The sequence below is a fragment of the Dendrobium catenatum genome, unplaced genomic scaffold (genome assembly GCF_001605985.2).
Source record: "Dendrobium catenatum unplaced genomic scaffold, ASM160598v2 fragScaff_scaffold_501, whole genome shotgun sequence".
Lineage (NCBI taxonomy): Eukaryota > Viridiplantae > Streptophyta > Magnoliopsida > Asparagales > Orchidaceae > Dendrobium > Dendrobium catenatum.
In genome coordinates this window covers 1,134,613-1,206,701 of record NW_021318963.1, presented here as the reverse complement: position 1 = coordinate 1,206,701, position 72,089 = coordinate 1,134,613, and the positions used below count along the sequence as shown (strand labels likewise).

At 36.1% G+C, this 72,089-nt stretch overlaps 4 protein-coding genes across 10 annotated transcripts in view; 1 reads left to right on the top strand and 3 right to left on the bottom strand.

Annotated features, from left to right (window-relative positions):
* Positions 1-13,927, bottom strand: part of LOC110095330 — a 14,983-nt gene extending 1,056 nt beyond the window's left edge. Inside the window, exons 1-6 of one of the 4 annotated variants that reach the window (XM_028694549.1) lie at positions 13,530-13,926; positions 13,382-13,446; positions 13,176-13,274; positions 11,366-11,413; positions 11,200-11,269; positions 7,363-7,434 (exon numbers count right to left, since the gene is read on the bottom strand). In XM_028694549.1, coding sequence (XP_028550382.1) covers positions 7,363-7,434; positions 11,200-11,269; positions 11,366-11,413; positions 13,176-13,274; positions 13,382-13,446; positions 13,530-13,721 — 546 coding nt within the window. In that variant the 5' untranslated portion in view covers positions 13,722-13,926. Of the gene's footprint in view, positions 1-7,362; positions 7,435-11,199; positions 11,270-11,365; positions 11,414-13,175; positions 13,275-13,381; positions 13,447-13,529 lie in introns of all 4 variants that reach the window. The other 3 variants (XM_028694548.1, XM_028694550.1, XM_028694552.1) reach the window with 3 other exon arrangements.
* A 2,775-nt stretch (positions 13,928-16,702) lies between these two features.
* Positions 16,703-25,215, bottom strand: LOC110095321. 3 transcript variants are annotated; one of them, XM_020820823.2, is made up of 4 exons: positions 25,085-25,199; positions 22,045-24,918; positions 21,754-21,822; positions 17,130-17,368 (listed from the first exon to the last, which is right to left on the bottom strand). In XM_020820823.2, exon 2 carries the CDS (start codon positions 24,904-24,906, stop codon positions 22,189-22,191), a length of 2,718 nt encoding a protein of 905 aa, XP_020676482.1. In that variant the 5' UTR covers positions 24,907-24,918; positions 25,085-25,199; the 3' UTR covers positions 17,130-17,368; positions 21,754-21,822; positions 22,045-22,188. The 3 variants fall into 3 exon arrangements, with proteins under 3 accessions (XP_028550380.1, XP_020676482.1, XP_020676483.1); XM_028694547.1 differs by lacking the exon at positions 17,130-17,368 and adding an exon at positions 16,703-16,908 and having other exon boundaries at positions 22,419-25,215; XM_020820824.2 differs by having other exon boundaries at positions 22,419-25,215.
* A 1,593-nt stretch (positions 25,216-26,808) lies between these two features.
* On the bottom strand, positions 26,809-44,884 carry LOC110095334 (exocyst complex component EXO84C). 2 transcript variants are annotated; one of them, XM_020820841.2, is made up of 7 exons: positions 44,603-44,884; positions 35,435-35,529; positions 32,825-33,866; positions 30,266-30,790; positions 28,409-28,597; positions 27,429-27,565; positions 26,809-27,228 (listed from the first exon to the last, which is right to left on the bottom strand). In XM_020820841.2, exons 1-7 carry the CDS (start codon positions 44,696-44,698, stop codon positions 26,976-26,978), a joined length of 2,337 nt encoding a protein of 778 aa, XP_020676500.1. In that variant the 5' UTR covers positions 44,699-44,884; the 3' UTR covers positions 26,809-26,975. The 2 variants fall into 2 exon arrangements, with proteins under 2 accessions (XP_020676500.1, XP_028550379.1); XM_028694546.1 differs by lacking the exon at positions 44,603-44,884 and having other exon boundaries at positions 35,356-35,483.
* A 13,987-nt stretch (positions 44,885-58,871) lies between these two features.
* LOC110095322 overlaps positions 58,872-72,089 on the top strand; it is a 16,310-nt gene continuing 3,092 nt past the window's right edge. Inside the window, exons 1-7 of the mRNA XM_028694515.1 lie at positions 58,872-59,160; positions 59,574-60,381; positions 66,865-67,130; positions 67,227-67,298; positions 68,278-68,460; positions 69,821-70,161; positions 71,144-71,293. Of these exons, the coding sequence (XP_028550348.1) occupies positions 59,663-60,381; positions 66,865-67,130; positions 67,227-67,298; positions 68,278-68,460; positions 69,821-70,161; positions 71,144-71,293 (1,731 nt within the window). The 5' untranslated portion in view covers positions 58,872-59,160; positions 59,574-59,662. The remainder of the gene's footprint in view (positions 59,161-59,573; positions 60,382-66,864; positions 67,131-67,226; positions 67,299-68,277; positions 68,461-69,820; positions 70,162-71,143; positions 71,294-72,089) is intronic.

Genomic DNA, 72,089 nt, shown 5'->3' with positions numbered 1-72,089 from the left:
ATTGGTATTTGAAATTTATCATTCTACACTGAATGGCATGGGAACTATGACGAACTCAATTAAGATTTCATGGTTCCATCAACCAGATGTTATGCTCACTGATCTACTTAGTCAAAGGAGAAAGTCAACCAAACTTGACTAAAGGATAATTGTCAGTAGTCATGGGTTGCTTCATCCAAGGGTACCCTATAAACATGGGATGAATATTTGTTCAAGAGAAAAAATCTGAGTTAGCCTTAACTAATAAAAGGTTGTGTGCCCTATTAACTATACCATAAGATTCAATACTCAAGGGGGAACTTATAAGATTTGTTTATGATTGTAATTTAATACTGTCATTTCGCAGCAAAATCATCTGATCAAAAGACCCCAATCATAATAGTTTACATGTAATTCCATTTGATGGAAAAATCATACTGGAGAATTTGACAATGAATTCTAATGATATGTCTGACAGAACATTGACTATTTGTGAATTGAAATTATTCTCAAATTTATCACTCTCGATAAATGGTTATAGAGAGCAGATGAATTTTGCTTTTAAGTGTATGCGGAAATTTTGCTAAATAGTTTTAAATTTTTTTATATTTTGGTTTTTTATTTTAATTTTTTGGAGTTCAAGCCCCAGGTGATTCATTTTGGAATTTGAGAGAATTTTAAAATCATATAATACTCTCCCATTAATATGTTTATCAGTATAGTCATCAATCAATCAATCATCATCGAAGTGATTGACTATTTCATTTTTTATTTGAAATTTGTCAATTTTTTCTGTCTACTAACAAAATATCAAATTAAAGTATCAATTTGTGGCTTTTTTTTAAGTATCAATTTGTGACTTTAGTACAAGTATTGAACTCAAAAGTTTGTATTTTGTAATGAATTTTCTTTGTAAAAGACATTGAAGAACTAATACAACACCAAAACAAAACATTTTCGCAGATTCAATGGTCATGCATTCACTTATGCGTATAAAATTTATGGTGCACAATTTAAACCTTACTCTATAGCTCCCTCTCCTGAGGTTCAAGTCTTGTCAACTCCAGTTGACACTGATCTGTCCAAGAAAGAAAAACAAAACATACAAGCAAACAGCAGGACTAGGGAGAAGAAATGTAAAACAATTCATAAAGAAACAGATAATGGCAATTCACCACCTGGTTCGCCAATTCCCAGATGCATAAAATCGTCTTCAGCTTGGTTGAAAAGAATACTATCCAAATTCTATCTCCTAAGAGCAAAAGAGGTGCCTATAAATAGAGTACATAATGTGGTCTATAAGACCTCAAGAACTCCTGACGGTAAAGTGTGTCGGACCCAATATTACTGTGTCCGGTTCGAGACTATAGGTGTGTCCGCTGGTCCAGTTTGGTTGCTCGGGTTGAGACCTTCCAGAGCCCCTGCGTCATTCCCCCAACCTTGAAACGATCCTGCTATAGTGGTGGGTTCGGTATCCTTGGTTGGAAACTTATGTCCTGCTGTTGTCTTTGGTCCTTGAATGTTGTTGGCTGCTACATTGCATTCTTCCTTATTTTCATAATAGTGAGAGAGATCTGCAACATTAAAAGTAGGTGAGATTTGCAGACTTCCAGGAAATTCTAATTGAAATGCGTTATCATTAATGTGTTTAAGGATACGAAAAGGTCCCTCTACTTTGGCTTTGAGTTTGTTGCATCCTCGTGTTGAAAATTTTTCCTTGTTTATCTGATTCATACTAAGTCTCCCACTTTGAAGTCTTCTTGTCATCTTGACATGTTCGCTTGCTTTTGATATTTGGCATTCTGCTTTTGAATCTGTTGTTGAACTTGTTCGTAAAGCTTGCGGATCTCTTTAGTATGACGTTCAGCATCTGCGTGGGAAGTTGTGATGGTCATGTGGGGTATTAAATCTAGAGCTTCGTTTGGGTTTTGTCCGTACACAATCTCAAAAGGGATGTGATTTGTGGTTTGATTTCTAGATCTGTTGTAAGCAAATTCCACTTGCCCCAAAATCTCATCCCATTGGCGAATGTTTTTCCCTACATAACATCTGAGAAGATTTCCCAAACTTCTATTCACAGTTTTTGTTTGTCCATCAATTTAGGGGTTTGCCGTGGAACTAAATTGTAGCTTTGTTCCCAATTTGGACCATAAGGTTCTCCAGAAATGGCTAAGGAATTTAACATCCCTATCTGAGGTGATTGTTTTTGGTATACCGTGTAGTCATACAATTTCCTGAAAGTAAAGTCTAGCTACATGTGAGGCATCCAATGTTTTTCGACAGGTTACGAAATGTGCCATTTTTTAAAACTGGTCAACTACTATCATGATAGAGTATTTCTTCCTTTGTGTGAGGGGAAGGCCCAATAAGAAATCCATGTTGACGTCCACCCATGGTGCTTCCAATACGAGTAAAGGCATGTATAACCCGGAATTCTGTTGTGTTGTCTTAGCTCGTATGCAAACCTGACATCTCTTAATGTGTTTGTCCACATCCCTAGTAAGAAGAGGCCAATATAAGTGTTCCTTAATAATAACTAAGGTTTTATCTCGCCCAAAGTGTCGGCTAGTCCTACGTTATGATTTTCAGTTATAATTGCATTTCGAATGGAATATTGGGGAATGCATAATCTGTTTCCAAAAAATAGATATCCTTGTTGAATATGAAAAAACTTAAATGGTTGTTGAAGGCATTGTTCCCAAATATTATGAAAGTCAAGATCCTTGTCATATAGTTCTTGGATGACTTCTATTCCCACGATTTTGAATTGCAATATGTTTAGTAAGAGAAACCTTCTACTAAGGGCATCGGCTACTTGATTAGTATTGCCTGATTTATACTTCAAGGAAAAATGAAATGATGATAAATATTCCATCCACTTGGCATGCCTCCCTTTTAATTTATTTTGATTTTGCAAATGTTTGAAGGCCAGGTGATCTGAGAATAAGACAAATTCCTGGGCAAGCAAGTAATGGCTCCAATATTGAAGGGCCCTAACAAGGGCATAGAATTCCTTGTCGTATTTCGAGTATTTCTGTCATGATTCGTTAAGCTTCTCACTGAAATATGCTATAGGATGTCTGCCTTGACTTAACACAGCCCCTACGCCGATGTTAGAAGCATCGCATTCCACTTCAAAAAGTTGAGAGAAATCAGGTAGGATTAAAACCGGAGCTGTGGTCATTAATACCTTCAGTTGATCAAAACTATATTGTGTCTTCTTGTCCCATAAAAATTGTGGTTGCTTTAAAAGTTATGTTAATGGGGCAGCGACAGTACTTAATTTCTTAATGAATCACCTATAAAATGAGGCTAACCCATGAAATCGTCGGGACGTCATTCACGTTAGTAGTGGTCGGTCATTCTTGAACAGCTCTTACTTTTTCGGGGTCCATCTGCAGCCCTTCCGGAGAAACTATAAAACACAAGACCTTGATTGTATTAACCATAAATTTGCATTTGGAGGTGTTGGCAAAGAGTTTTTGATCTCGAAGGACTTGAAAAACATGCCAAAGATGTTCTATGTGGTCTTCTAGGCTGCGTCTATATATCAAAAGATCGTCAGAATAAACAACCAAAAAATTATTGAGAAAAGGTTGGAAAACCTGATTCATTAATCGCATGAAAGTGCTCGGAGCGTTAGATAATCCAAATGGCATCACAGTCCACTCGTACAATCCGTCCCTTGTCTTGAAGGATGTTTTCCATTCGTTTCCTGGCCTCATTCGGATTTGATGGTAGCCACTTCTTAAATCAATCTTTGAAAATAGTGCATATCCACATAGCTGGTCAAACATATTGTCAACTCGCGGAACTGGGAATCGGTACTTGATGGTGATTTTATTGACGGCTCAGCTATCAATGCACATTCGTCACGTGCCGTCTTTCTTTGGTACAAGTAAAGCGGGGACAGCACATGGACTAGCACTTAGTCTGATGAATCTTGCCTTGATTAGCTCATCAAGTTGTCGTTGTAGTTCCTCAAAGTTTCTAGGTGACATACGATATGCGGTCCTATTAGGGATGACCGATCCTTGTATGAAATCAAGGGTGTGTTGCACTTCCCTAGCGGGCGATAGTCCACCTGGCGGTTGTTCAGGAAAAACCGCCTTGAATTCTTGCAGCAACTCCTGGACTTTCGTTGGTGGTGACGGCTCAGGCCTCGTTTTCGGTTACCACAATCAGCATTAATCCATATTGAGTTTCCTTGAGGCTTTGCAGCAATAGTGCGGAAGTTACAACTTCAATTTTAGACGTTGGTTGAACCTTTATTGGAGATGGTTCAGTCCCACGGTCTCCTTTGAATGGTATCAGTACCATATTTCGACCGTTGTGGAGAAATGAATGTGTTCTTATAGTCGTCATGAATCGTCTTCTGATCAAATTGTCACGGTCTTCCTAAGAGGATGTGGCACACATCCATAGGAACAACATCACATAACACTTGTTCTTGTAAACTGTTACCAATAGAAATTGTACCCAGCAATGCTTATTGAATGAAATTTTATTGCCTTTCTTGAGCCACGCTAGTTGATAGGGTTGCGGGTGTGGTTATGTAGGTAGATTCAATTTTTCTATCATCAGAGATGAAACCACATTTTCACAGCTTCTGCTATCTATCACAAGGTTGCAAACTTTCCCTTGAACCGTGCAACTTGTGCGAAAAATATTGTGCCTTAGCCATTCTTGTTGTGGCAGGTATTGGGTATTCAATAGCGTCTAATGACAAGTAGTTCACCCTCGTCAGCTGAAATCAGTTGGTCGGTTGTCTGTGATCCACATAGCAGCTCCTCTGACAGATGTTCTTCTAACGGCATTTCTTCGACTAGTCTAACTAGCCTTCTATTTGGGCAATTGGATGCGATGTGACCAAATTTGTGGCATTTGAAGCGTTTCATAGCAGGAAACGTTATGGGTGCAGCTGCTCCGGGATTTAAACGCAGCCTTAACGGAGTCGCGGAGTTGGTAACAATGTTGAAATTTTGCTCCAAGTTTGAAGCCGGACATGCACTAGTTCCGCCCGTGGAGTCTCCATCCGTCAGCCTCCTCTTTTGTTTTAGCTGCTTCTCCACCTTTAGTGAGATATTGATTACATCGGCTAAGGTCTAATATGGTTGTAATTGTACGATTTTGGCAATAGTTGGATTAAGCCCTCCCAAGAATCGAGCGATGGTGTTTTCTTCAGGATCTTCTAATTGACATTTTAACCCCAACTATTCTAATTCAGCGGCATAATTTTCAACCGACATTTCGTGTTGTTGGATATTATGAAGGCGGAGGAACATTTATTCGCGATAATGCATTGGCACGAATTTCTGTTTAAGCTTCTTCATCATCTTTGACCACATAGTAATCTTGGATTTGTCTTCCCGTTGTCGCGTCTGTTTTAAATTCTCCCACCACAAGGATGCATTACCTTTGAGCTTGATGGCGACAAGCTTGACTATACGTTCTTGTGGAATTTCTTTATACTCTAGAATCCTTTCAATGGGATGTAACCAATTGATAAATTCATCGGGGTCTAGCCGTCCTTCGAAATCGGGTAAATCAAGTCATATGCCAAAATCGTGCGACGGTCGCCTTGGTTCACGCCAGAAATGTCTTAAAGGGACATAATCGACTCCACTTGATTCTTCATGATGAAACAGGTTCTCTTATGTCTTGCCGGGTGGAGGTTCTTCTATGTCATTTTGAGTATCTCCTTGTTGGCTGACCTCAACGGCAGCCAGTCATGTTTGTAGTCGCTGAATCTCCCTCCTTAGCTCCTCAATGGTTTGTTCTTGGTTGGTTCTTGGAACCCCTCTCCTTGGTGTCATCATTCTTGGCCGTCGGAGATGAGGATTTCTGCGGTTGGACAGACCGCAAGAACTCACTACGGGCGGTGAGTTCTTTGGAGAATCTCGGCCTGGTTAGCTCTGATACTAGATGACATCGATCTGTCCAAGAAAGAAAAACAAAACATACAAGAAAACGGCATGACTAGGGAGAAGAAATGTAAAAGAATTCATAAAGATACAGATAATGGCAATTCATCAATGTTTTGCCAATTCCAGGATACAGGAAATCGTCTTCAGCTTGGGTGAAAAGAACGCTATCCAAATTCTATCTCCTAAGAGCAAAAGAGGTGCCCATAAATAGAGTACATAATGTGGCCTATAAGACCTCAGGAACTCCTGTGGTAAAGTGTGTCGGACCCAATATTATTGGGTCCGGTTCGAGTCTATAGGTGTGTTTGCTGGTCCAGTTTGGTTGCTCAGGTTGAGACCTTCCAAAGCCCCTGCGTCACCAGTCCTCGCAAGGAGGATCGAACTTGAAATAAGTAATTTATGACCTTCCCTTATAGGCAAGGCGACTCGCTTAAGAAGCATTATGTAGAGATAAATTTAATTTTTACATTTGAGAGAGTTTATGAATTTTCAAAATGATTATTCATTCTTCCAAGAACGGTGGCACTTAACACGTTCATCAGAGCATTACGAATTAGCTTGAATTTGAAAAAGACTAAAATTTGTGAAGTTCTATTATTATAATTGCACATTTTTTAGTCATTATATAATTTTCTACCCGGGAAAAATTGAGTTCATTCACACATGAGTGATTTCAACATTCTCAAATCTCAAATTTATTATTTGATGCATTGGTAGGAGTGCCTATGAGTGATTTTGTTGTGATTTTCAAAATAATTTGAAGCTCTGTAGAGTGATTGGATGTTTTCAAAAGTGAGAATTTTAATTGACCTCATCTTTGACACTCATAGCATTCTCAAATATCAAATTTGAGAGTTTGATGCACTAGTCGGAGCACATATGGTTGAATTGAATTCAATGGTCTAATGTTTCATGAACAATTATTTGACTTCATCTTAAACCCGGATAATATTCTCAGATATCAAATTTGAAAGTTTGATATATTGGTCAAAATACACTTTCATAGATACTTTAATGGAATCATTAGCCTTGTCCTCAAATATTTGAAATCGGCTTTATGAATCTTCCATTGTTAGTGGTATAAAATGAAGTATTAGTTCAGCGAGATTGAATCATTTTAAAAAATTCTGCAACAAATACACGATTCTCCAAATGCAAGCACTAATGAATTCTTGGAATCAAAGAGCAAAATTAACAGAAAAAATAATTCTTTTGAAATTTCACAATTTTTTAAGAAAATAAGTTGAAGGAAACTGACTTGTTTGATACAAAAAAGTCATACTGAATAAGCATCAAGTTTATATATATATTTCAGGCTAGATTATTATCAGTTTCATTGATGATCAATCTATTCTCAACTGTCCAGTCCTTTGAAATCATAGTATCTGGTGCATAAGGCAAACGAATGTAGTTATAGCACAATAGAGTGAAATGCAACCACTATTTGTCTTTTTACCTTGAGAGCCTTCCAATGAGAATATGCACGGAACAAGATCCAGAAAAATGGTACGTTTGGCAGTGGTAAAACCTATAGATATATAAAAATATGTCAAAGAAATAAGAAATCATGTTTTCTCAATTTCATATTCATGCATTTAAGGGTCTGAGTTTTGCATACATCATGACCATTTTATTCTGTAAAACCACAATATCTAAATTTCAGATATATATGAATAATAAAAATAATTAAAGTGTAAATGGCATTATATATTCTTATTAATTCAAATCATTTTAATTAGTACACACAAGGAAATGGTTTCAACTTCTGTAATTCACCTGGCACCAATGAAAGTTTTCATCGGGCCTAACAGATTAAAAGTACATTAAATTAGAAATATCAATTCCTCTTTGGAACTATGTGCATGAATGAACTAAAAGATAAATAGAAGAATAAAAGAAAAAATACCACAAGCTGTTCGAATCAGTGAAAAAATAGAAACAAAATTTAAGATGAGCCAACACAAGAGGATTTAGGGTTGATGAAGATGAACAACTTTGTGCTCCTCTAATCTACCCTGCAGCTGCTGAAGTGCAGGTGATCCTATGAAGTATGCAGTGCAGATGATCGATGCCAAAAAGGATGATGTGAAACCAGGAATTGTTTTCTTAGAAATTAAAAAAATTTGTTGGAACAATGATAAAATAATTTAATGCCTCTCAAATTTGACAAATCAAGAAAGAACTTAGAAGTTAACAGTGCGTAGGCAAGTCGTTACAACTAAATTTTGCAAGTTCCTTAAATTAACAACTTAAATGCACGTAATGAAATGATTAGCCAACTAGAATCCGACGGTTAACAAAATAGTTGTCTCACCTTGAGGCACAAAGTCAATCTTCTACTTCTAGGATTGTCGGAGGAAGAAGAACCATACGAGAAATGAGATCACTCCAAGATAGACGGCGCAGACGATCCGCAGTGATGGTGAGGGAAGCGGCGGCGGTGAAGGTGGAGAAGCGGGTGGATGTCCGTTGATGGTCCAGCCGTAGTCGGAAAATTGACCGTCGATGACGTGCACAAGGGTGGGGAGGATTCGACCCAAGTAACTTTCAATGGTGTCGTCGTGGTCAAACCCCATGTCAAAGAATGGGGACCGAAGTATATGGATGTCTTCATAGACGTCAAACACGAGTCCGCCTTCAAGTTCAGGATCCTCCATGCATCGTGGGATTGAATAGGGAAGAAGAAATAGAGAGGTGGGGGGCTTGCTGTGAGCTAGGGAGAGGGAGGGAGGTCACGGGTTGGGGGGAAGAGGGGCGGTGAGGCTATGGGGGGAAAACACAAAAATCTGAAGTTTAATTCAGATTTCCACAATTGTGGAGAGCTTAATTTTAGTTTCAGAATTTTGAACTTGAAATTTGTTTAGGAGGGAAAGGATTATGGTGTATTAAAAGAGAATTAATAGGGGAGAGAGAGAGGAGAGGGGTCGGCCATGTGTAGTGGTGAGAGGGCTTGAGAATTTAAATAAGTGGGGACTACAAGGAGTTAAATAAATATAATCAAAAATCTGAATTTAATTTCAAAATTGATTATATTAAGTAACTCCCAAATTCAAATGAAAATAAGAGGAAATTTGAATTTGAATTTCAAATATATGTAACTCATCTTAATTAACTTCCCAAATTTAATAGGGCTTAATTAGGAAAGCCATTAATGGAGGGAAATTCAAAATCCGAAGGGGAGAGCTAGAGGGGCCGGCGGCAAGGGGGACTCCAGTGGGTGGCCGGCGGGCTGCTGGCCGGCGGGTGGTGGGATTGTAGGCCAGCGGCCTAGACGGTTCAAGGGGAGGCGGCGGCAAGGGCAAGGGGAAGGGAGGAAGGGAATTTTCTAGGGATTCGATTGGTTACAAATCCACTCACCTCAATTATCTTCAATCCGGATCTCCACAAAAATAACTTTGTGAAAATCCAGAACTCACATAGAGATCTATCTTCTCCGACGAACTCACTAAGAGATCGAGGAGGGTTGAACTCACAAAGAGAACATAAGAGCCAAATTTTCATTCATAAAAAAAAAAAACTAACTCAAATACAATGACTAAGCCTATATATAAGCCATCCGAAAATAAAAAGCATAAAGACGACATTGCCCTTGGGCTACAACAAGCACTAATTCCGTCATAAGGGTACAAATGGAAAAACATGAAATATAAATGACATGAATAAAAAAAAAACATAAAAAATAAAGACTCCGAATCATTGTCATCGCTCGACGACTCTTCCGATGGTAAGTGTGCCGAAATCTCCTATGGATGTCCTCATCAAAGGAGGTCAATAATATATAGCTAATATTTTACATTTTGTAGTCAGTTTTCTTCGTTAATCACCTAATAACCTTGGCAAGCGTATTTTTCTTTCTTTTAAAGAGAAAAAACAATCAATAATTAAGTAGCTACACATTGTCATAATAGTCAAAAATATGATGATGACAAAGTTATTTTTTTGGCTCCACTTTCGAATGTAACATATGCTTTTGATGTTTTTTAAGTATATGTTACAAACTGCGAGTCACCTATTTACATGAATTTAAGTACAATCTTTTTAATCATATTTCTCTCTCATATTTCATAATCATTATAAACCCCTATTAACCCATCCTAATAAAACCTACAACTCCATTTTAGTCACCACAACTCCATTTTAGTCACCACAAATAATATGTTGTAGCAGCCCCTCTACTTCAGCCAAATATTAGTTTTGTAGACCATCTGTTTTACCAATTTAAGTAAAATAAGCACAACGTACATTCATAACATGCTTACCAATAATTAACTTAAAGCAATTATCTCATCAGTAACCCTATTCACCTCAATAACTTCAACATTTAACAATTATTCACTATAATTCTGAACGGAAACACTTGAAGATTTCAAGTAAATCCTATCAAGAGAGCAAAAACAACGAGAAAACTCCACGATTCTGATGGAAAACCAGTGAAAAGCAGTAATTTATTGCAAGAAAACAAACTATAGAAGAAAATAAGAAGAAACAATAGATCCTCTATTTGAGAGGAGGATTGATCTCTCCCAAATCCCTAGACGCTGCTAGAGCCCAAAGAAATACTATGAGATCTCAAATTTCAGACAAATTCAAGATGCCCTAACGCTAGGAAAACCAACTATTTAATGTGTACAATTCAAAAAGAAATCTTTAAACAGTCCCTACATTCAAATTTCTCTCCCAAATCCCTCAAAAATCCTTCCAAAACAGCTCCCTAATCCTTGCGGCTTGTGCGGCTCGTATAGGAGAGGTGGCCACTTCCACCTCTTTCCGCCAAAGTCGGTACCGTGTGGACCGGCTGGACCAGTCTAACAAATTCCTACGATATTCTTATTAATCTTTCCAACAAGTGTAAAAGCTTAAGAACATCCCTAAAAACTTAAAATTGTTTCACTTTTCATTTAGTTCATTAAAGGAAATATAATATGTATTCTCCTCCTAATTATTGTGTCCACTTACAATAAACTTTATTGTGCATAAATATTGATGTCAATTAGATTTGGTGCAATTAGACAAGCCATCAGAAATTGCTCATTGAAGGAAAATAATATAAAAAAGTAATTAAAAATGTAAATCAAAATGTAAGCAAAATTTTTTTTTTTACATTCACGATGCAGCTTTCATTCAAAATGCAATGAAGAGTTGCAACAGCACTTACATTGTCAAGGGAGTCATGCAGAAACAAAAGACAGACTCACGCCTTCAAAGAAGGAACATGGCAGCAATTAAGAAGATAAAAAAAGGAGAGATTTTAACATAAGACAAGAGTATAATTACTATATAATGTTGTACTTACAGTGAGAACTGAAGTTAAGGGAAGTAAAGTCACTGAGCCATACAAATGCTTCCTATGAATTGCAGATCCCCTGCCTCCGATAATTGTGATATTATAGACAATGGAGGGTAAGTAAACAGTAAGCTATAATATATTTGCATGCTAAACAGTAAAGATAAATTGCTACCTCATAGCTATATGTCGCAATCTTCTGCGAACAAGACGAGGATTCAAACTGCAGATTTTGAAAAAGACATGCAATTTAACCAAGAAATTAAAATAATTCAAGAGTACTTTGAGCAAAAAAAGAAGTATGGAGAGAAGGCTATTTATGATATAAAAATGCCATATTAAATGCCTACAAATGGTTTCTAGTGTAGAGATGAAAACACTGCATGTATCATAAGCATAAATTTTGCTAGAACATTTATAGCTGCATAAAATAGAACCAACATGTCGCGCATCTACCCAGCTGAATGTTCTTGTCAACAACGTAAAATCAAAAGCCCTTAGTGAAGGCAACGTTGGCTTCAAGAACCATAAAGGAGATAATTGCTCCAACAACTTGTAGCGAGCTCTAGAAATCCTTCTTGAAATCCACTTATATGAAGAGTACTATAGCTGCAGCAGCCAAAAATAAGTGAAGATACAGATTACCAAAAAAGCACCATGAGCAGCATATCGACAAAACACTGGTATAGTCTGAATCTATAATTCTGGTAGAATGTGTCACACTAAAACTAGGCTTTCCGTATATAGTTAAGTCATGAGCGTCTAGGCTTTTCATATATTGTTAAGTCAAGCACATCGTTGCACTATTCAAGTTAGAAAAAAGCAAGAATAATAGCATTGTCATAATCAAAGGTACTGAATTATCATGTGTTTGTTAAAATCTAATAGAAAGCTCCCACTGAACCCATAAATTAGACTAGCTAATTCGGCCACATTGGGCAAACGGTAGCATATCACCAAACACGGAAGTCTCGGACAAAATCACATGAAGTCGTGACTTCAAGAAAAAGAAGCACAACAGTTGAATATATGGAGTGTAATTTTAGAAATAATAGTTCTTGTGGGGGATTGTAAATTTGAGTGATCAAGTCATTAATAAGAGTACACATTTTAGATACCTTGGGTATATTGTTCAGAGTGATAATGAAATAGATGGGGATAATATTAATAGAATTCAAGTTGGATGTTTGAAATAGAGGAATGCTTCGGGCTTGTTGTGTGATAGAAAATTTCCCCTCAAACTTAAGGAAAAATTCTATAATATGGTGGTTAGATCTGCAATGCTTTATGGTGTAAAATGTTGGCCATTAAAAGAGAAGTATAATATTAAGTTAAGTGTTTTAGAGATGAGGATGCTTAGGTGGATGAGTGGCTTTACTCTTAGAGACGGGATAAGAAATGAGCATATACATGAAAAGGTTAGAGTAGCTCCAGTGAAAGATAAGATTAGAGAGAGTCACCTTAGATGTTTTGGTCACATAAAACGATGGTCTTCCGATGACCCAGTTAAGAAAATAGATGTATTAGATTTAACTTATATTAAAAAATGTAGAGGTACACCTAAAAAGACTTGGTTAGAAAATATTAGAAATTACCTATATTTATTAAATTTAAATGAGAATTTAACTCTTAACAAGACACAATGGAGAAAAATGATTCATGTAGCCGACCCCACATAGTGGGATGAAGGCTTGATGTTGTTGTTGTTGTTGTATAAAGTTGACCCCAAATAGTTGTGATAAAACTAATGGTGATGATATGTTAGTATCTTCATCCTGAAATCACATTAAAAGCTGATAGCAGCAGTAATGGAAAGAAAATGATGCAGTGATTTGCTAAACAACTATCATTTTTTTTTAACTATGCTCTATCTAATTAAAATACTGGATGAAAAATCAACCAAACATCCATCTTCTCTATTCCACCATGGGAAAAAAATATCATCCACCAGCACTAAACTAAACAGAAATGCAGAGATAACTCACCTTGCTGGATAGGTGATTTCAACTTCCGTAACATCCTTAGAAACAGATTTCAAGAACACTTCAGATGGCTTCACTCTCGACAGGAGCCACAAACCCAAACTGCATCAAATCACATCAACATCAAGCGTGTAACTAACACAATCAGAATAAAAAAATAATTTCGATATTTTTCCCCCACTTAAAAGCAAAGCTAAAAAATGACACACCTGTGCAGTTTACTCTTCAATGTGGCCTCTGGAGCCTTCTCCAGGGTAACCCATGCTCGATTCATCTAGTTTACATTAACATAATATACGCGATAAGAAAACATTAGAGCAGCTCCAAGAAAATTCTATCATTTATCAATCAAAAGACCTTTTCCGATACAAAGTCCACAACGATCTCGGCGTTTTCTGGGACCGATCTTCGCGTGGACGTGATGTTCCTAAAGAGATCCCTCAATTGCTGCGGCGCCGAAGAGGATTCAAGCGCGGCGGCGGGATCGAGGGACCGGCTAAAGCACCAATTCCTTTCTTTAATGGGGAAAACAACTACCCGAGCTCTCATGATTGCGGTGAAAACTCGTCCACCGCGTAATCATGCGGAGAAAAGCCACGAAGCCCTACTCGCTGAATCGAAGCAGGGCGGAGAAGCCCTAATAATTTTGGTGTTTCGGCGCCAACTGTTAGTCGCGATATAAAAAAGAAACTGGCAGAGAGATCTGAAGATCAACGGTTGTGAATCTTTTAATTCATTCCTTTCCTGCGCTGTCTCATTTTTATTATTTAAATATGCCCGCGACAGAATAGTATTAAATTAATTTTTATTTATTTTTTTTTTTTGGGACATTTAGGCCATTTAAGGCAAACTCACACACACAACGCATACACATAGACTCGAACCTTGAACCTCTTAGTTGGAAGCCTAAGCTCTCAACCAATAGGCCAAGGAGAGTTGTGTGGTATTAAATTAATTAAATATATGCAAAATGATGCCAAAGAGTCGTACATAAGCTTTCGATGATATCCGTTTGCTACAGTTTTTTTATTACTTTATTTTTCAAATTATAATTATAATTTTTATTTTATTTTTTTTTTTTACTTTTAAAAATATTTTATATTAAAAAACCGCTTCTTATAATAATTTTAAATTGATCTATTCATTAAAATCTTTGATTACCAATCAATAAGTCTTAGGTTTAAGTCTCCAATATAAAATGTGTGTATATTTATTTTAATTGATCTAAATATGACCCAAAATAATAATAATAATTTTAAAATATTACTTTCTCGATAACAACTTTAAGTGTGATTTGCTCTGCTTTAATACTTACAAAACTAATAGTGTTGAATGTTGATGGAGATTCTTAAAGAAAATCATTGTAAATTAATTAATTTTCATAGTTGGGGATCGAAATTGGAAGGATCGAACGAGCAAAGAGTGGTTTCGGTGAGGTGACCGGAAAAATCATTTGCCAAAAAATGTTGTAGAAGTTGAATGCGCCATATGGCATACGTATCTGGCGTTAGTTGGGTTGGAACGAGAGTCTTGAGATTGAAAATCATAAATTTCAACGGAGCTAGAACAGTGAATTCAAAGAGAGAGAGGCCGAGAGATTGGAGATGGCTGGAATGGAAGCTATCAAATCTTGATCAATCATAGTTGCTCTAATACCATGAAAGACCTACTGGCGAGTAAGAGATGGGACAGAGAGAGACGGAGTAAACAGTAAAATCATCTATTTATGCGCTATAATCGATTACATAAATAGGTCATCCAGGCCAAGAACAAGAATGCAAGAAAGTACACGAGATGATACACGTAGGCAAGCTGACGTGTAGAGGTGTGCTTACATAAGCATCTCCAAGGCATTGCTAATATTGAATTCCTTCTCACTTAAAATGCTTAGTCTTCTAATGTAGACATTTTCTTGTCATTCAATGTTCACAAGCACAACTTATGGATTAGTTGGGTATTGCATATTTATTTTTTGAGAATTTTCTTATACCAACAAACAAGCAAAAGTCTTTAAAAATGACTCTTTTGATGTAGCTAAGATGGTGCAAGAGTTGTGCATTATCTTTTATTTGCTAATGTTAGAAAGCAGTCTTAATATTTTTGGGGGATATTCGAATCATTAAGGCTAACTGATAAACACATCACATATACGAGCTTCGATATTATGACCTCCTAATTAGGGTTTTGGGTTTAAATACCACAAGCTGCCCAATTCTCTTAAGCCATAAATTATAAAAAAAAATCATTGATATAGCATATTGGATTCATAACATAAAATACAGGTTTATTCTACAGAGTTGTTTCTTGGATGATGTAACATTAATAAAATAGCTGTCAATACACCATTGCATCCTAAAAGTGTCCTTATATGAGACGACTTTCTTATTGCTTCATAAAGCAGCTTTTTAGTACAAAAAATTAAACTAAAAAGCTGCTTTAATAAGCAGTAAGAAAGCAGTCTCAAACGAAGCCTTAATCTATAAAGATTGCTTCCAGCCTCAAAGTTGCTAATCAAAAAGCAGATAAAGTCACATTAAAGTTTCGTTTGGGACAGCTTTCGTATTGCTTCCTAAAACGATTTTTTAGTTTAAAATTTTCTAATTCAAAAAAAAATTTGTACTTAAAAACTATTTTAGAAAGCAACAAAAAGACTGCCCCAAACGAAGTCTATTAGACTTCGTTTGGGACGTCTTTTTACTGCTTCTTAAAGCAACTTTTTAGTATAAAAATTAAAACTTTTGTACTAGAAAGCTGCTTTAAGAAGCGATAAGAAAGTCGTCCCAAACAAAGCCTAACAACATTTAAAAGATAATGAGCAGTAATTATGTTAAAAAATAACCAGATAAGAACATTTTCTAAAGTGAATATAAATCAGATGATGCTTAGATAATTCTTATAACAACAGTCAATTCCATGAAGAACAAAACTATAGAACATAATATGTATCATATATAATAAAGAAAATTTAATTATTGAAGAAATCAGGCTTGCAAGTATATATATATCTATTTATTCAATTATAGGCTAGCATCAACACAATCTGCTCATTGAGCTTGAAAAATTTCATTAGTAACCTGAGAAGACAATATGAGTTGATAAACTTAGAATAAACTCAATAGGTATAAACTTCTCCACAATGAAAAATATTAAACAGAAATATAATTAGCTCATCTAAAATTCATGATTTTGAAATTAAATATTATGACAATAAACATTAGCCATGCAAAAAACATCAAACCAAATGATTTCTTAGATATAACAACTACACTGTGCAGTTAAAGTTGGAATTCTCCAACTGTTAACACAACTTTGGAACACTAACAGCTTGCTAGGTTACCAACCTACCTAAAACTTTATAATTTCTAACATAAATATCAAAGCTCTCTCCTCTCAAAACAAGATAACTAATCCCACATCCCCCCTTCCTTCTCTTCCTCTGTTTTCTTCTTGTTTCTTCCGCTAACATCCTTTGCAGGTCATTCACCGCCGGCCTTCGTCACATCTGCTCCAATCGACGATCTACGCTGCAAGGAAAAAATAGTGCAGATAGAGATTTCACCTCCGATTAGTTGTTGAGAACAAGCGGTCAAATTCACCTGGAAGTGGAATCAGGATTGCCAAATGCAGTCATCTTGGTGGAGGCAGTAGTAGAGCTCAAAGGAATATTGACAATATGATCGCCAACAACTTGTTTCAAAGTGATAGATGATTCTTCTCGGATATTGCTAAGCTCATCCTGATCAAATAAGATCAATTTTTGTCAACAAGAATGTATTTTGAAAATATTAAAGGTCCGTTTGAGAAATATGTTTTTAACAATAACTTCGCATCTACTTTCCAAACATCTAAAGTTGTCCCAAACAAATCCGAAGAATCTAAATATAGGATGTCAAGATGTTTTTTTTTTAATGTAAAAAAAAAGATGATGTTCATGAAATGAAAGACCGTTGATAGGTGTGAGCAAAATATACTGCAAAACTATATTATTTAATGAGTTCTTACAGCTGAAAGTATTAGATAACAAATTCAGGGTTATGGAAATATAAAGTGAACAGTGAAAATTAGCCAAGCACTATGTGCTGATTTTCTGCTTCTAGATCCCGGAAAACTTTGTGAAGCTGCTCTAGCTCCATTCTAAGTGCACTGTACTGACAATTCAGCTCAGCCACCTTCCTAGCCAGTTCATCACATTCTTGCTGGTAAAAGAAAAGAAGAGAAGAATAGATCCATCAGATATTGAAGATTAAGATTTTTCCCACATAATCATACGACCACCAGGAAATAACTTGCAAAAAAGAAAGAAAAAATAATCAAAATGGTCACTGAACTTTTTATGAAAGATCAATAATGACTCCAACAATATTAAAGTATCATTTTCGTCCCTCAACTCTTTACAGACGTGGGACTATTTTGGTTCCTTTTTAAAGACCTGAGGGATCAAAATGGTCATTTAATATAGTTGTGGATCATTTTGGTACTTCATAAAAAATTAAGGAATCATTTTCACAAAAAAGAATTATACCACATATCTTTAAGTGATAACTAATAATACCCTAAAATAGACGAGGGTATAAATATGTACTTTTCCCTACGATTCAAAAGTTAGGATCATCATACACTGCAATTCGATGGTAGAAGGGAAGGCATGATTCATAAACATGCTTTACAGACTGCACCTTGTTCAAAGTTTAAAAATGATAAGCCTGTGTTCCAGCCTCAAGCAAGCATAAAACTAGGACATCTAGCTTTTCAGGAAAAAAAAAAAAAAATCTCTCTATCATTCCCATCAATCAAAATGACTAGCCTTAAATTACAAGTGAAGCAATAGGATACACAAGCCTCATATCTATGTAGAATCCATTAATATTTTAGAGGAAGCAAATGAACCCTCAAACCCTCTATATTCAAGCAATTCTTACAAATGCATTTGGTAGATAGAACATATTAAATGCCTTAACTCTCATCCCAACACAAAACTTGACGCCAATAAAAATATAAAAGGTTTGCATATAGAAAACAGTCTGAAATAGCTTCAATAAAGAAAGTAGGCAACCCTCAATATCATCCATACAACCTTTTTGCTATATATTTGTATGATAAATTTGAAATTATTTATTTTTAGGAGGATAAAACTTTTTGTAATGGTAATTGTAGATCTGCTGTGAGAAATCAATTTTTTTAAAGATTGTTGCGGGTATTAAAACTTTTTTTTTAATTTTAGAAAAAATCGGATGACAATTTATCAGCTACCACACCATAAGAAAATCTAATTATAAAAATCAGTTTCCCACCAAAAAACAAACAATGCCCAAATGAAAATGCAGCAAGCCTCCAAAAAATTACGCGATGGAAACCCTGCTTGTTTTTAATATCTCTGTTTGCAATACACTCCTGAGGCTTTGGGCTTCTAATGGCTAACAGTTGGAATAGGCTAACCCAAGACTACTAGATGGGTAGGATCCATGGTTGGGTGCTAGGGATCACTAGGACGGCTTCCTAAGTCAAGGACAGCAGCGACAATCACAGCAAAACCTGCTGGAAATGAAATTCCAGCAGCTGTAAAGTCACGGGCAGCAAGCACTAGTGATAAGGAAACTACCTAAGAGTTTCGGCAAGGTTTCCGGGTGTGGACAGCACCAAAACAGCAACTCTAGACTCGTTTTCGGAAGCTTACAGGTTGCAGGAAACGGTGGACAGCAGCTAGACACAACCCAAAACTCAATCTAAAGGCTAAACCAAGTGCAGAAAAATAAAGGACAGCAAGCGCGTACGTGGCCTAGACTATTATGGAAGTGAATGTAATGATTGCAGCACTAAATTATGAAATATGCTCATGTAAATAAGCAGAAATCGCTGCAGAATTTTCTGGACAGCAAAATGCAAGCAGAAAATAAAACTACCTAGGTGATGTTATGCATGTAAACGACTAAGGCAAACTAAAGTAGACTCCTATGATGCACCTAGCATGAGCAAAGCATGCTAGCCATGCTCTGATACCAAATATGATGTGAATCAATGTAGGAATTGCGTTCGGAAATTAAAATAAAGATTAATCAAAGCGTTGTCATAACAAATTTTATTACCAACAAAAGTAAAGGGTTAAATCGTTCAAAGTAGTTAACTTGCTTAGGCGAAGATGTGCTTTGAGTTAACCAAACCAATCATATCATTCAAAGATAAAAGAGGTACTTAAATGCTTATAACAAAAATCCCGCAATTAATAATAAAGAAGTTCACCTTGAGTACCATTCTCTCTCTCGTTCACTCTTGGGCTTTAGCGGAGAATAAAGAATCATGCGAGGAGGAGGAGCACCACTACGATGAAGGCGACGAAAGACTTCGTTACCGGAGAGGTATTCACCGAAGAAGGTGGTGGCGGATGGCGTCCAATGATCGTCCAAGTGTAACCACGAAATTGTCGGTCGAAAATACTTGCGAGGATAGGGACGACTCGCTCCAAGTACTCTTCGATTGTGGCGTCGTCTTCAAATCCTACGTCAAAGCAAGGAGAGCGTAGGATATCGATGCTCCCGTCGGCGTGGAAAACTAGCCCCCACTCAAGCTCCGGATCCGCCATTCAACATTGAGGCAAGGCGGGAAGAGAACAAGGAAGGGGGGGTTAGGCCGAGAGCTAGGGGGAATCAAGGAGGAAATCTGAAATTTGAATTTCAGATTTTTCTAGGCTTGAAAGGAGAAGTTATTTTATCATTCAATTCTCCTTCAATTCAATTAAAAGAAAAAGGCAGCCATTATGGAGAGAAATTAAGGGGGTAATTAGTAGGCGATGATGTGGCAAAGAGAGAGAAAAGGCTGTGTGTTGGGGCCGGCCAAGCAAAGGAAGAAAGAGGGGAAATTTGCTTAAGTAGTGGGCCCCATTAATTAATTAAATCCAGATTTTAACATTCAGGAATTTAATTAATTAGGGAGGTTGAAATTTGAATTCAAATTGGGGTGAGATTCAATTAGATATATTCCTAATGTAGGGAGTTACATTAGGAAAGAAATAATGAAAGGCTTGATTGCAAGAATTTCAAAATTCCAGGGGAATTGGGCGGCAGAATCTTCCCAGGGAAAGTGGCGGACTGGCTAGGTGGTTCGGCGGGATGGTTGGAGCGGTCCCCTGGCACAGCGGGTGGAAGGGAGCGGGTGAGGGAGTTCAGGCGGAGCTGGGAGAGGGGTTTCGGGATTTGGCTGCAGGGGGGTGGGCGGGTGTATGGAGGGATTAGTAGGGAAGAAAAAAAAAACAGCGACTTATAGGGAAAACCAAGAGCTCGCCGGGGCGGGCTGTTGGGTATTGCGGTCGGAGCCTCACCTAGGTCTCCTCTCTCTTTTCTCTCAAGCAAGAAGACAAAATAAATTTCAGAAAATTTTCATTAATCAATCATCAACTCATACAATAAGAGGAGATCTCCTTATAAAGATCTCAAAGCATGAAAAGACTCACATGCCCCTTGGGCTACAATAAACACTACGCCTACATAAGGGCGAAATCGTCACTAGTACATGAAATAAAAGATACACAAAATAAAATAACAAAAAATGGCATGATAACATCAAAAATATAAACTCCCGATCGTAGCCGTCGATCTACGATTCTTTCGCCAATAAACCTGCCTAAAATGTCTGTCGATGACCTCATCATAAATAGTCGTAGGAAAACAGCAAACGATACAAGTTTCTTCAATTTGAGAGGAAGAAACAGCTCTCCAAATTTCTAGCCAAGCCTAGAGCCCAAAAGAAAACTCTAGATCCCCAAATCTGATTTCAATTTGAAGATAACCCCCAACCCTAACAAGAAAGACTAATTAAAGCAAAAGGAAAATTAATTAATCCCTAAACGGCCCCTCATTCAAATTTTTCCTCCCAAACCTTGTTTAATTTAAGCCATGGGGCCCACAATGCTGCCGCCCACCCCCTCTTGTCCGCCTCCTCCTTTGGACTGGCGGGCATAGGCACATACATAATACAAATGATATTTTTCACAGCAGCATGGCAATCAAGCCACACCCAGTAGTTGACCAAAATGCTTACCTTTGAGGCCATTGCATGCTGAATTTCTTGGTTAGTGCTTCACATAAACTTGGACTATACATGTATGAAATTATAGATAAAGAAAAGTAAGCTCTTCAAGGTGTCTTAAATACAATAATATGAAACATTGATTCATCTTCAACAGGTGATGTTTCATAAGAAACTCCAAAATTAGATGACCACGTCATGGTCGAGCACTCTATAGAATGGGTCAGCTTCCTGAGTAGTTGTGACAATAGGTTTAAATCATACGACTTGTTAAGTCAAAGCATACAAAATCTTTGTCACAACACAAAGTCTCAAATATTAAGATATTGTTTGTTTTGGTCACGTTATGAACATTTAAATGATAATGAGTAGTAATTATGTTTAAAAATTAACCAAATAAGAACATTTTCTACAATGAATAGAAATCAGATGATCTCTAGATGATTCTTCTAACAACAACAGTGCATGCTATGAAGCAAAAAAAAATAAAGAACATAACATATATCGCAATATAATTAAAAAAATAATGATTATTAAAGAAAATAGGCTTGCAAGTATATACCTATCAATTCAATTATAGGCTAGCATCGACACAATCTGCCCATTGAGCTTGGAAAATTTTAATAGTAACCTGAGAAGACAATGTGAGTTGATAAATTTAGAATAAATTCAATAGGTATAAACTTCTCCGAGACGAAAAATATTCAGCAAAAATATGATTATCACATGTAAAATTCATGATGTCAAAGTAACTTTCAATAATTGATTTTGAAATATAAATATTATGATAATAAATATAAGATGAGAAATAAATTGTCATTAAATCAAATAAATGATTTATAAACTTGCACACCTTTCGAGATGCTTGCAACATAAATCAGAATATATAGCATTCAATGTAGAAGTTGAGAATTGAAATAAATAAATGAATTTTCCTCCAATTGATTGCTGTGATGGTTCAGATGTGATCCAAATTGATACAACACAATTTCATAAATCATAGAATTACATCCGAGATTTTTGATGAAGTGCAAAAATCTTGATAAGATTTATTATTTTCCAACCATTTGGAAGCTTGTCTCTTCAATGAATTTAAAAATAAAATTTCGGTTGGTTGCAACATGACATCAAATGACTCAAAATCCAATTTCACTGGACTAGCATCAAAAATTTCAGAATCATTCACTTCACTTCCACAATCTAGAGGATATTTCTTGTCAAAATTACCACAGACGAATGTCGTAAATTTTTCATCATTTGGTGTATCCTTTGCTACCACATAATTTTCTGATAAATAATCAATTTGAGATTGAGTCTTTTCATTTGGAAATGAAATGCTGGCATCATTGAAGACTGATTTACAAACTCCCAATGTCGGCCTGTAAACAAAAAATTGTTCGTCATCTTGAAACACTTGAGAGACCCTCAATCCACTAAAATCATAACTGTCAGCAATGGACGTTTCTGGAAACATAAACTCCAAGACACGCTTGCATTCAAGGTTCAATAGGTCATCATCTAGCTCTTCCTCATTGGAAAATTCTGTGCATCCCATGCCCTTTTGTTGTAGAACTAGAAGAACAGGAAGGGGAAGTAAAGGACCAACAATAGCATCCGCAGCAAGTACTGTACTTGGTAAAAATTCTGATCTCCTTGAAGGAATATTCACAAAGAAAGGAGGAAATCTATGATGAGGCAAGCATTTAGGAAACTCCAATGGCAAAAAGGTGGTGTCAGCATGGCCTATTAAAAGTTCTTCATATTTAGTAAATGTCAATGATAGAAATTCTGGTTTTAGAGTAGTCAATATTCGTCTTGATACAACCTCAAACACATTTGTGGGTATGCTCACATCAGCAATTAAAGAAGAAATAGAGCTGCTGGAAGATTGGAGTTTGCAGCTTAAAAGTTCTATCAGATCATCAGTGAAAATTTCATTTTTACTTCCTTTGCCATTCAATTCCAAATAGCGCTCAATCAACATATCAGACAGGTTTCCATTCATATATTTAGAAAGATAGCACAATTTTAAGAAATAAAACCGACTAGACACCTTGTTGCCTTCATGAGTATTGTAAATGGTGAAATCTTTTGTTTCCTGCAAGTCTATTCCTTGCCATATACGATTTTCATTTTCTGAATCAGAAGAAGAATGATATTTCTGAATCTCTAGTCTACCTGATAATGTAAGTCTAATTAGTACGAAAACACCAGGTTCTGATCTGCATTTCAAGAGAATATTTGGCCGTACTATGCAAAAACCAGCAATTCCTTCATTTCTAAGTAGCATGTCCTGATTAGGATGGTTCTCCTTAGACATCATCTTTCTAACAAGATCATCAATAGAACTACAGTGTTTACCAGACAATGAAAGTAATGACGGAAGCTGCCATGCGAAAAATGAACTTCCAATAGCTCCTTTATCACTAGGGCCATAGCAAAAAATTTTGAACTCATTCTTCCAAAATGAACCAACCAAAATCACAAAACCTAATTCAGAGACCGATTTAAACTCCTCAGAAGTTCTTAACTCTGACAATCTGAACATAGAGACATAGGTAGGATGCTCCAAACCATGATCCCAAGTCAAGATGGGAACTAATGGTTGTCTAACATCAAAGAGTATCAACAATCTCTCAGTCACTGCAGTAAAGTGAAAATCATTAAAATTTGCTCGACAAAATGCTTGAAAAGTATCTTTCTCCTTCATAGAAACCACCCCAAGAAAATCAGGCAACTTAACACTTGCCAAAACTTTGGGTAACTCGTTAATCCTCTTAGGCCTCAGATCTACCAAAACAACATTGATAGAAGAAGCAGCAAGAATAACCCATGGCTGCCCGCCAAACTTGCATCCCAACCATTTTGTATCAGAATTGTCACCAAGTTCAATCCTATGAGTACCACCTCTTTTAGTAACAAGATTAAACCAACAAAGCTCTCCAGTTTCAAGCAGCACAGCACTCTCCTCCAAGAAATGCTGGCTCCAACAAGCATCTACTACACAACTAGAAAACCCTTGTTTGGCCAGAGGCATCAATAAAGGTTTCAGCATTCCTACATCAGTACTCCGTGTTTCAACTCTAAACCAATTCACTGAATACAACGTGGTAGCCATTAGAAAACCCTCTGTGATAGAAGTATCAGTCGGCGAAGAAGAATATGTGGGCGAAGAAACAACCGACAACTTCAGTATCCGGTGCCGAGGGTGTTTCAGTCCTTCCCTCTGTTTGAAGATATCCCCACCAAGATCAACCCCAACCTCCGGTTTCAGGCATTCATCCCTGAAGCGAAGGCATACAAACCCAATCTCATCGGCATTATCTCCCGTCGGAAAGAACAGAAGAACAGAGAATCCGTCATGGCATGGAAGGGCATGGAGGCTGTTGCAGGAAAGGGGATCAAGGGAGTTGCTGTAAGCAGAAACGAGAGAGGACTGAATGTCTGCGGCGAGGTAGAACTGGTCTGTAGTGGGGAGGAAGGACCCGTTGGTTGGGCAACGGAAGAAGGATTGAATATCGTCGAGGATGGGTGGAGGCGACGATGGCGGGATACGGAGGGCTAGTGAGGAGGAGGCGAAGAGCGTGTGGCACGGAGGCGACGGGTGGAAGAGAAGCGGACCCAAGGTCGCGGCCTGATCGCCGGAGAGAAGATTAGGGGCGTGCGAGACGGAGGCGACAGGCCACAGGGAACGCCAGTGATCCGAGAAGTTCATTGCTTCTCGGGCCTGTAAAGCTCGCGTAGGTTAAGTATTTGGATAATAAATATTTTTGTTTTAGAGATGTTTGGCAACAGGATTTATGCAGGATTTGAGCAGGATGTACTAAATCCTTCTGTTCGACGGATTTACGGGATTTGGCCGAAGAGCACGCGAAAGGGATAAAGATGGTTACCTTCGCAACGACGAGAGAGTTCCCGTCGTCACTTCCGATCGGACGTCGTGGAAGGAGGCTAAGAAGCTTCTTTAGCTACTCTTTCAAATTTCAACACACTAATTCAGCCGAATACACGAATTCACGCGAAGAAGTACTGAAGCAACAAACAAATAAGATGAAAAGTAACCCTAGATAAATAAAATAATTAGTAATTAAAATTTAATAAATACCCGCCGATGCTTAGCTCTTGGTTGTTGGGCGTGCTCGGTTGGGAACCCTCCATCATGAGTTTAATTCCCTCGAGTGGTAGTCGCCCCTTCAGTGGGGGCCCAAAAGCGCCAAGTACGGGTACAGTGGCGTGGGTGGCCTGGTAGATCGGTCGGGGTTTATGGACCGCCATGCGAGCTAAACGAAGTCAGACGTAGCAGCGGATAGTTGTTTCTGTTATCACCCATAGAATAAATATTTATGGCAATGGCGAAGCCAAACGTGGCAGCGGACAATTATCTCTGTTATCACCCAGACATGGAAGCGGACAGTTGTCCAAATAAGATTTATGGCTCTGCCACTGTCTAAAGCTTTAATATCACATGTTATCACCCATAGAATAAACAAAGATGCATATAATCAAATATTAGAGTTTATAGGATGGTATTGGTGGTAAGAATGAAATATATGAGTGATATATTTAATATTAAAAATTTATATGAGCGGTAGAAATGTAATGTTAAATTTTTGTGCATTAGATATATAAATAACATGAAATAAAGTATTACTTATGTAAACTCTAAACCCTAATTAATAACATAATAATAATAATAACTAATTATGAAGAAAAATAATTAAAACTAATTAAATAACACATAAATTTAATTAAATCAATAATATGAGTATTAATTAAACAATTAACTAATTAATTAAATTATTATTAATATAATTAGATATCAAATATTTATTAAATTAACACCTAAATAAATAATTTTATAAATAGTACTATAACTAATAATTAAATCGTTTAATAATTAAGCTAAGTTCAAATTAAATTATTTATCATCATAATTTATTATCATAATTAAATTTGAAACTAATAAGTAACTTATACATAACATGCAATTAAATTTAAAACACATTAAATTTAATTTTTAAATAAATCAATTTCCTTAAATTCTAGATTACATTGTCAAACAATTTCATAAGATTTCACAGAATTTAACAGCTATTTTTTCAAACAGATTTTAAAATTTAACACACCAAAATTTAAGGGATTTACTAAATTCTACTTTTACCAATTAGCCCCTTAGTATAACAATATTACATGAAGCGTAAACTACTTAAGCATGCTTCACTATGAGTTTATGATATTTATGAACTCAACTAATTTATGATAATTCAATTAGTTAAGTTCTCATATGCACTTAATTAACCGGATTAACAACAAAAAATTAAACTTTAATAAAATTATTAATTACAAAATTAATTGATAATATGATCATTAACATACATATGAGATAATTATCAAAATAGTTCATTGATTCTTGATAAATGACCAAAATGATTTCCACTATTTAAAAAGTTCATTTTAATTATTTCACTTTTTTTAATAGAGGCTTTAATAATCTCACAATAGAACAGATTCATTAAGAATAAAAAAATAAAAAAAAAGGTGTCCTATAAATAGTTTCTTTAAATGAATAACACATCAAACTTAAAAAAAAAAAAACAAAAAAAAGGAATTTATAAAAAAACACAAGACATAATTTTATTTATAGAAGACATCAAATTTCAGTGACATATATTTATAAGAGTTGATTTTTTAGTACAATAATTAATTTTTTTGTACTAAAACAAAACTTTAAAAAGTAGTAAGAAAGTTGTCCCAAACAAAGCCTAAGTTACTCTTCTGTTACCGTTACTCAGCTTCAGGATCAGAGAAGAAAACTGGGCTCTCAGTTTCCCCCATGTTAGCAGAAGCAAAAGAGTCTGACGATTCTGTGGTTGAAGATGGGCTCGAAGGCGTCTTCTCTGTATCAGAAATCTCTTCGTGGATAATCAAATGCTCGTCAGGCTCTACTTCTGATGACTCAGATGCTGAGGTTCCCAGGAGAAGCTTGCTTATTGCAGCCTTGGCAGTACCAGCGAACCATTCATCCTCTGGAAGAGCGCTGCAATTGAAGTAGTAACTTCAGGAATATAGGCAGCATTAGATCAAAAGAAAGTTTAGGTTTCTAGTAAAATTTAGATCTTGTTTGGGACGAATTTCGTACTGCTTCTTAAAACAGCTTTTTAGTACAAAAAATTTTGTATTAAAAAACTGTTTTAAGAAACAGTAAGAAAGCCGTCTCAAATGAAATCTTAGTCATACTTCTGAGGATCGATGCCTCTTTCAGAAAAAGTTCCAATTGCACGAGTGATAATGACTGAAACAAGCTGTTGTATATTTCTTGATGAGTATCCACCGCACACTGTGATCTCAGCAATGAAGCGCATGTCAAGGATTAACTGAAAAAGGAGGGATGGATATCAGCTTTATAAATGATAACTAAAATGAATCCCTATACGGCTATACATCATTTGCAAATGTATGATATTCCCAACTTTGTTAGTCATAAATTACTATTACAACAACAACAACATCAAGCTTTTGTCCCACTACGTAGGGTCGGCTACATGAATCCATTTTCGCCCCTTTGTCCCACTACGTAGGGTCGGCTACATGAATCTTTTTTCGCCATTGTGTCCCGTTAAAAATCAAATGCTCATTTAAATCTAATAAAGAAATATCATTTCTAATATTTTCTAACCAAGTTTTTTTAGGTCTACCGTTATCTTTCTTAACATAAGTTAAATCTAATACCTCAACTTTCCTAACCAGGTCATCGGAAGGCGACTCTCTCTAATCTTATCTTCCACTAGAGCTACTCCAACCTTTTCACGATTACTACTTTCCATTATTTAGAAGATTAAAGATTGACTCGAATGTAAAAGGCATCATCAGAGTGTTGGTATCAAATATATCTCAGAATCATCAGGCATCTACATGGTGAATTATGAATAAAAGCTAATGCTAAATTCTCAAGAAACGTGAGCCACATTTACTGATGTAAAATATATGATGCACAATGATTATAAAAAATGTCAAGCTTGATCGAACTGATTCTTCAGAAATTGCCACTAGAAGTGGCAATGAACTGGGAAAAGATCTTTTGTGTAGAAATTCACTGATACTATTTTCAAGCAAATACACCCATGAAGAAGTTAAAAGCAAAGTAAAAAAATTAAATGATTGTAATAAATAGAAGGCGCAATGGGAAACTGGGTTCAACTACCAATCATGTAACATACTTGTTGCAGTCCAAATGGCTGAAGTTGGATGGTCTCGTCCTCAAAAACATCCCAGAACTCCTGCTCCGCAGAAAGCCACATGACCACAGTTTCTGTTAGTCTTGAAAGCAAATTCTTCTGTAATTTTTCCTTTCCACGCAGAACATTACCAGCCACACTTGCTAGTTGCTGTAACCGTGCAAATAAGGCCTAGAAATAATAGCACGGGAGTTACCAAGACGAAATAATGTTTAAGAAACTCTAAGGAAAAGAAACAATCATTTCTTGAAATATATATATATATATATATATTAAAAGCATTATGATAGGAAGTACTTGAGTTCGCAAGTAACCCTAAGGGAAATACTTGAGTTCGCAAACAATCCTAACAATAATTGGTAAAAACAGTGGGAAATACTGCTGTTTACAGCAGTAAAACAGCACTTTACAGCAGTTTTCTTCTGGGGAAAACCGAGAAAACAACGAAGAAATCCACTTGTAGATGCAAGAAAACAGCAACCAATATAAGTTTATTCAATTCGAGAGGAAGAAATGGCTCTCCAAATCTCTAGCCAAGCCTAGAGCCCAAATGAACAAATCCTAGATCTCAAATTTGATTTCAAACTCAAGATAACCCCCAAACCCTAACAAGAAAAACTAATTAAAGCAAAAGAAAAATTAATTAATCCCTAGACAACCCTTCATTCAAAATTTCCCTCCCAAACCCTATCTAATTTAGGCCATGGGGCCCACCAATGCTACCCCCCCTCTCTTATTTGCCTCCCCCTTTGGACCGGCGGGCATAGACTTGAATCTGTCCAGATTGGATCAGTTCAGGTCTAACACATTACCAACAAGACACAACTATAAAATGCGATGAACTTATTCAAGATAAAACCAAAAGCAGCTTCCCTATTTGATGATGGCAAGACCTTCTAATTTGATTCGATGGCGTCGCAATCCCTCAATTTGATTTCTCTGTTATTTATAGGAAAAGGCTATTGGATTATCATTTTAATTATTTTTCCTCAAGTTTTCACCTTACATCAAGACTCAAGAGTACGGAATGGTTTTTAAAAAATAAGAATTCTTTATTGGTGAATTTTATGTGCTCTGTTACATGATTTTGCATCTCATAATAAAACTTGATTAGAAACTCTAGGCCCCATAACATCCTACAAAAAAATAGCAAAAAAAGTTAAAAAGACAATCAGAAAGTAAGCTTCTATTTGTCATGCTTATTTTAAATGCATGAAAAGGAGTCGGTGCAGTAACAGACAAGAAGAACCAATATAGATCCGCAAAAGATGAATGAGAACAGATTAGATTATGGGGAAAATTTTTTCAATGTGCAAAAAATGTATAAACAATCAATAGGCCACATCACCAATTTTAGAGTCCTCCATCAAAGCTGACATCTTTTACAAAATGGCAGGCAAAATGCCATAGGGGTGGAACCAACCTTAGCGCATTAAATACTTTTAAGATTGAATTTGAGGCAATTATTTTATAGCTGTGTCAGTTTCTCCTTCAAGATTTTGTAAAACCAATTTGATTTAGCATTTTATTTAATCTATATGAGTATGAAATAATTTTTGACACAAATTTGAATTGAGGATCAAACTTCATATTTGCATGAGTACCATCGGCATCAATTATCATTCAAATCCTCATAGTGATCAACATCAAGCAACAATAACAGCCGTATATTAAGAGATGGCTTTTAAATCCTTCTATGCCTTCACTTTGGCAATAGCAACAATAAATATTAGATACAAATTCACCTAAACATAATAGAATAATTGCTAACAAGTTCAGGTTATGTTAGAATTATCGACTACATTGAAAAAGCAATTGGAGCTTAAGGAAAAAAAAAACCTGAAATGGCAATGAAGGTAGTGGATCTGAATCCCAAAAAAGATCATCTCCTTTCCCTTCTAGATACATGCGAGCATCCATCCTTGCTTTCCCTTCCCTCGAGTAAATGAAAGTCAAGACATACTGCCTACAGAAATAGTCTCTGAGTTTGTCAAATGAATGTTGTAGATGCCTCTTCCCATCTCTGTACTCCGGTGCACTAATAGAAACTGGAGTAGTACTTCCAGAAGAACCACCACTTTCCTCCATTTTTCCAGTTTGTGGTGACAAAATTTTTGTCACAGCCATAGGCATCAACTCATCAGCAACAGTAAATGCAGTTCCCAAAAGAGCAAGCTGTTCAGCATCAGTTTCTGCCTTAAAAGAGATGGATTCTTTGTGTTCCATGACAATATCGTCTTCAGAAGTGCCAGGTAGGGCTTTGATAAGTGTGTCCACATATTTATCAAAGAGTTGGAGAAGCTTGTTCAAAATGATTCCTCCATAATGCAAAATGAACTTTGGTGTTAGCTGGCCCAAAATTTCCTGAATAAAGGACAACATAATCAAAATGTAATTTAATTTCAAGTTGAGTTTGAGTCAAGCTAAGTTATAATATTTCAAGTTCGAGCCAAGTTTGATGACCCGAAGTTGACTCGAAGGCACCCTTTAAGTGAACCTAGATCATAAGACAACATACATCAAATTAGCATCTAAGTTTATAGTTGCATCACCATGTCAACTAAAAGTAATACATAATAATTAGGTCAATCAACCAAATTATTAAAATATGCAACTTATAAAGTCAAGTTATGGTTCTAAATGATTACACTATAACTATAATGAGGATCAAAATTATACTCCACCTATGATGAGAAACATGAACAATCATTTAGAATTCTTCTGTGAAGATTATAATTTGTTTCATTCTAAAATAAGTAAAGTTGTTCAAATGACATAAATAGGGCATGATCAATCTTATTTGCATGGTGTTACATGCAAAAACAAAATCAAAATGTTTGATATGAGAGATAAACTTAAAGAACAATATAGGTCAATAAAAAAATATTAGATAGAATTGAATAAATTTTTTAAGGGTTGTAAATAAAATTAATTTATCATGTTTGCATATTATGATAGGCTTACAGATCTTGTAATTAAACACATTTCTCGCGAGACTATCTTATCATCATTATATGTTTATTATTAAAGAAATTCAATGAGAACTTTTGAATACCTCAAGCTACAATTTACCCAGAATCATAAATGAGGTTTTAACTAGAACTTTGAATATTGAGGCATATTATGAATAAATGTTGGTAGTATCACACCATAAGAAAAATCCCTAGAGGAAAATCTTCAACTTCATGTCTAAAGCCTACCAATCCTACATTAATATAGAAATCATGCATAGTCATATCTAATCTTATCAATGAAACTATAATTTATGAATATCCTTTTAAAGATTAAATAATTCATGTCTAAAGCCTACCAATTTTCATTGGATTTTTTTTATTTTGTAGGTTAAAGGTAACATGTCTAGAATTTTTGCTTAGTTGATATAGAGATTATTAAATTTTTCTAAAATAGTTTAGCTACATCTAACTTTTTGAAAGAGGAAAACCATTATCTATAAATTACCCAAAAATGCTTATCTACAGCTTTCCAACATATTCCTTGATGTTATCATGTCAAACAAATCCATGCCATATTTGAATGCTTCCCAAAGTGGAGGAGAAAGAAACAAAGGCTAATCATTTTTGACAAGCTAAGATAAAATGCTAGAGATTTGGAATTCTAGGTGGTGAAGAATAGAAGGGAAGTAATGACAATTGACAATGCAAGAAAAAACAAGAAAAGTATATTTAAATTATCCCAAGCAACTAAAAGCAAGAAAGAGATCATCCCTATTCTTCTTAGTGAACAGCTTGCAATTCATCATCCCTATTATGCTTAGTGTATAGCTTGCAAGTCATTATCATAGACTTCATAGTGAGTAGAGGTGTAAGTGAGCTGAGCCAACTCGCGAGCTCGACTCGTTTATGGGCTCTATATAATTTAAAATTTATATCCCAAAGCAGTAGCATTCATTATATGAGGAGATTTGCATCTTTCCCAAAGCGTCATCCATTAAAACCGGGCGGAAAAACAAAAATTGGGTGGGAAACCAAGCGGGAAACCGGGAAGCCGAACTGGAAATTGGAAAATCGAGCGGCTCGATTAACTCGTTACACTGTCGCGAGTTGAACTCGAGCTCGACTTTTGAGCTTAACTCGAGTTCAAGCTCAATAATTGAACACCCTCTGACTCGAGCTCGACTCAACTCGTTTGCATCCCTAGTAGTGAGATCAAACATTCCAAATCATGCTACATCCAAATAAAAGAAACACGCATATGCTAATTCTAATTAACACAAGAACAAAAGATAAATATATTGCTGAAACATTGTACTATAGGTTAATGAAACTAATAAGGAAAGTTTCAAGTGCATACAGAGAATTAGCAATAGAAAATAAATCCTGATTTCTCAATTAATTGGTTCAGATCTGGATAAACAGCATGCAAGATTAAGAAACTTACTTCAACTTGACACATGAACCTTCTTCCACTACTGACAAACATTATGTTTGATGATGTTACCATAGCTGTAGGTGAGCCTGGTTGCAAAGATGGAAATTCTATGTCATCATTATTTACTAAATCAATAATCGTTCTTCTTGCTCGTCTAAAGTTCATGTCAAGGACCTCTTCTATTTTAGGCCGAAGAAGCACCAAAAGCAACTTGGAAAATTTCAATCCTTGTGCTTCCAAAATTGAGCAATGTCGGAGACCAGCATCAACGCATATGCTAATAGACCGAAGAGCAGAATCAGTCTCAGGTGGAGGCAAATTTTCTCTCACTAATCTAACAAAAGACTCTATTTCATACTCAGCCCATTGTACAATTCGATTTGTATTTACAGGAATGTCTCCAAATAATGAAACCGAGTCTTTCGCCACCAAAAAAATTGTTGAGAAAACAAACTGAGAAAGAGTTGCAGCAAAAGTCTCTGTATAACCAGAGCAAGATGGAAGAAAATCATCAATTTTTTTCTGAAGCTGGAAACCATAAGCTTTCAACAATAGCTTATGGGCCACAGAAACCTGCCCTACTTTAACTAAACCTGATAAAGCTTTCTTTAGGTCTGCAACGCGCACAGATGGCTGTTCACAAATGCCAACAAGAAGATCTTTTAGAATTTCTTTCCTTTTCAAGAATGCCTCCTTGAATGAAGAGCCTTCATTCGATGGATTGTCCCCGAAGTTGCTTAATCCTGGATTCTTCTTCTCTTCTGCATCTAAGACCAGTAAAACTTCTTCAATTTTGTGCTCAACTAGTAAAATGTCCAGCGTCTCCAATAAAGTCACTTTAGGGTCCTCCATATCATAATTCAAGATTTCATCAATCTCAGAAAATTGGAGGTCATTCTTTGTATTAGGGTCCTCATTCTGACATTCATTCCACATTTCCAATTCTCGACAAACACCACTCATAAGATCCTGTACAAGGATTCGTTGAACAGAAACATGTTTCTGTAACTCGATCAACTCTTGCTCCATTTCGATTACCTCTTCAGATATTCTACATGCAGCTCAAATTCAAGAAGTCAACAAAAAAGAAAATTTTTACAAGCAAAGAAAAAAAAATATTTTAGGAAGTTCAAACAATAAAAAAATTATGATGAATGGAGAAGCACTAGTTAATGTGAATGCAAAGGTGATTGCAATGATTATAAAACATATTACAATAACAACAACATCAAGCCTTTATCTCACTACGTGGGGTCGGCTACATGAATCCTTTTTCTCCACTGTGTCCTATCAAAAGTCAAATTCTCCTTTAAATCTAATAAAGAAAAGTCATTCCTAATATTTTCTAACCAAGTCTTTTTAGGTCTACCTCTATCTTTCTTAACATAAGTCAAATCTAATACCTCTACTCTCCTAACCGGGTCATCGGAAGGCCGCCGTTTTATGTGACGAAACCATCTAAAGCGACTCTCTCTAATCTTATCTTCTACTGGAGCTACTCCAACCTTTTCACGTATATGCTCATTTCATATCCTATCTCTAAGGGTAAAGTCACCCATCCACCTGAGCATCCTCATCTCTGCCACACTTAACTTAATATTATGCTTCTCTTTTAATGGCCAACATTCGGCACCATAAAGCATTGCAGGCCTCACCACCATCTTATAGAATTTTCCCTTAAGTTTGAGGGGTACTTTTCTATCACACAACAAACCCGATGCATTCCTCCACTTCAACCATCCAACTTGAATTATGCTGATAATATCTCATCTATTTCACCATCACTCTGAACCATAGATCCAAGATATCTAAAACATGTATTTTTATTAATGACTTGATCGACCAAAGTCACAATCCCCTCACTATGTCTATTACTACTAAAATTACACTCCATATATTCCGTTTTAGATCTACTCAAGCAAAAACCTTTAGACTCTAAGGTTGACCTCCATAATTCAAGTTTATCTTCAACTCCCTCTCTAATCTTATCAACAAGAAGTATAACATCAACAAAAAACATACACCAAGGTACATCCTCTTGCAAATGTCTAGTGAAAACATCCATGACTAAAGCAAAAATATATGGGCTTAAGGCTGATCCTTGATGTAACCCAACCAAAATAGGGAAATACTTGGTCAAACCACCTTGTGTTTGAACACAAGTAATAGCTCTTGCATACTTGTTTTGATACGTTTTTAGGGCAACCACCTTGTTCTGATATGATTCACAGTTCCAAAATAAGTCCCAAGTTTCTGACAGAGTTTATAGGTTATTTTTCATATTATATTGTAGGCGGTCATGCTTACTTGGCATAGGAAAGGAATGGGCATGCATGTTTTAGGCTTACCATATTATCAATCAATATTACCAATTCGACACCTATAAAGGTACTCCTAAGGCAAGCTCTATATGGATAATAATTACACGGGTCCTACCTATACAAATACAATAAATGGCCAAAGGATGGGGCATCATCATATTTATTACCATAAATGAACAAACTAGGCATAAACCATTTAACATTAGTCCATGTCATCACCTAAATAAATCCTTCTTCCATCGAGTGGCACCAACAAAAATTTTAGATAATGAGGCATATAAGTATTTGATTGCTTCACCTCAGGAAACCCAAGTGCTTAGAGTACATATTCCCTCGTAAATTTTCAACAGCATCCTTTAAATCCAAAAGTTCAGTACAAATTCTCCTAATATCCTGCAAGCAAATATACATAAGAAATGTGAGGCTAAAATTCTCATTAACTGTTGATATTTAAATGTGTATGTAGTGCTTGCAAGAAAGACTTAGTATAAACCAAGAGAAAGACAGAGAATATAGAAGTATATAGTTAGGTTACAATTTCTGCAAGATTAAGAAGAAAATGTTATCTTAAGAATTTCAATTTTCGCAAGCATGTAAGCTCAATGTAACTTTATATCAATGCACATGCACTCTTATGAAATCCAAATAAGTACAGCATTCAGTTTTTTCACTCAAAATCTTGCACAAAGTTGGAGGGAACCATTAGAACAACTAAAAGTGAAATGTTAACATTATTGACGAATGCTTCAAATTCTATCTAGCATAGGATGAGTAAAACTAAAAACAACTGAAAGTATCAATGTCATTAGTAATATCATAACTATATAGGGTTTTATGAATCCTTATTTTCCATTCAATCTTATCCGGTGTTTTAAATCAACTTTTAGCAAATCTTTTTACACTTCTCTTCTGTACACCTTTTCATTTTTAATATTCAACCAATGATGCTATCTACGAGCCTCATTAGCGCATCTTATATCATTATTGTACATGCATTATCCCCAACAGATGACACTCCCACTATCCCCCCACATATAATCATTTTTTAATCCACCTTTTCTAGTATGGCACGCACGATCTTAACACTCATTTTTGTGATACCTAAATCGCTATAAGTCACTTCTTTATCATCCAATACTTGAATCCATACACCATAGCAGGCCAAATTATCGCAGCACAAAAATTACATTTCATTTCATGATATTCTCTTATTATATGGTGTTCCTGATGTATTTTTTTATTTTGAATACCAAACCTTAAACTAAAAATAATAATCTCATCTTCTATATATAAATTCTTTTATACAAAAATAATATATGCTCAAACTTATCACAACTAGGTATCATTTTATCTTCTAGTAATATTGGCTAATAATTATTATTATATACTCAATCTTTGTTTTACCAATCCTAAGCATGTTTAACTTCTAAATATTATTTCTATTATTCTAATTTTTTACTAATTTCAACTGAGACCTCACTAATTAAAACTATAAGATTTGCAAAAAACATACATCAAAAGACTCCCACAAAATATTCTTTGTAAATATTTCCAAAACAAATGCAAGAAAATATAGGCGTAATATTGATCATTGATGTAAAATATGATTAAGAACTCAATGGTCAATCTAAACTCAATACCAAAATGTTTCATTCTGAAGAACGGAAATAACTTCAACATAATTCTAACACAAATATTTTTCATATAAAGTAAGCAAAGCCATTTAACCATGGTGCTCAAATATATGCATTCTTAGAATTTTAAAAAAGACAATATGCAAATCCTTTATTTATCTCTATGCTCTTTATTAATTGCCTTGGCACAAACATTGCTTTTATAGTATATATTCCTATAAGTGTTCTTAAAGTTGTTAGGCGCCTCAAGGTGATATAGCAGCCTAATGTCGGATGTGCTAGGCACTGGCCTTAGGCAAGGAGGAAAACTTCACTTATGTTAATTATGAGGAAGACTTTTAAGGAGTATAATATGATAATCAACATAATAACATATTAAAATATAGTAAGCAAAAAATACATTTTTCAAGTTTTTTGTCATTCATAATACCAAAATGACAAAAGCTTGCCAAATCGTAAGCTCAAAAAAAGCGTCAATAAAACCTAAAATGTATGTTTCAAGTTTAAAAAATAAATAATAACCTCAGTCCAGAGATTCCATAACATAAGGTTAATCTTAGTTATTATCTATTTCATTTTCTTTATTACCCAAACTCTTTTCCCCATCATTAGGTTTTTAGCAACTGGTAACAGTCACTCACCTAGGCAGCGCCTTAGTGATGGCACCTGCCTGGGAGATGTTTGAGATGCTCGAGTTTCACCTTGCTAGCTCAAGTGCCTAGGTAAGTGTCAAGCTCACCTTTGATAACAAGACTACTTGATACAAAAAAGAAATTAATTCTACAAGATCAAAATAATATTTCGAAGTTAATGTCCCATTACTCTCTTTGACAACATATTTGTATGGCTTGTTGCCTCATAAGTTTGTTTCTCCTAAATTAGCACTAATCTAAGTATTGTTAAATTCAGAAAATTAGGGAGGGAAAAGCATAATTTTATTATACAAAATTATCCCTATTTATAGATCTATGCAAGATGTCTTAATAAAGAAACAAATAACTACAGAATCATGCATAATTGTCTTAATACAATCCTTCCTAAGTCAGCCACCCAAATATAAAAAGAGATTTGTGTGATCCAGGTGAGCCTCCCACGGATTCTCATCCTGGCTGTGGGATCAAGTGTCAAGAGACGGCTAGGATTTTAACACTTCCCCTCAAGCTGGGAACACATATATAACATTTTCAGCTTGGTAATTAGTCCCAAAAAAGTAGAGTTATCAAGTCCCTTGGTGCACCATAAAGTCCTTCATTTGGTAAAAGTTTTGGGAGGAATTAGCTTCAAATATTGTTGTGGCAAAAGATAGCGATGAAGGCTATCTCAATAACCAGCAAGGTGCATGGTAGCAATGAAGGTTGCGTTGAATAGTAGCCCTCAATATATCGGAAACGGCAATAAAGGTTGGTGGTGGGATAGCATGGAAAGTGGATTAATTATCCTTTGAGTTTGTCTCCATCTCGGTTCTCAAAGGAAGGCCGACAATGGAGGCACAACAGTAAAAAAGGAAAAAAATTAGGGTTGCAGAAAGCTTCAAAAACAAAAGCAAAAATACACGTCATAAGCGACTCAGCACTCAACACACAAATCTCCTCCTTCCCAGGTCATCTGACTCCACCTGAAAAGACTCTTATTGGATAGGCCAATACAGGTGCATGCAAAGCCTATAATCCCTCCGGTCTGATCGTAAGTGGGAGCGCAGGTATTGCACTCTTGCTTGTCTCTACCCTCACATGAGAGGGAACGCTTGGCTCTTTCCAAACACACACATGAAGAGGTCATGTGCTTGCTTATGTTCGGTCAACTCTAGACATTGCACGTAAGAGGAGCCCTCTTGCTCGATCTCTCCTCAGTCTTAGATGCACGAAGGTCCTCAAAATTCCGACAACAAAGGCCAGTGGTCGAACCAGTATTCCTCAAAATTTCAACAATGAAGGCCGATAGTGGGAACATGCATTCCTCTAAATTTCAGCAATGAAGGCTAGTGGAAAGACCAGTATTCCTCAAAATTCCGGTAATGAAGGCCGATGGTGAGAATCTAGATTCCTCAGAATTCCTGCAATGAAGGCCAGTTGTGGGAACTTGTATTCCTCAGAATTCTCTCTCGATCGAGCGCAAAGACCGCAGGGTTCTTGCTCGACTCCTCCAGACGAGATGCACTAGATGTTTGTCTCTCTTGATCAAACAAAGAAACCGTGGGATGAGACACTCTCCCCCTCTTGGTTGGACATATACTGGAACAAACAAGCCGGAATACGCTCCCTGTCGTTTCTGAAGGGAAGGTCGGGCATTCCCTTCATAAAGTTCAGCAGTAAAAAAACTCAGAATTCTGGCCAAGGCAATGAAGGCTTTGATACCATGTTAAATTCAGAAAATTAAAGAGGGAAAAAATTAATTTTATTAAACAAAATTATCCCTATTTATAGATCTATATTCTATACAAGATGTCTTAATATAACCCTTCTTAAATAAGCCACCCAAATATAAAAGGAGATTGGCATGATCCAGGTGAGCCTCCCTAGGATTCCCTTGCTGGTTGTGGGATCAAGTGTCAAGGGACGACTGGGATTTAACAAAGATCGGCATGATCCAGGTGAGCCTCCCACGGATTCTCATATGGCCGTGGGATTAAGTGTCAAGGGATGGCTGGGATTTTAACAAGTATCAACAAAGAAGAATTAGAAGACAAAAATATTACAAAAACTTTGTAAATATAGCATTGGGATTATAGAATGCCTCCACCAAGTAGCAACTAGAAATAGATAAAAGAGAGTATATATCACGAAAATATTCAAGAAACTATTTTGCGTCACTAAGATTTTAGCATAGTACTCAAAGCTATCAAAATGACGTATAGAAAATATAGAAAACTTCTTTATTGATTGCCCATAGATTAGAAGACCTGTTTACTCTGCAGAATTGTTTCCTGGATGATGCAATATCAGAAAAACACAACATCAATACACAGTTGAAAACCTTAGAAGTTCTTTAAGCCTTTAACGTTACCAACCAAAAAGCAGATAAAGGTCATATTAAGAACATTCAAAGAATAATGAGTTAATAACTAAGCTAAAAAATAACTATAACATAACTTTCTACAATCAACAAAAGTGAGATGATGTCTACTACCAAATTGATGACAAACATAAAAGAGAAAAAGGGGAAGAGAAAAAGGAAGAATGCAATGCCTTGCAGGATTAATTAGACATCACCAAATATGCACAAATTTGCCTTGAAATCTATTCATGCTTACTTGCTTAGCCATTTAAGATAAAATTAATGAATTATCAAATTATATTTAACAAGAAAAAACTTGAAAATAAAATCAATAAAGTAAAACAAAAGATTTGTTACAGTATTTGGAAAGACATATCTCAGGAAATCTGAATAACCTAGCGATAATTTTAGTACTTAAAAGATCTTTGTTATGTTCCTAGCACATTCATTAGCTCATTTAGTATATGTTAAACATAGAAAAACATTATAATAGAAAAGCAATGTACATTTGCAGAGTGTTGCAAGTTTATTTGAGTGTATTCTAGTTTATTATACTCTTAATAGAAATATAAGAGGCCGAGTTTATCAATGAAGTTTTACTCACTAGAAAAGATATATATCTTTAAGTTTAAACATTATCTGCAAAAGCTTTTGTCACTAAAAATCTAAACACCCAAAATATTTTCTTGTAGTAGAATTTTCCTACAATAAAAATGAGCATCTCTTTCTCAAAGAAAATGCATTATTGATCTTTGTAAAGACATTTTTATCCTTGGTTACATCTATTAATACTCCTATGGATATTGAGACCACTTCTAATAATGAGGAACCCTTTGATGATCAAGATCCAGCTCGATAATGAAGATTGGTTAAAAGTTTTATTAATTTAATTTTCACTTATTGCAGAATATTCATTATTATTAGTATTATGATATAGTAGATACAAAATACAATGCAGAAATATTGTAAGGCTTTTCTATGCATAATCAAATATATCAAAAAGTGCCCTAAAAAAGAGCATTTTATTCCAAGGCTAAACACTTGAATGTGGAAGCCTTCTCTGATGCTAATTATGTTGGTTGTATCAAAGATAGGAAATCAACCACTGGATGTTGCATTATTATTGGAGAGAACCTAGTCATCTAAAAATGTAAGAAACAACCAGTTGTGGCCAAATCCAAGGTTGAGGTCCAGGGACTATGGCCCATTCTGCATATGAAATGATGTAGAGTAGAAACCCTCTTAGGAGAACTCAAATTTCCCATTACACAACCTATGATTAAGTACTATGACAATCGAGCAGTTATCTATATTGTTCGCAATCCAATATTCTATAAACGGACAAAACATTATGAGGTTGATTAGCACAATATGCAAGGTATTCCGATATTATAACTTCTATGAAGATAATCATTCCTCGTGTCTAAAGTTCAAAGCAAGTGGTTCGCATTTTTGCAAAGGCTTAGAGTTCTTTATCTTTCACATAATTATGTAACAAGTAAAAACAAATTTATATATATGTTCTAGCTTGAGAGGGAGTGTTAAACACAGAGAAACATCGAAATAAAAAAAGCATTCTAACATTGAAGAGTCTTTTATGTTTAGTTTAGTGCATCCTAGACCATTGTACTCATTCTCCAATTACAAAAAGAGGGATTTCTGATGAGTATGATAGACCAAAATATTGAATGATTTAAATAGATTTTTTAATGCCATTATTCCAAGCTAGCCATGGCTCATTAAGGGCTTGATCCAAACTCAATTCAATGCACGCTTGAAACCCCAATATATAGTATGATGCCAAAGTGACATAACATAGTGGAGAACAATCAAACTATAGTTATATGAACAATATTCAAAAGTGATAACTTCACAAAATGATAGAAATTTTCTATAAGCTCTAACTGTCAATAGTGTTTTTTTAACATTTTAGTAAAACTTCCATGACCAATTTAGGATCCTTAGATGAATGAAAGTCAAAGAAGAGGTCATCAAATTGGCTCATAGCCTAAAAATTGGAAGGATCTTAAGGCTCTAAATCCCGATAGAGGTGCCACCATAAAATATCTACCAACAATACAAATGAGAAAACTCTCTATCTAGAGATATAATGATGCGGACATCGGTACGAAGTTTTGGCGCATCTATCACAGGAGGCGTCGTAAATCGACGGCTATAATTTAAATCTTCAATTATGAGCTATTTTTTTTCGAATTTTAGTTCTTATTTGATGTATTTCCTGTTTTACCCCTAAGTTGGTTTATGTGAGTGTTGTGGCCCAAAGGGCAATTTTGTATTTTGAGTTTTCTTATGTTGTGGCCTATATATATGGCCTTAAGATATTGTAATGAGGATGGATTATTGATATAAAAAATTTGTGTTCCACACTTGTGTTCTTGTGAAGAGGACGATAGTAAGATTTCTATGAGAGGAATCGGAGTTTTCACCAGCCGCAGGATGGGTCCGGGCTCGTAACTTGAAGTCCCTTGGAGAAGGGCAAAGCATCACCCGTCAGTCTTCGGAAGAGTCCAAGGCTCGCTGTTTTTACCTTCTATCTTTCTTTTTGTTTTTGTGTTTGTTCCTTCTTATTGCTCCTCGTAGTCATATTTTTCCTCCTCCCCTCTCAACGCCTCGGCCAAACCTCCATACCAAGCTCCACAAATTTTTCCCACAAGCCACCTTCCACCCTCACCCGCCGGCCACCTCCCCCATCCAACCCGTGAATCTCCCCTTCCTCTTTACCCTCCTCCTTTCCTAATTTGGGTTGGAACGAATTTGGATGAGTTTGAATTTCAAATCTCATTAATTTGAAATTCAAATTTTCTTTCCTAATTTAGTTCATCTATTTTAGGAAAGTGCTTAATTTCAATCAATTTGAATATTAAATTCAAATTGGAATTATTACCCCACTTTCCTAATTCCAAATTCCAAATCTATGGGCCTTAATTCATCACATTAACTGCTCCTTGGCCCACTAATGCCGCCAGCCCCCTTCCATGTGGCTGAGTTTAGGAAATCTTTCCAATTAATCCAAGCCATTTAGGAAAGCATTTCAATCAATTAAATTCTGAGATTATTTTCAGATTTTAATTCCCCATCTTCATTATTGCCGTGGACCACATACAATGAATGTAGACACAAATTTCCCCCTATCCCTCATTAATTTCTCCTTAATTCTTACCTCAATCAATTATCATTCAAGTCCCCAATTTATGCTCAATTGAAAATTCAAATTAGAGCCGAATTTTTCTCAGCCATAATTCCTTTTCTAACTCCCCAAATCAATTCACTGATGTGGGAATTGAACTCCATTAATTTCCCTGTTGTCCCGCCGTCCCCCCTCTTCCCCTAAACCTGGGATTGGAATTTCCTCTACATAACCTGTGAAGGAAGTTTCCTCTCAGCTTTTCTCTTCACCATTAAGACTAACTGCTGCTGGTCGAATTTTCCAAAGCCTCTCACATTAATTCTCTTCTATTAAATCCTCTTCAAACTCCACCCAACACAGGCCGAAATTTCCCAAGGCCTCAACTTGGGTTGCCTCTCTTCCCAATCAGCCTTAGATCCTCCCTTAAGTTTTCAATCAAACTCTTCCTTCCCCTACCCCTATTCTCTCAAGAGAAAATCTGAGAATTTCCTCTCAGGTTTTTGGTGAAATCTGAACTTGCTGTCATATATTGGAGAAGAGATCCTCTCCCTAGCAAATCCTCCTCCCCGTTCTACATCATATAACATCCCAAGTCTTAGATTATTTTCCTTTATGCACAGTTCAGCTAATACAGCGTGGCCGCAACCAATCTCAAACATCCCGTTATGCATCAATTCTTCTCTTACTACATATAGAAGATCACATGTTTATGAATCCACAAACAAAGAGGCAAGTTGGACAGTATATTCAAGCATCAACAAAGAAGCCAAGGAGGACAAACACTTCATTGTGCATATGCATGAGAATATCACAAACTGAATCCAAAAAAAAAAAACAAGATTGAAAATAATCTACAATTGTATTGAAATGGTTTAAAACTGTCAACTAAAGAAAGAATGCGACTAACTGAGAAAATAAGGCTCATCAAAGATGCCTCCTACTAGCATTCACATAACTTAATATGATTAATAAAACAGGTTATTTCAAAGACAGCATTTCCATATTTGCTAAATTATGAAGCATATAGAAGAAATATTCCCAGCATTGCCAGGAATAACGGTCTATTTAACTCCCAAACAGTTTTCATGACCAAATGCCGATGAACTACCGCCATCTTGTCTGCCAGCATAGCTAACTTCATAGTCAAATGAATCTAGGAGTAAGAATATAACCTCAATTCTTAAGCGGACAAACATAGAGTACAAGCAAACAGCACAAAGAGAACAAATCGTAGAAAGAAAAGCTCTACTCAGTGCAACCGCTTCACTTTTAGGTTAACCTCAATTTCACAAGGCCGTTGACTCTCAAACCAACACATTCACCCTGAAAGTGCACTCCCGCGCCGAATCTCTGTCGAGTCCATAACACAAAAACCAGTCCACCACTCGACAGTTCCCACAGCTAAACTTGATAGCAAATACTCTTATCTGACTAAAGCTCTTGAAACATAGAAACAATTTACAGTAAATCCACTGTTAAAGCCACCAGAGCCGCTAAACCTAGACAAGAAAAATTTTTAAGACCAAACCAACTTTGCCATTGAAAGGAATCCAAGCAAATGAGGATTTCAGTTTAAAATTTAACCGCGTGATCAAAAAATGCTATAGATTAAATTCTTAGCACTGTAAAGTTCCGAGAGGAGTGAAAAGATTCCAACCGAAAAAAAAAAACCCCAAAAAGAAAAACAAACCTTTTCGGTTTTCGACTGGTAGATGGCATTAATGCACGACTGCGGCGTGATATACTCGTGCGTGGAGAAATCGTCCTCTTCCTCGCTGCTGTCCATCTCTCAAACGCTCTTGCTCCCTCTCCCGGTACTCCTTTTGATCCGATTACTCTTCCCATTCGCTTCGATTTCATTTTGATTTTTGCTCGAAAAGAGAGAGAAAGACAGAGAGATACAGTGAGAGAGGTGGCTTCTCGACACACCAAAAAAAGTAACCAAAAAACAAGACCCATCCGCAAATGGAGATAGTCAGTCACACCATCTTTAAAATCTGTAATAGGGTGGCTTGGTGAGTAGAAATCAAATAGCGATCTCCAGAAAAAGATTTTCTAGCAATATACAAATTCAAAGATCATAAAACAATGGAGCCGTTGGATTAGACAATAATTAAAAAGTAAAACTGCGATCCATTTCTTCAATATTGCACGCCACATTTTTCTAATGCTGGGAGTGAAGCATTCATAGCTCGCACTTTAAAAAATAATTTCACTCATTAAAATAATTTTATAGGCAGTTTTACTAAACCCTGCCTGCTTGATGGATTTTCAATATTGCAGCAATATAAAGATTTTATGGCAAAGGAATATGAGAATATTTCATTGGAAAGAAGTTCTAATTTATGCAATTAATGATGACTTCTCTTTCTCTATTGAATTATTCATATTTTTTTATGACATGTTAAATGTTGGAAGTTGTCATGTCATGATTATTTGATAAGTTTTACGCTAGTTGTCGACTATCTAATACAGCCCTTCACTTTTCTCATCCAGGAATTGGGATCTGACAATGACAGTGTTTAAATGTTGGAAATTGTGTGTCACATAAATTGTATGTACTAAGAAAAGTTCTTATTATATATTAAATGATTCGTGATATATAAATCATCTTCACATTGATTAATAGTTTTGATTTAGACAGACATAGATATTAAATAAGCAATGTTATGAACGTAGGGATCTCTATCAAAGTTATGTGTTTTAAAATAGAGACTTTGAATCAACTAGATTCATATAAATTATCGAGCAAATGACAAGGAAAAAGTTAGCCTAAGTTATAGAGCTGTGATTATGCAGATGATAAGCATAAATTTGTGTGATTCATAAATATCATGTCACCCTTAGGGAGAACATATGAATATCAAGCATTGGCCTTTTATGAGGGAGTCGAGTGCCAAATTAAGTAATAGTTAAGATACATAAGTTAGAAAATCGTGTTTAAGTTGAGGATAAACCCGAATTGGCACAAATTGTGCAAGATCATATTTCCTTGGTGAGAGCTCATGAATGATGTGTCTTTAGCCATTTTCAAGGTTGTGAGTGTTGAGCACTCATTACTTAGAATTTATTCTAATTTTGTTAGTCTTGTATTGTCTAAGCATCATAGTGTTCTTAAGATTAGTGAGATGAATAAGGATTAAAAAAAGTATTATTGATTTGGTTTATTATATACTATAAATAATTATGAATATAATCAAATGTCTGTCTCATATAAATAAAACTGACAAATAATAATAGGTAAATAAAGTTCATGTTTGAACCCAATTTGATTAATATAGACACATTATCAAAAAAACAAATTTAAAAAGCACGAATCTCATTGCATATTTGAATCATAAACTTTCATTATGACATCTCAAACTCCAATTTGTAGTCATATTGAATGTCTTGATGAGATGAATTCATAAACATCAAAAGTGGTTAGATCTTAGTCCAAACAAGCATAGATGAAGCACTTGAATTATAATTATATTTTTTGGAATATCAATTGCGGGATTAAATGTTATTGTAATCATGCATTCTCATATTTTAAATCAATATTCTCAATGAGATAAACTCAATGAGCTCGATACTGCTTAATTCTGATATCATTAAGGCACTTAAATATTGCAATAATAATATATGATAAAGCAAATCAATACAAACCATGCGATGCAATGTTTCATATTTTTTATTATATTTATGGAGCATCGCACTCAACAATTATATATAAAATCATATTGCAACAACCTAAAATTTTGAAAATGATTTTAAAATGAAAATATTGAAAGGTTATAAAATTTTGAACTGGGTCGTTGAGGTTATACTTTTTTTTTTTCCAGTTGCACTATAGGGAGAAGAGCTAAGGCACTTGTTTGGCGCAACGACACCAATACATTATGTTCTATAATAATTCTAGAATTGCATACATCGCAGCAACGTTAGGTAGTTTGAGCATCTCGGTGCTAGACGCTAAAATGAGTTTTTTTATATATTTTTAATATAAATATCTCTATCATTCACTCCCTCTTGAACACCTGCACCGTTTCCTTTTATGGGAAGAAAGAAAAAGAAGGATAAGAGAAAGGAGAAGAAAAGGAGATAGATGAGAGAGAGAGAGAGAAAGAGAGAGAGAGAGAGAGAGAGAGAGAGAAAGAGAGAGAGAGATATATATATAAATGATTTGGGTCATGTTCTTTTGTCATTCCTATTATGGATTTTATTATAATTGAAGTGGCTATATTCTTACTTCTATTTTTTATGATTTTGTTCTTTTCGGTTTTAATATTTTCAAATAATCTTTCAATAGATGAAAACTTTCCTTATACTCGGGAGTCCATATGAAAGCTACTGATTTCTAAGCAATCTTGTTTAAGATAAAGAAATACGAGAAAACCCCTGAATAAACTTTCGATAATAGCTAGCTAAGCCTAAAAAAGTATGAACCACTAAAATATTAATAAGCCTTGGCCAATCAGAAATAGCATGAATCTTTTAGGGATCTACTAAATTGCCTACACTACTCACTACGTGCCCCAAAAATGAAATGCTCATCAGCTAAAACTCACACTTTGAGAACTTAGCATATAATTGATGTTGTCTTAAAATCTCTATAACAATCCTCAAGTGTGCTGCATGCTCCTCCTCATATATGAAATAAAATAAAATATCATATATAAAGATTATCACGAACTTATTCAAATACTTCATGAAACCCATGTTCATCAACTTCATTAAGACTATTTGGGCATTAATCACTTCTAATAGCATGACTAAAAACTCATAATATTTGTACATCATACTAAATGCAGTCTTTGCTACATCATATGCCTTTATCTTCAATTGATTAACCAGTATGTAGATTGATCTTTGAAAATACTAAACATTCAGCTAGTTAATCAAATAAGTCATCAATTCCAAGTAAATAAAACTTATTTTTAATAGTAACTTTGTTCAACTCAACACATGCACATTGTACCATCATTTTTCTTCACAAATAGAACATGTGCTCCCCACGAAGACACACTAGAGCAGTTGAATCCCCTGTCAACTAACTCCTAAAGCTGAACATTCAACTCTTGAAGTTCCTTAGGTGCCATTTTATATGGAGCTTTAGAGATCGGAGCAGTATAAAAAAAAATTGATACATAACTTTATCTCTTTATATGGCGATAAACTCGCTAATTCCTCAGGGAAGACATCTAGAAACCCCTGAACTATAAGGACACTACTAATAGAACCAAAAAAGAATTTCACATCTCTAACAGATGCTAAAAATACCATGTTATCTTTCCTCCAAAGCTTATCCACTTTGAGAGTAAAAAATGAATTAAGAAAGAACGCATGATTCCCTGAAATACAAAGTTCTCACCATTCTTATACCAAGTCATTTTCTTTTTCAAGCAATAAATCTGAGCCCCATATCGACTCATATAGTCTATACCCAAAATGACATCAAATGCAAAAATATGTAACAAAATCAAACCAGATCTCCACACTCTATCAAAAAATTATAAATCATAAAAATAAACTCTAATAGCTACCATTTCATCTCCCATAGGCAAAATTACAGGCAAATAAATAGGTAATATCATAGAAGACAAAATTGAGAGAATCAAATTACTACTCATACATGAAAGAATAACTAGCACAATAATCACATAAAATACGACAAGGAGATGCAGAAAAATAAGTTGTACCTCTCACAACATTTATATACTCGTTGGCCTCTTATTGTGTAAGACTGTAAACTCATGAATGTATTAGGGTCAAAGCAACATAACAACAAGCACCTCGTGAACCTCCAAAAGGTTGACCTCATGATATCAGACCAACATTCTAACTACCATAAGCCTCAAAATATGGTTGAGGTGGCACTGCCCTTAGTATACCCACGGTTGACTACCCAGGGCCTTTGAAACCAAAACATCTATCAAAATCACCCTATGGACACTTAACAACCCCGTGTCCAAACTAACCACAATGGAAATGCCTGCCTTAAGCTGAGTAACACTGGCCAATGTGCTTTCTACCACACTGCTGACATAATAGTACCTCACTCATTGAACCCCCAAAACTGCCAACACTATCTCTATATGATCCAAAATAAATTGCTACTAATTGTCCTCTCTTTATGAACTCAACAGATCCAAACATGATATTCTCCTCAAAATGGTTATTGTCTTCTTTCTCATTGCCAAATCTCTTCCTTCTTCCATTCCTTCACTATTGCACTGCTATTAGATTGGTCTCTATACTCTTGGCCCTCTCGACTAACCGAGCAAAGTTTGTGATATCATGTGCCAACAGTGGCTGCCTTAAAGCATCACGGAGTCCCTCTAGAAATAAGTAACACTTATCCTCAAAAGTGTACACTAATTATGGAGCATACTTGAAGAGAGTAGTAAACTTTGTCACATACTACATCACTAACATGCTTCCTTGAATCAAATTTAGAAAAAAAAAACTCTGTATCTTCCTCTTAGCTGACGGAGATACAAATCATATCTTGAATCTCTCAGCAAACTCATCTCATATAATCAGGGTATCTACATGACTTTAAAACTTCTCTCTTGGTTGGCCCAACCACCAACACTCTGCCACATAATCTAATAATAATATAACTAATGCAACTTTTGTCTAAAGAGAATCAAGCATCTCATCCAGAGTCCTTTCTGTTCTTATCAGTCAATCCTCAACTAGTTTAGGCTCAATTACACATGAAAGTCTATGGTATTGTAATCTCATAAATTTATGCAAATATCTATCCTTGTCATTAGATCGGGTACCAACAACTTGTGTGTGAACCTCACTGGCCAATTATGCTACTATATCTGCAATATAGGAAATCACCTCAAAATTGATTATTGTTGTACCTTGAACCAGAGTCGCCTGACTAGAACTTTGGGCATTAGTCATATTTGGATCTAGCTGAGGTGGATAAGCTATCTCAAAAATATTGAACACAGTTGAATACAACACATGCATTAAAAAAAATAAAATGAGCACCCAATCTACCCATAAGCATCTCACTCTTTTGTAGATTAAATCTCATGGCTATGTTACAATTCACTTCTCAACCTATACTTTGATACCAAAAAGCTTGTCATAACCCAACCCAATATAACTTGATATTACAAAGCACATACCATATTAGATTGTGGCAGGACTAACCCCAATATCTAGTTGGAGAAGTAGTGAAATAAAACATTCAATTTATTTACTACACGAAGCTACTATTGAATGCAATATAAAGTAAAAAACTAGTGAATCTCATCATGCTTTTCTATATATAACCTAAAATATATAATCTGAAAGCTATCTATAATAGTAGGTTTCAATATAAAAATCAAAACTGACCAAAATATACCTACAACACAGAATGGAGCATGATACACAAACAACTTAGCTCGCTCCTTACTCTTTTCCAGGCTTGAAAATATAAGAAAAATCAGGGATGAGCTAACACAACTCAATAGGCTATCACAACCTAAAATAGAAATCAATAACCAAAATAAAAAGAACTTGAATCATATACTGAAATTGCATACAATTAAATAAATACTAAAATTAACTAAATTATAAATAAATACTTAATAATGATTATCAAAATTGCTCTTAAGCTCAAATTTTCGTACATATTCGTTAACAAAATCCCACCTCGATACCCACTAGTACTAGTATAATAGAATCTCATCTTAGTCGCTCACTAGTTCCAGTCTCACAACATATTGGTAATAGAAAACCACCTTGATCGTCCACTGTTTAGATATCACAATACTTCGGTAACATAATCCCACCTCGGTCTCTCATTGGCGTCAAAATCACATCACATTTAATTTCTTTCATATTTTCAATGCATTTCATTGATTAAAGAATAATTCTACTAAATTAAAAATTTGGTAAAATATCCTAATGTTAGTCAATAGAAATACAATTGAGCAAAAAATTCATAATTTTAAAATATAACTGAATTTTCAAGGATTGTGTAAAATATAATGTTGAAGCTTTAATTAAATTGAAGCATTATTTTAATATATTCACTATCTCATTCTCTATAACATTTAAAAAGTTATGCGATAAAAGTTTTACTAACGCAAAATTATCTTCAGTTTCAGTAACAAAAATATAAATTTTATGAGAAAAATACAAAAAATGTCAAATTATTAAAAATTGAAATAGACAAAGTATAATTACCTCATGATGAGCAAATTTTCTAACTGGACCGACAAATGAAAATGACTCTATGATCGCTATTATTTATTTCTCATCTCGTTCCTCTCATTCCCAAAATAAAACTTTTTTGTTGTTTACAAATGAAGGGAAAATGATAGAAGCCATTTAATAAATCCATTATGGATTTTGATATTGTTTATTCTTATTTTTTAAAAAGTAATTATATAATAACAATATTAGAATCGATTTTTAAGTATAAATTCATATAAATTCTTTTAGGGATTAAAAAGTTATAGAAAAATATTCATAAAAATAACTTATTTTATTTAAGAAATTATGGTGAAATTGGTTTGCAAAACAGACACCTAATTGTTTCAAAACCCCCCACTTGTATTGTCATGTACTAGTTTCTTAAGAAATTTCACCAGTGCCTATAAATCATTAAAAAAATTGTGAAACTAAAATATAATTATAGATATTTTTATGTGTAAAACAACTTGTGATTTGGACTTATAATAACTACTGAATAAATTCTTTATATATATAGGCAAAAATATATATTTTATTTTATTTAGTTATGACACATTTTATCATCATCACCCGACTGTTGGCATCTAACAACTACATATATAGACTTGTTTGAGTAAGAGCATTGAGATTCCCTAGTATCATGCTAAGAATAGCTAGGATTTCAAAAAGAAGATGGCATTCGGTCTCAATTTACCGATACATACTACTTACTAGAGAGGGTCGACACTCCTGAAAGCTCATAGTTCAGTATTCTTCACATGCGATCCCACATTTTCTCGGATTGAAACAAACCTCATCTACCTTACTGTCACGCGACCAGACATTGCTCATGCAGTTCCTAAGAAAGTAAGCTAGCGCCTCTACTTCCAAACGTAGCGCTCTATTCAAAGCTCAAAGCCGAAGTGCGTAAGCAAAGAAGCAATAATTATTATCTCATATATTCATCAAAATACAAATTTATATTACTTACTTCATAATTATGTATTCTCAAACTGAGAAGAAGAGCAAACAATTATACTCATATTGATTATTTCATCTGACTTAGGCCTTATGTGTTTTTTTGCCTTCTCTTTTTCGGTTTTACACATAAAAATTTATTGTATTACGTTCTTTTTTGTTATCTGTGTGTGTTTGATCTTCATAAAAAGCTAGGACATAAAAATGCTCTCTATCACTATTAATATTATAGTAAACAATGGTCACAAGGGCTCTTAAATGCTAAATGAAACAAATGATTCAATATGAGCTATCTTATGGATTATTATTAAAATTTTGGCTCAATTTACCAAAATGCAACTCATAATATATTATAAATACAGCCTCATCAACCACACAAAGATAGACTTAAATTCTGAAACAACTTGAAAATCATAAGAACTCTAAAGCTCTATCTTATGTTCGACGCTGATGATCACCTCTAGGCAACACCAACACTTAATTGTCATTGCCTTACTGTTATTGCCTGGTTGCCACCATATGACCGCCATTGCCCGACCATTAACATTTGTTCACTATCACCCAACCATCTGACTACTGCAGGAAGACTCAACCTCATTCCAAGAGGAAGAAGATGTAGAGTAGCTGCTAAGATTTTTAGGCAAAAAAAGTCAAGAGCAAGCTAGAGGGCAAGAATGTTCAGTGGTTGGTGCAACATAAAAAAAAAAAATGAAAAGGAAGGATAATGGAAGGTTTCAACGATTACTGGAGAAGGCTGGAACGATCCCTTAGGCTTCTTTCGCCTTAAATGTCGAGAGGAAGGTCGTGTGAAGAAGAATCACACATGAGGCAAGTAAAAATCGTATAATTTTCATTACTAGATAGAGAGTTGTGGGCTAGGAACAATTATTACGTCCTCCGACCGAATGAGAGAAGCATTCGGTTCGCAGGCAAAAATCCCGCGGTACCGAGGTGTACCGAGTTTTTCAAAAAACTAGGTACACCTCGGTACCGTGGGATTTTTGCCTGCGAACCGAATGTTTCTCTCATTCGGTCGACCGAACCAAATAAAACTTCGTGGGCTAGGGACCTTGTTCGGTTTGCTCGCAAAGAAAAGAGGAAAAGACTTGTCGCGTGTAATATGGCTTTGGTTCGAGCCTAAACTAAGCCAGACTAATTCGTAACAATATCACATTCATATAATATCTTAAATCTTCAAATAAGTATCGAAACAATCAATCAATAAATTAGATTCACAATCATATAACATATTTTAATTTTATGTCAATAATAATTATAAAAGCTTCGTTTAAGCTATTTGATCATTGATACATCCTCAACAAATTATTTTGATCGGGCACAAATGTTGGAGCAAAATCAAGTTGGAAACTTCTGAAATTAAATTTGGGATCATCAGTACTCCAATTTCACCAAACTTATAGTAGAACTGAATGCTTCGAGAATACGAACTCAACGACACAAAATTCGACTCAATCCAAGTCCAAACGGGCCCAAATCAAGGGTTAGAAGCATTGTTGGAAGGTTCGAACCACAATTCGGATTATCAAACGGTTTCCAAACATAATGTGCTTATAGTCAAATCGAGCGACTAAACGAGACGAATCCAACGAGCCCAATATCATTAAAATTTGGCATCACTAAGACATTCAAATGTCAATCAAATGGTCCATGATCAAGGGATTCAACATCGGCCGTCCATCCAACCACTCCCTATTTACCCTTGATCTCTTAACTATTTACGGGTCATGTCACTCCAGAAATCTATAAATAGACCCCTCATTTCTCTTGAAAGGGGACGAAAACAAGAAGAGAAGAAGGAATAAGAGAAGGAAGAAGCTCCTCCTCGACCACTGCCGGACTTCCGCCGGACCACCATTTGATGCCCTCATCTCCGTCGGACCACCGCCTGACGTCGTTGCTCTGCTGGACCACCACTTCAGGCCCTATGCTCCAACAGAAAACCACATGAGGCCTGAACTTCTGTCATACCACAATCTGAGGCCCAGACTTCTGCCGGACCACCACTTGAGGACCACAATCTGAGGCCCAGACTTCTGCCGGACCACCACTTGAGGCCCTGTGCTCCACTAGAACACCACCTGAGGCTCGAACTTTCGCCGGACCGTCGGACCACTACTTGAGGCCCTAAGCTCCACCAGGCTACCACTTGATGCCCAGAGTTCTCCCAGAATAATGCCCTTCAACTACTATCTTTTTGACATCGGTCTCCTGGCAACTACGATCTTTTTGACCACGGTCTCCTGCCGATTATGATCATTGTGATCTCTGTCGCCTACTATGATCCTTCCGACCTACATCGCCTGACAACGGTCTTTCTGACCTCGGTCTTTCTAACCTCGGTCTCCTACCAATTATGATCTTTCAGACCCATCTCTCCTGCCGACTACGGTCCTTCCGACCTATATCACCTACTATGGTCCTTCTGACCTCCATCACCAGACAACGATCTTTCTGGCATCCATCAGACGCTAAACTTTATATTTCTCTACTGCCGTGAATACTCTAGAACACAACAGTTTGGCGTCGTCTGTGAGAACGTGGTTCCCGACTGGGCGACAATTTTTACTCCAACCTCAAAAGGTCATTCATGTCAACTTCCTGACATCAACTATTGCTGCATTAATTTTATGGAATCAAATCCGGGGGGCGGGCAACCTTGACTCCAACTATGGTCAAGAAGATCCCTCTAATACTTTTCAAAATCAAGATGTTATATCAAAAAACTTTTAGCAAATATCAGGATGCTTCCGATAAATTTCAAACCACATATAGTTCATACATGGACTTTTTCTCCTTGGGCAGGGTCTTAATCTCAACCCCAAAAAAGATAGTAATGGTCTAAATATGTACCATTCTTCATATTTGATTCGGGATACACGTGGTATTTGCCCCTCCCAATCAAGACAATATCAATCCCAGGGGATTTGATTCGACCTATTTCACACAGGTTAATATTATCAAGCAAAGGCTCTGTCATACAACCTCATATAGGTCTTACATCCTTAGTGTATTCTTTTGACCTCTTCCACACAAGTTAACGTCATCGATCAAATGCTCTGACATATAAACTCAGATAGGTCTTTACATCCTTCGTGGATTCTTTTGACCTCTTCCACACAGATTAAACGTCATCGAGCAATGATCTGACATATAACCTCGGATAGGTTTTACATCTTTGGTGGATTCTCTCAACATCTTCCACACAGGCTAATGTCATTGAGCAAGGCTTTGACATACAACCATGGTTAGGTCTTATATCCTTGGTGGATTCTATTAACCTCTTCCACATAGGTTAACGTCATCGAGTAAGGCTCTAACATACAACCTCGGATAAGTCTTACATCATTGGTGGATTCTCTCGACCTCTTTCATATAGGTTAACATCATCGAGCAAAGGCTCTGACATATAATCTCAGATAGGTTTACATCCTTGGTGGATTCTCTTAACATTTTTCATACATATTAACGTTATCTAGCAAAGGCTCTGACATACAACATCGGATAAGTCTTACATCCTTAGTGAATTCTCTCGACCTCTTCCATATAGGTTAACGTCATCAAGCAACGCTCTGACATACAACATTTGATATGTCATATATCTTTGATGGAATCTATTAACCCATGCCAAACTTTCGTCGGACTTCTCCATAAAGTTAAAATTTTAACCGACGTCGAACTTCTGACCGTCGCTGAACTTTTGTTGGGCTTCTACTAGACGCCAAGCTTCTTCCCTCACTAAACTACTGCCCCTTCATCGAAATTCTACTCGACGCTTAGCTCCCTCCCATCACTGGACTTCTACCCATCATGAGACTTTTATCGGAATTATACCCGAAGATATACTTCTACTTGACGTCGGACTTCTGACTGCCATCAGACTACTACCCGTCATCGGACTTCTGTCCGTCGATGGGCTTTCGTTGATCTTCTACCCGATGATGTACTTTTACATGACGTCGAACTTCTTTATGTCGTCGGACTACTACTCGTCCTCGAACTTCTACCCGTCGATGGACTTTCGTCGGCCTTCTACCCGACGTTATACTTCTATCAGACGTCAGACTTCTGCATGCCGTTGGACTAGTACCCGTCGTTGGACTTCTGCCCGTCGATAGACTTTTGTTGGTCTTCTACTCGATGTTGTACTTCTATCAGACATCGGATTTCTGCCTGCCGTCGAACTACTACCCGTCGTCGGACTTTCGTCGATCTTCTACCAGAAGATGTACTTATAGCCGACGTCTGACTTCTACATGTCATCGGACTACTACCCGCCATTGGATTTCTATCCGTCGATGGAATTTCGTTGATCTTCTAGCTGACGTTGGACTTCTGCCTGCTACCGGACTACTACCCGTCGTCAGACTTCTTTCCGTCAATGGACTTTCATTGGTCTTCTACCTGATGTCGTACTTCTACCTGATGTTGAACTCCTGCTTATCGATGGATGTTCGTCAGGCTTATATCCGACATTGAATTTCTACCTGTCGCCGTACTTCTCCATGACGTCAGAATTCTACCAGACGTTGAATTTATGCATATCATTAGACTTTTACTCGACGCCAAATTTCCACACTTAGTCGGACTTATGTCCGTCACAAGACTCCTACCCGACGTTGGATTTCTGCCTGTCAATAGTCTTTTCAACCTCCCTCCTTACAACGGTCTCTCCGACCTCCATCGCCAACCAACTAACATCAAAACTCTACAGGATTTCTCAAAGAAAGGAGGGAAAAGGGAGAATCTCCGGTCCTTCTTACATAGAGAGGGGCCTTGGGCCTGGACGAGGGATACCACCCATACAGGACCAAGGCAAGACCTCAATTGAAATTATGGAGGGATAAGAGAAGGTGCAAGAATTTCTTAACCCCAAGGGGAGTATTTATATGTAAGAGGGGGAGTTGGAGAAGTTGAGGGAGTTAAGGAAGTTATAAAAAAAAACTCTCTCATTAAAAAAAAAAATTATTATGTGGGCGGTTTACCAAAACTGCCTAGGATGCGGTTTAGAAAAAGAAAAAAAATAATAACTGTTCATAAAAAGAAAACAAGTAATAATAATTCTGTTTCGGGCAATTTCTTAAACCACGCCCTAATAGGAGGTTAAGAGCCGCATAATGCGGCTCTATTTAAAAAAAAAATACAAAAATTTTTGAAACTTTGGAGCCGTATTTCAATTGGAGAGCATGGGCAAAAAAAGTTTTAATTTTTTATTCTCATGCCATTCATATAGTTATGGAAATATATTTTTATGATAATGGAAAGAGAATTTTTATGATATCTATAAAAGAATTTGATTATATATATATATATATATATATATATATATATATATATATATAAACACACACAATACAAATTATCGATGCATATATTTTCGGACTCCTAGAGCTTTGACGTCCGAAAATAGGGGGGCAACTGACACGTCATCATGAAAACTCTTGGTCGGGCACGAATCTCGGCGCAAAAATCAAGTTGGAAACTTCATAAATCAAATTCGGAAGCACCTGAACTTCGATTTCAGTGAGCTTGTAGTCAAATTGAGCGTCTCAAAAATACGAACCCAACGACATCAAATTCAACTCGATCCGATCCCAAATAAGCCCAAATCAAGCCCCCGAAGTGCTGTTGGAAAGCTCGTACCATAATTTGAGTTACAAAATGGTGTCCGATTTTAACGAGCTTATAGTTGAATCGAGTGGCTCGACGAGACGAATCCAACGAGCCCAAGATCGCCGAATTCCGACATCACAAAGGCCTTTAAATGTCCAACTAACGGTGCACGATCGAAAGATTTAATATCAGCCGTCCATTCGACCACTCCATATTTGCCCCAGATCTCACGCCTATTTACAAGCCATGCCACTCCATAAAAACTATAAATAGAGCCCTCATTCCTCACAAGAGACTCAAGCAAGAAGAAGGGAAGAAGAAGAGAAGGAGAAGGAGAATCAGCTCCTCAACCACCGCCGGAGTTCTTCCCGCCGCCTGAATAAAGCCGAAATTCTGCCGGTTTTTAGCAGACGCCGGAACTCTGCACAACTTTCTAACTAAATTTCAATTTAGGAGAAACTCATTCTAATCTGATCGTCCTAACTTGTGGGACGAATCAGCCTTTTGTATCTCAAACGACACTAGTGGAACTTTTCAATTGGGCGCGACCTCGTGGTTTTTCCCCTTTTCAGGATTTTCCACGTAAAAATTATGGTGTTCTTTTATCTTCTATTTGTGTGTGCTGAATATTCGTACAACGCTAGGACGTAAAATTACAAACTCTACCGCTGCGTATATTCTAGCCCGCAACAATCCCGAAATTCACTAAACCCTAATTCACAGGGAAAATTATTCAGTGAGGAATACGAGCATGTTCGGAGATGAATCCGGACGTGTCACATCATCAGGGCCAACTACATCCGATAATATGACATGTCCGGATTCATCTCCAAATACATTTAATTTCTGCATAGAATAATCGAAATCCTACCCCGTACGAGATTTGCTCTTCGTCCGGTGACAAGGGTGCACCTGACAACTCCACGCCTTAATGATAACGTCTCAATCCTGAGCCCGATCCAATGAAGCTTTGCTATAACTACTAATTCAGCTTAATTTAACACTAACTAAATTATAAAACAAGAAATTGGACCTCGCATTCCAACTCATAAATAGCCGCGTGCACACAGAATTTGTGCCGACGGAGCGAAGGTGGCGAGCGGTGGCTATTTTGCTGGGTGACGTTATTAATTCCGTCTATGGTTTCCATTAGTTTCGGAGTGCTCATTCTAGGGTTTCTTTTATCCCTAATTCCGCTAATCACCAATCTCTACCATTTGCGGCCCGTCCTCTCCAACAAGCTTTAGGTCGTCTGAAGCACAAACGCCGTGGAGTGTACGTCGTCTTCTTCCTGTCATTGCCGCCGCTTTCGCTGCCTTCGCTGCTAACTCTTTTGTTTGTTTCCACCAGCCGGTGTGGGGAGAGGAGGAGGTGTTTTGAGTTGTGAGATGCTAGACTGAGAAAGCTCAGATTTGAGGGTCAGTGATTGTTTCGAGGAAGAAAGAAATACTGTTTCCCTTCACGCTATTAAAGGTGAGATTCGTTGGTTCTTCTGCCTTTTTTTTTTGGTTATCATGTTTTGGATTGGTTTTGATGGGATTATTGCTTTTCATTTATTTTTTATTTTTTATTTTAGAAGTTTTTTTTTTGTTTTTTTTTGTTTTTGTTGGATGCCTTTTAATTTGTTTCGGAAGGTTTTAAATTTCCCTTCTATTAATTGTGTTTCCTTTTGAGGAGGAGCTTTTGAGCTGTTTACAACTAAATATTTCGTCTCAGAAATCATTTTTCTTTGATGCGCATATTTTCTTGCTTTCCTCGTGTAGGCTATCTGTATTATTTAACAGTGGACTGCTATCATCATTGGTTTGCTCTTCATATTTTTAGTTGAATCTCTGTCGTCCGTTTCTGATTTTTTTTTTTTTTTTTGATAAATTTTTCTTCTTAAGGTTGGGTGCATTGAGAGTTATGAGATTTTATGACTTATGCTACTCTGGTCTCTGGAGTTTGATATCTAGAAGGATTCTTCCTCACTTTCATGGTTAAGATGCCCACATCATTATTTCCAAAGCAAAAGGGTTTGCAGACGTCTTCAGAACTTTTGGGGCGTAGCAGGAATGTTATTTTTGGCAGGACTTGGTTGTTCTTGTCGCAACCATTCTCGACTATTGGCCTTTTCCCTCAGTTTGGTGCCAATGCTGTGAAAAATGTGCATACAATTGATCAGAGAGCAATGTTTTCTGTTATTGGAACAATATCTCGCAAGTTTTTTACTCCTTCAGTGACCGACTTTCTTTGTCAATCCTGTGCAAAGCAAATTGACATCCTGCTCTCCGAGACCACAAAAAAATCTTTATTCACTGCATTCCAGCGAAATGCAATGTCTGCTTGTAGTTATGTAACAGGCAGAACGGAATCAGTTTCCCATAATCTTGGCCTCGGAGAAAAGACTAATGGGCATGCACATGGTATGATTCGAAGTGGTATTTGCAATTTTCACAACGGTCTTGATCATTACAGAATTATCAATGGCAGCCTACATAATGAAGTAGCAGGCGGTAGGAAATTGAGTTACTGGTGTGCATCGTCTGATGCTACTGAATTTTATTCAAAATTTGTGCCATGCTTTTCATTATGGAAAAAGGACTTTCGGCTGGCTTGTACTGCTCAATATTCTACAGGAGCTGCTCGGAATGTTTCTTTTGATGGCGTGCTACAGGACGAGCAGCTTGACAGCTCTGTAGTTGAGCAAAACAGGTATTTATATTTCTCATCCTTTTTTTTTTTGAAACATGTTAGTTTGGCAATATACATGTGTATATTGAATGTCAAATGCATTAGTGTAGTGGGATATGAAGTTTAGCATTGATTTTGAAGCAAGTGGGATTGTAAAACACAGTTCCTTTTTCCGAGCTTTGACTTATTTATTTGGTGAAACTTTTAAGGTGGATCATGTCTAAAACCATAAAATGATATTGCATCGTAAAGTTATGTTTCTACAATGGGGCTTTTTAAAGGCCTTATGTTGACTCCACACACTGAAAATGATTTTCCATGATATATTGTTTCATGTCATGCCTGATATGAGGATATATTTATTGAGGGAACTAATGTGCTGGCCCAACCCTGTTACAACTCCTGAAAAAGTCCCATACAAAGATGGGAGGTCTTGATCAACTATGACTTATTTCCTGGTCAGACAATAACCTTTTAGACTAGTTTAAGTCACAAATATTCTAATTGATTAGCTTATTTGATTGTGAGGGAATTAAGAAGTTTCTTAATCAAGAGGGAGTTGTTTAGGAAGGTTCTCACTTAAAGGGAATTAATTAGGAGATATTTCCTAATTGAAAATAATAGGTTTTGGGGCTGATTTGGAGGAGATTAATTAGGAAATGTTTCTTAATTGAGTAGGGCAGATTTTGTGGCTGATTTGGAGGGGATTAATTAGGAAATATTTTCTAATTGAAGTGGACATATTTGGGGGTTGATCTGAGAGAGAAATAATTAAGAAAATAGGGTAGATTTGGGAGGGAATTAGAGGAGATCTGTTCGGGTATTTGTTGTTTATTGTTTGCTTTAAATAGGTGATTTTCCTAGGGTTAGGGGTATGGGTTGTTTGCTGAAATTAGATTGTTCTTAGAGTGTTTGGGCTCTAGCCGGCGGCTAGAGATTTGGGAGAGCTGGATCTTCCTCTCAAATTGAAGATCCACTTGTATCTTGCCTTTTCTTTCATAAAACTTGTAAAAAAAAAGTGTTTCTGTGTTTTATTCCTGATTTTCTTGTCATTGGTTTTCTGAAATTGTTGAAATAATTTCAGCCAAGGCTTTTCCTAAATTTCTACAAGCACTTCCTATCATATTGGTTTCAACTTTCATAGCTGTTCGATTCGGGCACTCATGGCTAGAAGAAAAGTAGTAGTGGAAGGGTAGATCGGTCAATTGAAATAAGATTGTGTAGAAAAGACTTCAGATTTTAAAAAGCTATTTCCAGCCATCCATGAGAAGATCGATGAGAAGTTTGTCATCATGGAGGAGATGATGAGAAAGGTGCTCGAGTTCCAAACCAAATCTCTCATTGATGCATTCATTTCCTTAAAATATTACATACCTGAAATTGAGATTATATATGTTGAGGTATTAATTAGAGCTATGGTGTCTGTGAAGTTTAGAGAATTGGAGAGGGAAAAAGCTTATTTTTATTATACAAAATTATCTCTATTTATAGATATATACATGATATCTTAATAAAGAAATAAATAATTACAGAATCATGCATAATTGTCCTAATATAATTGATGAATTATGAGAATTGGAGAGGAAAAGTTTTTTTTATTACATGATTTCTCCTCTATTTATAGATCTATACAAGATACATTAATATAGAAACAGATAATTACAAAATAATTCTAATGTAATCCTTCCTAAATCAGCAGCTCGAATATGAAAAGAGTTCTGGTGTGAGTCGTGCGTCCCACGGATTGAACATTATAGCTGTTGGATTGGTTTGCTCTTTGAAATGATGGATTTTGACACTCCCCCTCAAGTTGGGAAGTATGTATCTGTCATTCCCAGCTTGGTTATCATTATGAGAAAGACAGCGTGATCCACTTCTTTGGTAAGGGTATCTGCAAGTTGATCTTTTGTTGGTACATGGTTGATACATACGAGTCCACTCTCCAATTTTTCTTTTATAAAATGTCGGTCAACTTCTATGTGCTTGGTCCTGTTATGTTGGATTGGATTGTGAGCTATGCTTATTGCTGATTTGTTGTCACAATATAATTTTATGGGTTTGTCCCATTTGATCTTCAGATCTTCCAAAATTATTTTTATCTATAGGACCTCACATATTCCCAGGGCCATAGCTCTATATTCTGCTTCTGCATTGGATCTTGCCACCACGTTTTGCTTCTTGCTTCTCCATGTGTTTAGGTTTCCTCCAAGGAATGTGCAATACCAAGAAGTAGATCTTCTGACCATTGGTGATCCTGCATAATCCGCGTTGGTGTATTCCTCTAGGGTTATTTCTTGGTCTCTTCTAAAGAGAATCTTTTTTTCTGGGTTACCTTTAAGGTAGTGCAGTATTCTATCTACTGCTTGCATATGAACCTATTTTGAATTTTGCATAAACTGACTGACCATACTTACAACAAACGCTATATCTGGTATGGTGTGGGAAAGGTAGATTAATTTTCCTACAAGTCTCTGGTAGGCCCCTTTTTCTACATCTTGATCTTCTCTTGCTTCCCCTATTTTAAGATTAGGTTCTACTAGTGTCGGTGCTGGTTTAATCTAGTTTACCTATTTTTTTTAGAAGATCTTTAATGTATTTTTGTTGTGAAATGAAGATTCATTTACTGGAGTGAGCTACCTTAATTCCAAGAAAGTATTTTAGCTTACTATGTTCTTTAATATCAAATTCCTTTGTAAGGTTTTTCCTTAGACTTTCTTTCTCTTTTTCATTATTTCTAGTTAAGATAATATCATCTACATAGACCAGTAGTATGGTAACTTCCCACGAGTCTAAGTGTTTAAAGAATAGTGTATGATCCCCTTGACTTTGTTTATACCCATTAAGAAGCATGAATTTTGAGAATATTTCGAACTAGGGCCTTGGCGATTGTTTGAGCCCATGTAGAGCCATTTTTAATCTGCACACCTTGTTACCTCCGAATTTTTACTTAAACCCTAATGCTATTTCCATAAATATTTCTTCCTCCAGATCCCCATGTAGGAATGCATTTTTTACATCTAATTGTTCCAAATGCCAGTTGTACTTGGCTGCTAATGAGAGTAGTATTCTGATAGTGTTCATCTTTGCTACCAGTGCAAAGATTTCTTGGTAGTCAATGTCATATGTCTGAGCATACCCTTTTGCAACTAGTCTTGCCTTGTATCTTTCCAGTGTGCCATCAGCTTTGTATTTTATAGAGAACACCCATTTGCGGCCGACTTGTTTTTTTCCTATTGGTAAATTGATCTCCCATGTATTGTTCTTTTATAGGGCCTACATTTCATATTTCATGGTATTTTTTTAATTTTTATCAGATAAGGCCTATTCTTAGAAATATGAATATATTCTAGTCATCTAGTGTAACCAGGAAATTTTTGTGTGAGGATGAGAAGTTGTTGAAGGATATAGAGTTGGTTATAGGATATAAGGGAGGTGGTGAGCTTACCTTCCACGAGATGATTTAGATCCTTGGATCTGCTTTGGAGCATTACTCAGCTTGTACGCCAGGATAAACCTTCCCAAATCTAATGACGGCTTTGCCATTTGTTTCCCTATCTTGGGTTTTGGGTTGGATTGGTTTGAGGTGGTGGAAGGTTAAGAGGTGCTAGTTCATTTCCCTAATCTTCCTCAAGTTCAGCCTCCCCCTGAAGATGAGATTTTGAAAAATAGAAATTTTGTTCATCAAAGGTAACATCAATAGAGACAAGGACCGGTCCAGCCGGTCCAGGCGGGACCGGCCAAGTCGCGAAACAGGCGATCTGTTCGCCTGGGCGGAGGCCGCGCGCACCGCGTGCCTTGCGGGAGCCGAATAGGAAGCTTTTTTGGGAAAATTAAGAGGGGAATTTGAATGTAGGGACTGTTTAGGGATTTCCTTTTGATTTGTATGCATTAAATAGTAGATTTTCCTAGGGTTTGATCATCTTGAATTTGGCTGAAATTTGAGATCTCTTAGATTTAGGTTTTCTTTGGGCTCTAACGGCGTCTAGAGATTTGGGAGAGATCGATCCTCCTCTCGAATTGAGGATCAATTGTATCTTTGTTGTTTTATTCATCTACTAATGAAATATAAGAGTTTTTCTTCGTTTTTTCTCAGATTTCTCGTGTAACTCCTGTTTTTTCTCTGTTTTTGGGCTGTTTCCTGCTGTGGACAACAATAAATCTGCTGGAGTTTACTGATTTTGGCTAGGAACACTTGTGAATCCAAGTGTTTCCTATCAGTTTGTCTTGTGGGTGGATGCTAACAATTATAACATTTTTTGATAGCTGAATAACCAACAAAGATGCATTTGAGTGCTCTTGAATCAAGTTTTCCTTTATCCTAGCTATGAATATGAATATGAGCAGTGCGCCCAAAGATTCTGGGTGTAAGATTATGATGGGTTCGAAACGGGGTAAAATGAGGACAAAATCTCAATTGGAGTTTTGAGTCCTAGGGTTGTTGAAGGTAGTTGGTTTATGATAAGTTGCAGTTAGGAGGGCCGTCCTCCCAATAGGATTTGGGTGTATTGTAGTGAAATAAGAAAGCTCGGGTGGAGGCTAGAAGGTGACCGTTTTTTCTCTCTACAGTCCCATTTTGTTGTGGGGTGTGAACATATGACTTATGTATGATCCCTTCACTTTGGAAGTAGGAGAAAGGGTTTTGGTTGAAATAGTATTTAGCATTATCAGAGCGAAATCTCCTTATTTTTACCCTGAATTGATTTTTGATAAGGGTATAAAAAATGGGAAGAATAATACTAACATCAGATTTATTTTTGAGGAAATAGATCCAAGAGACTCTAGTGCAATCATCAATGAATGATACAAACTATTGTGCCTCAGAGATATTGGGGATTTTTTAGGGTCCCATATATCACTCTGAATAAGGTAGAAAGGGATATCACATCTCTCATTTTTATTTGGGAAGGAAGTTCTTTTATATTTAGCTAACTCACAGGTTTCACAATGAAAATCTTTATTTTTTAATTTCTGAAAAAGTTGTCGATACATATGTCTTAGGACATCAAAAGATGTGTGTCCTAATCTATAATGATGAAGCCAAATAGTGGAATTCTTATCAATTAGGGATAACATAGAGCATCTATTTTTACTTTGGTTTAGTCTTTCCAGGTAGTACAATCCTGCTTTCTCCTTAGCAAGTCCAATCTTCTTACCCGATCACAGATGAGAGAAATGGTTTCGTTAAGTGGTGATGTCTCCTCTTTGCCGAGGATCTGGACTCTAATCTGATCAAATTATGCATTTAGTCCTGCAAGAAAACCATAAACTCTATCATTTTTAGTAAAGTTCTTTAGGATCACAGCATCTTCCGGACATCTGGTTTCTATTCATCTGTAGTGATCAAGTTCTTGCCATAGATTTTGTAGAAGGGTGGCATACTTCGTCACGATCTTATTCCCTTGCTTTGGGCTTCCAACTTTGACTTTAATTTTAAAGATTTGAGCCGCATCATGAGTTTTGGAGAAAGTCTGCTTGGCAGCATCCCATATGTCATTTGCAGTGGAAAGGAATATAAATGTATCGTTAATTTCTGGAGTTATGGAATTCCACAACCATGACATAATCATGGAATTTGCTTCATCCCATGCCCCAAAATTAGGATCTCCTCCTTTTGGTCCTCCTCCAAGGAGGTGAATATGTGATGTATTTTTCCTTTTCCTTTTAAGTAGGTCTTCACAAATTGAGATCACTTTAAGTAATTCTTCCCATTTAGTCGATAGGAAGGTTGCTTGCTTTGGAGGTCACCCCATCCTTCTTGGTGCATCATAGGATCCTCATATTGGTCAGTGCTTTGGGAGGAATTAATTTATGACATTTTTGTGTCAAATGATAATAATGAAGACTATCTGTACGATCTTGGTTAATAAATCGAACCTAGCCGAGTCTTTAAAAGACTTAGTTCGGATAGTAGCTAGGGCGCAGGCCTTCTACAACAACATTGGCACAGCTCCGCTCCGTCGTCTGTCAGTAAGGGGCTCCGTCTGCGGCAAGGGTTTATCTGGCATCTATCGTTGCAAAGCTCCGTTGGCGAGGTTTCTTCTTCCTTTGGCTAGGCTCCGTCCGTTTCTGCTTATCCGAGCAAGATAGGGAAATCGGAGGAGCGTCTGAGCAACCGTCTTCAAGCTGTTTGTTCTTGTTTTTCGATGTCCGAGAGAACGTCTTCTCCCAAGCGGCTTCTTCTGTTCCCGAGTGATCGTTTTCTCCTATGCCGCTTCTTCCTAAGCTTGACCGAGAGATATGGCTAGGGTGACCGAGAGTCGATCGGCCCTTTTTGCGTCGAGGCTTCAGTTTGCCTTCCGCTAGGTTCCATTGGCTTCGGTAAGACATCTTCCCGCTTGCTCGGCTTCCGATGACTTCCTCTTTACTTCGTTCTTGTCTCTAATACCATGTTGAACTTTGAGAATCAGAGAGGAAAAGCTTTTTTTATTACATGATTTCTCCTCTATTTATAGATCTATATAAGATACCTTAATATGGAAACAAATAATTACAAAATAATTATAGTATAATCCTTCCTAAATCAGCAGCTCGAATATGGAAAGAGTTCTGGCGTGAGTCATGCGTCCCACGGATTGAGCACTGTAGCCGTTGGATTGTTTTGCTCTTTGAAAGGCTGGATTTTGACAATAATCCTTCACGAATCAGCAACCCAAATATGGAAGGTGATCGACGTGATCCATGCGAGCCTTTCACGGATACCCATCCTGGCCGTACGATTGAGATGTTAACACTCCCCCTCAAGCTGGAGAATACAAATCTTTTATTTCCATGTTGGTAATTAGTTCTAGAAAAGTAGAGTTATCAAGTTCCATGATGCACCATAGAGTTATCCATTTATTTAAAACTTTGGGAGAAATTTGCTTCAGATATTGCAGCGGCAAATGATAGTGATGAAGGTTATATGAATCAAGCCTGGAATGTGCAGGGCATCAATGAAGGTTGTGTTGAATGTGTTGTATAGTAGCCCTCAAGATATCAGAAATAGCAATAAAATCTGGTGGTGGGATAGCATAAAAGTGGATTAATTATCTTTCGGTTCTTTCTCCCTCTCAATTCTCAAGAGAAGGCCGACAATGAAGGCACGATAGTAGAAAGAAAAAAATGTTTTTAGGGTTGCAACAAACTTTAGGATTAGCGGCAGAAAAAAGGTCTCAAGCGGTTCAAAACTCAACACACAAATCTCCTCATGTCAGATCGAGCCAACTTTCAACCCAATGCAAATCAGTGATCTGACTCCACCCAAATCGATACCGTACAGGCGCACACGAGGCCTCTGATTCCTCTAGTTTGATTGTAGAAATGAGTGCAAGTCTTGTACTCTTGTTTGTCTCGCCCTAGACCCTCACGAGAGGAAACTCTCAGCTCTTTTCATACGCACACAAGAGGAGGTATTGTGCTTGAATTCTCTTGCCGGTCTTGGACGCATGAAGGAAGTAGGACCAATATTCATTAGAATTCTAACAATGAAGGCCTGCAGAATGATCATTATTCATCAGAATTCTGACAATGGAGGTTGGTGGTGGGAACCTATATTCTTTAGATTTCCAGCAATGAAGGCTGGTGGTGGGAACTTGTATTACTCAGAATTTTGTTAATGTAGGCAGGTGGTGGGAACTTGTATTCCTCAAAATTCTAGTAATGAAGGTTGGTGGTGGGAACCTATATTTCTCATAATTATGGCAATGAAGGCCGATGTTGGGAATATGTATTCCTCATAATTCCTGCAATGAATGTTGGTGGTGGTACGCACGAATTATCTCTTTAGGCTCTGATGCCATGTTAAATTCAGAGAATTTAAAAAGAAAAAAAGGCTAATTTTATGATACAAAACTATTCCTATTTATAGATCTATACATGATATCTTAATAAAGATACAAATAATCCATAATTGCCCTAATATAATGCTTCTTAAACCAGTCACCCAAATATGGAAGGAGATCGACATGATCCATGTGAGCCTTCCACGAATTCCTATCCTGGCCTGGGATAAAGTGTCAATGGACGGCTGGGATTTAACAGAGATTGGCGTGCCCACGGATTCTCATCCTGACCATGGGATCAAGTGTCAAGGGATGGTTGGGAGTCGTGTTCAACTTCATGGTTTTCAATTTTATAAATCATCGATTTGGATTAAGGTTTTGCATGATTGGAAGATCACTAAAGAAGATTGCTTTATTATTTATTAGTGAGCTATGTATCTAGTTTTACAGTTCATTTTTAAAAAAATAGGTTATCATTAATTGTTCATGCACTATGTGAAATGCTCAAAACATTGGGTTCATCATGATTAGGGTCAATTTTTATGCTTATATAGATGAACCGTGCATGTTGGATTTAGCTTGGTCCTGTATATTTGCCACACGCGACCATGCAACATAATAATTTATGGTAGATAAATTTCAGCTCCATCAGAGTTTATTTATTTATTTATTATTGTCTCTTGTTTATTTTCTCTTGTCCGAACTTACAGGATAAGAGATGACTATATTCTGTGTAAACTGCTACTAATGCTAAATGCTGATTTGGTTCAACTTAAAGCAGTCTCTTGCAGAAAACACGAACAAAGTTTCAATTTCTGTGGAGAGTCCTGAACCATTGGAGGGTTTTTGTTCTTTAAAGTGACTGTTGTTTTGTTTATATTTATTTTTCCCTGTTATTGTTTTCCGACTTCTATTTATATTTCAAATGATCAATCTTGTAGGCTTCATATATTTTTTTACATCTAGCGACTCCCAACATGCATATTTAACCATTTCACCATGTGGGTCCATTATGTGTTTCCTATGGAACTTGCTGTTGAATTATTGATCGACCATTAAAGTACCGACCTCTTTTTCTCTCCTCTTTGTTTCTTTTGGAGAGTTCTTACATAGTAATTAACTACTACAGGAATGCCAAAAAAAATACTTTATTTGTAATTTTGGCTTAGATAAATGCTAGTTACATTCATAATGTGTATTAGACTTCTCCTCACTGAGATCCTCTACCCATTTTATCAGATAAAATTTGCTTAATGATACTAAGAATCTTTAAGTTCTACTCAAGAAATATATTTGATCATTGCTTTTTGGCTTTCTAGCTGTATTTAAGCATCAAAGGAGATTCTAAAGCCTTGGATATTTTTATGTCTAATTATTAGATATTTTCATTTTCTTAGGAGCTCACTGCCTTCTGATTTATATATAATTAACCGACCCAGATCTTAAAATTATTAATCGAAATGTGGGCCCCTGTTCATTTACTATTTGCTAACTTTTTCATTATTATCTATGCTCCCTCAAAATAACCAATGTCCTGCTCTTTGATGAATTTACAGAACTTGTCATTCTAACCATTGAGTTCCTAAATTAAACTTATTTAAGATACACATATAATACCTTTTGAAATCAAGCAAATTACATATTTTTCTTCTACCCAAATAACTTTATATTGAGTGATCCGATATTATACCTACAAGTTTGAACTGTTTTCCACAGGAAGTCACTCGGGGATAGATCCTTGAAGCTGCTTTCTGGTTCATGCTATTTTCCACACCCAGATAAGGAAGCAACCGGAGGAGAAGATGCACATTTCTTATGTGATGATGAGCAAGTAATTGGAGTTGCAGATGGTGTTGGTGGCTGGGCAGATCTTGGTGTTGATGCTGGACAATATGCTAAAGAACTTATGTCAAATGCTGTATCTGCAATACAAGATGAACCAAAGGGGCTGATCAATCCTTTGAGGGTGTTAGAGAAAGCCTACTCTCGTACTAAAGCTAAGGGATCATCAACAGCTTGCATTATTGCTCTCACCAATCAAGTTAGCTGAATTTTTATTTCAATGCTTTAGCATTAACTGGCTATTACCTTTTTTTTAACCCCGACAGTAAATTCTAGTGTTCAATGGATGCCACATTAGTTGTTTAAAACAAGTTTCATTGACAATATAGACGTGTGGATGAATGCCTTTTGATTTGGTAATAATTAGAGCATAATGAAGCACAAACACTTTTAGTGGTCTCCATTTTCTAAAGAAATATTCTGACACTACTTGGATCACTCCTTAAAGCTTCCTGGAAATATCTTTGCATATCATGAACATGTGATTTACCTGTTGCAAAAGAACTGTCATTTTAAATAAGAGAATTATGATTTTACTTTTACTTTTTTAGAATTCTAAATAACTATGCAGTGATTATATATATATATACATACCACTCAATCACCCCTATGATCATAACTCCTATAACCAACTAAAGTTTCAATGCTTAGGTAAATGATGTTGTGGCATGTTATTATTATGCCTGCGAAAGACATTATACTTTTAGTGTGTACTGGTTTTTAACAGATATATACATGTATAATTTATGTATACAAGCTACATTTTTTTATACCTGTGCGGACATGCTAGTCTATATAGATGGAGTTTCTCTGTGGGTAGGGATCCTTGTATCCTACTGACTCATTTCAACCTATCCACCTTGTGATTTATTGCATGTCATATCAAAACCATTTACATTTCTGTATATTTTGTGTAATGTATCCTAAGTAGCCGGCTTATGTGTTTACTATGGAGTGTTTGGTGATGACCGCCTATATGGAATTTTTTACTGTCTTTTCATAGTAACACTTGTTTTATCAAAGCAGCTGCTTCATATCAACTAAAGCGTCCCAAGAATTTTAGTTCATTTTAAGAAACCTATGATTGCTTTATAAAGTATGTAAAATATTTTTGTCCTGATTAAAATATTGTAAATATTCTTTATTCTACTAACTTTTACTTTGTCCACTCTTTTACTTAGGGGATTCATGCTGTCAATCTTGGGGATAGTGGATTTATAGTTGTCAGAGAGGGTTGCACTATCTTTCGTTCTCCGGTTCAACAACATGATTTCAATTTTACTTACCAACTTGAGAGTGAAAATGGCAGTGATCTTCCTAGTTCGGCTCAGGTTAGTTGCTATGCCATTTTATACTCGCTTTCTTGTGTTTCCATTAAGAGTAAATGATTGAATTGGTCCTCTTTAACTTTTTCTGAAGGATAGAAGTACTAATTTGATCCATTGACTTCTTTATTTTGAATCAAATTAGTTCTTACATGGGATCATTTAGGTCCCCATTTTAAAAAGTCAAGGGACAAAAATGGGGCTTTTAAACAATTGGGAGCCATTTTGATATTTCATAAAAAAGTCCAAAGATTTTTTTGATCATTATCTCTTTCCATAAGCGCTGCTCACTATAACTGATATTTCAATTTCTTTAACAAGTCATAGTTCCGTTCAGATTTAGCAAAAAGTTGTCGGTTTTTGTAAATGCTTGCATCTTTCTATGTTGCCGTGGTCCTAATATTTCTGGTCATTTATACTTTTTTTTTCGAAGAATGTTAACAAGATTGAAGAATTCGCTGGTGCATTGATGTATCCTGTCTCTGTAGTATTAATAGTTGGCCAAGCCTTCTATAAATCTATCCATTAACATATGTATAAACCCAGTGGGTTGTCGTGAAACTATTTCTTTCATATTTTTGCCTTAATATCTATACTACTATTATAAAAATCAAGTAATCAACTGAGTTTCTTCCCAAACAAATCCTACCCTTCCATTTTAATTATTTAAATAAAATCTTGGCCTTTGATTTTATTACATTATTATGATAAATTGATAAATTTAATTATAATTAATATATAATTAATTTTAATTTGGTATTATTTTATGGCTAAATTAAGCAAATAAATTTTCGGTTATCCC

Coding starts and splice junctions, on each gene's coding strand:
- LOC110095321 (XM_020820823.2), bottom strand. CDS start 24,906: ATGAACTTCTCGGATCACTGGCGTTCCCTGTGGCCTGTCGCCTCCGTC.
- LOC110095334 (XM_020820841.2), bottom strand. CDS start 44,698: ATGGACAGCAGCGAGGAAGAGGACGATTTCTCCACGCACGAGTATATC. Junction 30,791..32,824: donor GGTTCATGTGTCAAGTTGAA/GTAAGTTTCTTA, acceptor TCCTTTATTCAG/GAAATTTTGGGCCAGCTAAC. Junction 28,598..30,265: donor TACCTTCATTGCCATTTCAG/GTTTTTTTTTTC, acceptor TATTATTTCTAG/GCCTTATTTGCACGGTTACA.